The sequence below is a fragment of the Sturnira hondurensis genome, unplaced genomic scaffold (genome assembly GCF_014824575.4).
Source record: "Sturnira hondurensis isolate 20B ecotype Veracruz unplaced genomic scaffold, ASM1482457v3 Scaffold0020237, whole genome shotgun sequence".
In the NCBI taxonomy this organism is placed as follows: Eukaryota; Metazoa; Chordata; class Mammalia; order Chiroptera; family Phyllostomidae; genus Sturnira; species Sturnira hondurensis.
Window position 1 is genome coordinate 5,723,932 of NW_028092868.1, and position 61,559 is coordinate 5,785,490.

The 61,559-nt window shown below is 41.9% G+C and overlaps 1 protein-coding gene across 1 annotated transcript; it reads right to left on the reverse strand.

The window, feature by feature from the left end:
* Positions 1-1,146: 1,146 nt before the first annotated feature.
* On the reverse strand, positions 1,147-56,013 carry FARSB (phenylalanyl-tRNA synthetase subunit beta). The gene is made up of 17 exons (XM_037029191.1): positions 55,907-56,013; positions 52,202-52,257; positions 51,043-51,197; positions 50,548-50,617; positions 49,831-49,946; positions 46,242-46,392; positions 45,030-45,138; positions 44,012-44,082; positions 42,531-42,592; positions 41,569-41,620; positions 39,998-40,059; positions 39,524-39,731; positions 38,973-39,053; positions 35,574-35,666; positions 32,758-32,875; positions 20,527-20,682; positions 1,147-1,419 (listed from the first exon to the last, which is right to left on the reverse strand). Exons 1-17 carry the CDS (start codon positions 55,962-55,964, stop codon positions 1,268-1,270), a joined length of 1,770 nt encoding a protein of 589 aa, XP_036885086.1. The 5' UTR covers positions 55,965-56,013; the 3' UTR covers positions 1,147-1,267.
* Positions 56,014-61,559: the final 5,546 nt, after the last annotated feature.

The window sequence follows — 61,559 nt, forward strand, 5'->3', positions numbered from 1 at the left end:
AGTTATAAGAAGTCTTTATACGCTGGATATAAACCTTTGGACAAGCATTTTTTATGAGCACGTCTCATTCCATTTTTAAAATGTTGTAAGAATGTGCTTACAGCAGAAGGGGAAGGAGCAGATGCGAGTCCGTGGTCGCAAGGTTGCTAAGCGGGACGCTGCTGTCCCCCTTTGAGGTTGCAATACGCTTCTGTTTGCTCTGAAAAGTAGGCTCAGCAAAGTTGCAGAAGCGTAATTCTAGTCTATCTTTCTGGGCTATTTCTACCTCACTTAGAGTTTTACATTTTATTGCATTTCATCTCAAGAGTAGCTGAGCATTCTTCTCCAACATCAGTCCCCGCTTTTCTCAGCAGGTGGCGCCCCCTGGAGGGTTCCAGATCAGAGCGTGAAAGTAAACTAGGAGGTAAGCTGAGGAAGACTGGCAGGAGCCTACGTCAGAGATGAGCCAATGCCTTCCTATAAAAGAAGACAGAAACTAGGAGCTCAGTTAAGCATATAAAACAATGATTTTGATTTTAGAATAATGATTATAGTAAAATGTCTGGCCTAGGGCAGTAAGTTTTCACTGTTTCCTAATATTCAAACTACAGCAATACCAACATGGCTTTTTTTCTTCTGGCAGAACAGATTTAGCTTGTGTAAACTCTAGCTCTGCCTCAGAGTATCAGATGAGAGTAAAAAACACCTACATACTCTCAAATGTTTTGAATATTTGTGTTGTAGATTTTTGTTTCACTTTAAAACGACTTCAGAGGCTGTAACTAATAGACCATCACTGGTTCTTAAAGATTTTCTAAAAATGCTACGTCATCATCCCCCAAGAATGAACACAGGTCAAATATAGAAAATGAAAACTAAAAACTCTCCGTCATGTCGCGCTTGGTCAACATGCCCTCTAGTCAACCACCTCGAGTCATCACTGGGAAGAAGGGCCCGTCCTGCAGTGGTCCTCACGGCCCACGGTGTGATGCTCTGATGTCCCAGGAGCCTCTCTGATTTGTGGACGGCTCTGCCCTCCGCTAGTGCGTTTCTTGGCCAGCACTGAGCTTTTACCAAACCAAGAAGCATCACCCAGAGACCACATTCGCATTTGCACAAGCAAGCTGGCCTAATGTGGAGAATGGGCAGATCTACCCACGGAAGAGGCAGTGCTCTGCTTTATTCGACATTAAAGCACAATGGCTGTTCCTGTGCAGACAACTAAAGGACACCAGTGAAGGGGAAAGGGGCTTTCGGGGACAGAACCACACACAGCAGAGACCCATCTTCATAAAAAGGGCTCGATGTTGATTTCCAGCGAGGAGCAGGGCATGGTCAGCTCAAATCTGGTGATCACATCAGGGTGAAGGACCCCCAGCTTCCCAACGCTCTGACCCCTGACGAAGATCTCGGCACATCGCCCGGGGAAGAAAGCAGGACCTGCAAAACAGAATGGGAGAAAAATCAATGTTTCTCCTGGCTAAAATGCCAATGGACATTTCACAGTAAAAGCTCACTAGTCTACTCTAAAAAGAACGATCCTTCTCTAAACCACTGACTAGGAAATGAGAGTGCTTCCTCGCACTTTCTAGCCTCGAGAAGAGGTATCTGCTGCAAGGAGAGCTGAGGGCCGGCGAGGAGCCGGGGCCCTGTGTCGTTTGTCACGGGTCCCGGCAGAAGAAGGACGAAGAAGGGAAGCCGAAGGGCGCCGTTGGCAGAAGTCTTAGCGGAGCTGTGCCCAGGTGTCGAACAGGTCCGGAAAGGACAAAGGGAACGATGAAATGTAAAACCAACAACCTTGCATGGGAACAACCTGTTTCAAAACAGGTTTTTCCAAAGTGATACTTGCTTGACAAAAAAGTCTGCATTGAGGTTTTCTGCCTTATTACAGAGAAACACAGCCGCACGTCATCGGCAGACAAAGACCTTGTCACCTGGACGCTATCCATGTTTCTGCCGGGAAAGGTGCTCGCCAAGCAGTTCTGGAGCGCTGACCGTCACACCACAGCGAAGGCCAGCCCCAGGCAAGTCTGGGCCGACCCCTGATGTGTTTCAGGACAGGCAGGAAATTCTCTCTTCATTTGGCGCCAAGGCACAGCTAGGCCTTACCAAACCAGTAACAGTTCTTGAGGTTTGAAGAGGAAAAACAGAGCGGCCAGCCCCATGTGCACTAATGACTGGTGCCAGAGAGGTACATCAACACTCTGTACGCCGCTGACATTCAAAACAAAACAAAGAAAAAAACAAATGCTGACTCACTTCTCTCACCATCAACTTGAAAAAGGATCAGGCCCACAGCTCCTGATGGCTCCAACCGAAACGTTTACTGGCATGAACTATAAATACCCGCAGGGCTGGGCCACAGGCCTCCAGCCTGCCATTCCAGACAGAGTGCATTATTTATGAAGGGGTAAACTGCTGAGTCGCCACTAATGGCTCCAAGGTCAACATGATGAAGACATTCAGAAATGGGGGGTGGGGGTGGCCGTCAGGTCAGCACCAGCCACTCCACAGAAACACAAGGGATCACGCGTGTTTCCTGATCACACAGGACATTTGTTTATAGTCCTGAAAATCTTTCATTATCATTTTTTAAAACTCCCAAAGGAATATGGTTCAAATATAAGGTGATATGATTTTCGCACCCCCCAAAACTAAACAATTCTGTTTCCCTGTCTATTAAAGCAGGCATTTCAAAGGCCTGCGTCTGAAGGTCGTAATTATTTGGCCTCGTGTGCTAATCTGCCCTGGAAGTGGGGTGGGAAGAGGACTCAAACTAATAGAGAAACCGCACTGGACTGGTAAGACAGAGCCTCAGCAAGGCCCGAATAGCTAAACCTGGTCAAGACCGAACACTGTAATTCTCTCAAAATGAAAACCCGACTTAAAGGACAATACCATTCCCCTTTCCAAATAAAAGAAAACTTCAAATGGCACAAGTGAAGTTTGGAAAAGTTCCTGGTGGTACACAGTGTAATCAGCAGTCACAGGAAGGGTTGCTGGGGAGTCACTTACTCTGTCACCCACCATGTCACCCACCACCTGGCTGCTGTGCCTTGATCTGCACTACCTACAAGACATGCAAAAGACCCCAGTCGATCCGAAAGGCCATTCAGAAAGGAAAATTTCAGAACCTTCCCTGACTGTTTAAGAATCCTCACTGTACCAAAATCCTCCCTTTATCACCAAAATCCTCCCTTTCATCTATCTTCAAATTCCAGTTTGACTGGATTCATTTAAACTAAAGCGTAAAACTAGACTAATTCAGAATCCAAGCCAGACGTGCTAGTTCTGACAGTGTTATCAAAATAAAGCCTAAGAGAAAAGAATTTAGAATGTTTACTTCATAAGACAACTTTTAGAATCAACAATTTTTAGTTCAGTTAGTATTCATATTCTTTAGTTAGCAAGTATGATAATACCAGCTGCACCTCCCGCTAGGAATTTGGACCAAACTTTGCTTTGTTCATCAAACACTTAGGTCAAAAAATATATTCTTATCAATAAATATAATTTTCTCTTTCCAAAGAAAACTGAAATTCTTATCATGCATTATTTAAAACATATGCAAGTATGAGGATATTCAAAATGACATAAATATCAAACTCCCAGCCCAGCATGTGGACGACCCATGGGAGTCCCCCACACCAGGCCCTAGCATCCAGCAATGATCCCCTCCTGCCCCACCCACAGGTACAAATTCAGCCCAGTATCGGGATTTCGGCATAAACTCCACTTCACAGAAAACTAGACACTTTAACCTGTGATGACAATTTAACCTTTTCTTGCCATTTTTTTCATTTCTAACAAGGTCAGATTATGATAGAAACACATCTTATGGACTCCCCTGTTCAGTTAGAGCAAGGCGGAAGTTCGGTTCTCCAGACAGGAACTAAAAGACAGACAAAAGCACCTTCAGGTTTGAAAGGGGTACAGAGAAAACCCCAAAATATGCCATTTGGTGTTGTATGTGAAACTAGAAATACTGAAAGAAAATTTGAAATGATAAAAACACCAGCATTTCTTGGTGCTTTTTAAGAGTCTATGGTTCAAAGCAATCCCTGCAGGCAGAAACGAACTGGTTCAAAGGGCAGACAGGAGAGGACTGCCTCGCGAACAGCACAGGGGATGCGCCCCCGAGGCCGCATGAACCCCAGGCCGGCGGGCAAGTCGGGCAGCTCCCAACGCGGGCAGATCAGTGCGATCAAAATGCTCTCTCTGGAACTGATGCCGCTTCACTCAAAGCCTTTCCTGAAAGAAAAAAGTCACATCCGAACAGAACCCAGGGTCCAGGCTTATGAACAGTCAGAGCTGGATAATGGATAGGGGCTCCTCTTATCTTGCCGATAGACAGACGTGTTTCTGGAGGAAAAACGGCCCATTGTGTGTAGAAACATGAGGTTGCCGATTCAGGGAAGTCATGCCGCCCTATGAATGGGAATTCTAAAACTCGAATTCTACAAAGTACATTTGCTTTCTTTTTTTCATGTGTTTAAGCCCAGAGTCCCTGGTATACCGATGTACCAAAATGCATAAATACAATTTTCAGCCTGTGTCCAAAATGCTCCCCAGCAAAAAGCCTCTCAGCACGACACCCCCCGCCCAGTTCCTCACACTGATTAAACTCAGCTTTGCTAGTGTTCACCCCAGTGAAAGGGTTTCCAACGTGAAACAGATTTGGGGAAAGCAGTGTTCTCTGTTGAAGTACATGTGGAAGCCCAGACAAAAGAAACACAGGTTAAGCACAAACAAGAATTTCCAAAACTTACTGGGGTGTGAGTAAGTCCCGTAATTAAGGCTTTTGCAGCACCTCCTCGAGGTCTGTAATTGTCTCCGTGCAAGACAGCAGGACCCGGGGCCAATTCTGGGCGGGTAATCCAGGGCAGCGCCTGCCTGCTTGCCTTGAGCACATTTTCTGGCTAATTGACCTTCAAAGAGCTAGTGAGCCCCGCTCCTGCTCACTGCCAAACACCGTCCCCAATGTGGTCTTGCCCCTTTCTTTTAGGGTAATATTCCAGGACCCAAGTTTGGATGAACTTTCCACACAGACTCATTCCTATAACTTTATAGAGCAACGGGAGTAGGAGGTTAAGGTGGTAACTGAGCAGACCCCTAACTTGAAAGGTGGAGAGTGTTATCAAGCATGAGACTCTTAATTCCTTAATATTAACCCCCTGCTAGGAGGTTAATATTAAGGAATAACTCAACTAATTTACTTGGTATTTAGTATCGGTTCATCTCTAATTTACCTACTAGGAAACCTTCCTTTTCCCTTCCTGCACATCACTAACATGTGCTTTAGAGGTTCAAACCCACAGAGTGTAACTTCCTGGAATTTGGTACTTATCACCCAAATTTTCTACAATGAAAAATAAAAACAAAATAAAGAGGGCAGGGAACACTAAAAACGGAATGTCTGTCTGTCACATGTTTTAGCAAATAACAGAAACCACAATCATGAGCTTAATTTAATACCAATGATCATACAGGTCCCCAAATTCAGGAAGAAAACACAAAATGCAGAATTATATAGATTCAATAAAGCCATTGGGCAACTGAATGTATTTGGTATTTTACATCTGTTATAAGTGACTGTGTACGTACTGTTGGGAGAAAGTAAGGAATAACCATTTAACAGGCGTTTGGCACCTACCCAAACCCTGCCCCTCCCACCCCAACCCCAACTCCAATACAATCTCAGTCATAGAAAACACCACGTTCCACATTCCCACCACCATCCTCGCACTCACACGAAGGACATAAAAAAATCCTCGGCGTTCCTGCTGCCGACACGTGAACCTCACTTTGCTTTTCTATATAATGTTAATTTAAAGGAACAACAAAATATAAGGCTTTAAAAAAAAGTGAAGACGCACACCATTCATGTGAGCATGGTACCATTTTTTAAAGTAGTGGTTCCTACAGTGTTAGCACCAGAAGTTTCTTGGGTGGAATTATACACCGAGGGGGACCCAAGGAGGACAAGGCACAGCGTCGGCAAAACAGTAAAGAAAAGGGAGGGTTTAGGAGTAGGACGGAAAGAAAAACGGCCGAACTACCAAATATGAGCATACACATTTTTTCACATCTCGGTACACTTTAGGTTGGAAAAAATCTCTCAGCAAATAGCATTTAATTTGTAAGTGGAGACTGAATAATTTCTAACTGGTAATATAAAACACCATTTCCCCCAGACGCATAACAATTCTTCACCTTACATCTAAAGTGAAATATTTATGGTACCTAAGGTCTTTAAAGAAAGGGGACCTAATCCCTTGAGTTTAATGGCTATCTTTCATCCCCTTCTGAAGATCAAAAGAAAGAAACCCCCTTACACAACTCTACAGCGCTGATCCCAACGCACCTGCAGACATCATTACCTCTTACGCAGCGGAAACGGACAAGAGAGCGGGGGCACCCCCCGAGCCCCCACTGCACGGCCCACTGCACGGCCCTCGCAGGGCGACCTGTGCTCAGCCCGTGCAATCCAGGCAGCCTGGCAAGATCTGTGCATGTAACAGCTGCCTCCTGTAGAACTTTATTCTTTTTTTAAAAGATTTTATTTATTTATCTTTAGAGGGCAAGGGAAGGAGATAGGGAGAGAAATATCAATGTATGGTTGCCTCTCGTAGGTCCCCTGCTGGGAGCTGGCCTGCCACCCAGGTATGTGCCCTGACTGGGAATCGAACCGCAATCCTTTGGTTCGCAGGCCCGCGCTCAATCCACTAAGCTATGCCAGCCAGGGCAGAACTTTATTCTTAAAAAGTCACCAGCATAGCCTAGTCTTCTAACTAATGGAAAAGTGTCTTCGACAAAGAATTTTTTAAAAATAGATCACCACGATCACCTTATGACTAAATGTCTAAAATCATAACTTTAAACTCCCCAGTTTTATTCTGTCTAGAAAAATTGTAGCTTATTTCCATTCCTATCCCTTCTTAACACTTCTGAAGATCAATTTTAAAATCTAATTTTAGCTGCGTGTCTCTCATAAACACATACTCACACATACTCACAGTTCCAAATCTGAAGGAGGTCAGGAACGTCGGAATATAAATGTGATCCAACAGGGGCTGGTTGAGGAGACGACTGGGGCAACTCTGATGAGTGCTTGCAAATTTCTTGAAATGTTTCTCAAGAAAAAAGTTAAATGACAGAGGTCTTTTTTTTAAGTCCTCATCTGAGGATATGTTTACTGATTTTAGCGAGAAAGGGAGAGAAGCACTGATTGGTTGCCTCCCATACACGGGGACGAAACCTGTCAGCTAGGTATGTGCCCTGACCAGGGGTCAAACCCACAGCTTTCCCGGTGTGGGGGACATCACTGCAACCAACTGAGTCACCCAGCTACAGTTCAAGGTCCGTTCTGGAAACGGAGACTGCAGCAAGCTGTATATGTACCTACACATCTGTGAACTTCGCTCTGATGTGGACTGGATTTCTACTCTCACCCAGTTTCAAATATCTCCAAGTTTTCTCCCGAACGTGTTCAATCTGACTGAAGGGCTGTATAAATCATTTCATCCTTTAGAAATATCAAAGATTGTAAATATTTTAGTTCTCTTCTATTCCTTCGTGGATTCAAAAAGCACTTACCATAAAACAAAGTAAATTTAGAAAGTCAAACATTTATGCTATATAAAAAAGCCCCAGCAATGGCTGGAAAGCAACATACATCAAAACAATGTACAAAGCATAGAAGGGAAGATTAAACTGGACCTATTCCTCACATGTACTCAGGGTAAGTTACAAACAGGTAAGACACTGAAACGAAAGCACGAGTCGAGGCGTAGGAACTCCTCCCTCATCCCAGAGTGGGAGAAGCTTTCTTAACCGGGACACTCAAGTCCAGAGGCAATAAAGAAAAAAAGTATTAAGTTTTACCATATAAAAAATTTTAAAATCTACATGGCAAAAACATAACAAAAGAGATCATAAAAATAGTTGAATACATATCATAAAGTGTTAATATCCCAAACACATAAAAAGTTCCTAAAAACAGAGAAGAAAAAGACCAAGAAACTTAAAGAAAAAATAGCCCTGGCTGGTGTAGCTCAGTGGATTGAGCCTGGGCCTGCGAACCAAAGGATCGCGGTTCGACTCCCCGTCAGGGCACATGCCTGGGTTGCAGGCCAGGTCCCAGCAGGGGACACATGAGAGGCAACCATACATTGATATTTCTCTCCCTCTCCTCCTTCCCTTCCCATCTAAAAGATAAATAAAATCTCTCTAAAAAAAAAAGAAGAAAAAACAAGCACACATGTCACATGTGAACAGGCAGTTAGTTCACAGAAAAGGAAATAAAAATGTCCTGTGAAGGTGCAGATATGTTTACTTGCTCGTAATGAGGGAGACCCAGTTACCAGTGCAATGGATACCATTCCCACCTGAAAGACTGGCCCAAACCAGGGAACCTTGTGAACAGCGTTCTGCTCACACACTGCTGCTGAGTTTGTACAGTGTTGGAACCATGAGTCCCACGGAGGAGGTCTGGCAGTATCTAGCAAAAATATTAATTTACCATTTGTCCTACTAACCCCATACTTCGGGGCACCGGTCCTGAAACCCTAGCAAAAGTCCCTAACACGCACTAAGCCACTCATTGCGGCATCATCTGTAAGGGCAACAGACTGGCGGCAGCCCGCATGTCCACCGACAGAGGGCTGGTTGAACGAACCGCGGACTCTGCGGCACAGACCCACGGCAGGGTCAAAGGGCGGGGGTCTCCAGGCGATGCTGCAGAGGGACGGCCAGTGAAGGCCGTACAGACAGCTTGTCTGGTAGCAACTCTTCAGCTGAGAAAGTGGAGGAGAGGAGATCCACGCATGCGCATATTTTTAAAAAACTACAGAATAAACAAAAATACTTTTCATAAACTATAGAGGCAGGGAGGGAAGAGTGTGAAGGGAATGAAGATGCAATTCTCTAAACATGCTTTAGCTGATAGTACACGGGTGGGAAAAAGTGGGTTTGCAGTTGTTCACATGGAAAATAATACAATAAATAATAAGACAAGAATAAACTCTTAGTTCATGTATTCACAACTGTAAACTTATTTCTGCCCCACCGTGTATATCCTAAGTACAAAAAGACTTAAGATTCTGCTTAACAGACTATATTTGTACTCAGTTGTCAGCAATAATACTGATATTATTTTGAAACTAAACTAGCTGGACAGATGGTAGAAATAGGGTAAACAAATAAGTAGTAAGGTAAATTTTTAGAAAACAAGTTTCCAGTGTAAAGAGCTATAAATTATAAAGCCAAACCCAGTGAGTAAAAATTCTCTAATCCTCGGTATAAACTGGAAAGATTCACATGAATTCAATTTCTGTCCTTTAAAAAGTGGGTGGAGTTCCCCCGCTCTGCATACTAAAAACTCCTGGAAACAATGACTTGCTCAGTAGTGATGGGCAACCTTAGCACCCAGACTGTGATCGAAATTCGATTTCCCACTAAAAGGAACCGCAACTGCTTGGAGACACAGCCGGTTCCAGGTCTGAGACAGAAACTGTGTATGACGAGCCCAGAAATCTATTTCCTCCATCACCACCTGCCATCTACTGAACAAGTATCTCCCAGCTGACGGAGGTTCCTCCAGACTTTGAGAAGTCCTTCCCCTTTCTCTTCCAGAACAATGCAGCGGAACCCAGATCCGGGAGGGAAAGTCGCCACGTGGTTGCAAGCCAAAGGAGGGGAAGACTCCTCAGGTAAGCAGGGGACAGTCTGAGTCTGAGTGAGGAGCAGGGCCCATAGCAGGGGACAAAATGGAGTTTAGGTTACACACAGGGGCACTGGTCAGAAAAATAAAAAAGAAAGAAAGAAATGATAAGAAGCATTTTCCATCCTTATGTTTTTCCTTAAAATGAATTACTAAATAGTACCTTTACTAATAATTTTTGAATATTGGTTCTGTTCATGCAATAAACTCTAATGAAAAAGCAAATAAATAAATAAACAAACCGAAAGTATAGTTAAATAAATAAATAGATAGATAGATAGGTAAGAGATAATGGGAGTCAGGTTCCTCACTATTAAAGAAGAATGGAACAGGAGGAAACTGGAATGACCCTGAAGGGCCGTGCTGCAATGGAGGTATTGTTGTGGCCTTAGGATGGGAACAGTTCATATGCACATATGCATATACACATGCAAATAGCAACTCTCACCCCTAATAGCAATAAACACACCCACCCACCCCCTACCCAAGTAGAACCAGGATGGAAAAACAGAGCAAAGGAAAGTTCCAGATAAGCATGGTACATCTTCTTAGTTGAGACAGGAAGTCTTAAAAGTGCACAAAGACAGTCAGTACTAATAATAATACAAACTAATAGGAACATGTTAAAAGGTCAAAAAAGCCAGCATGAAGGGGCTACCTTTAGCCAAACTGGGGACAACGGGAGCATCAGAATAATGACTGCAGGGGATTAAAATACACTGAATAAAATAGGAAATACTGAGTCCATACTGATATAAATAAACAGGAAGCCAAATTAGGGACACAACATTCACGTTGTGATGGAGAAAGGAATAACTTTGTAGTAAAAGCCTTTGTAGTAAAAAAGCCTTTGAGGTAGTCCCCCTGCCAAGGGATTGGTGAACATTACCAGTTAAAAGGTAAATGGAACCTGCGTCTTGGTGGGACACTCTATGGGCTGCACTGGGAACACAACCTTAATTCTGCAGCTTTCTCCCAAAGATGCCACCCGGGGTCTAGTAGTAAGTAAAGATCAGGAGGCCCAAAACTGAGGGACACACTACAAAATAATTGGTTTGTAACCTTCAAAAGTGTCAAGGTCTTGAAGGTCAAGGAAAGGTGGTGCTAGAACGCCAGAACAAAATTAATGAGCCGTGGTAGCTGGGGGCAACGAGCAATTCTCTGATGTGAAGCACTGATGAAATCTGCGCAGGATGTGGGGAGTGGACGGTGGTTAACAGTAACACGAGCATTTTCCTGGTGTCGATGATTACACTGTGGTTCTGTAGGATGATGGCCTTGTTTGGAGTTAACACATACTAAAGTACTCAGGGGAAATGGGATATCAGGTTGGTGATTTACTCTCAAGTAGTTCAGGAAAAAGCTGTTTGTACTGTACTTGCATTTTTTCCTTTTTACTGAATTTACTGGGGTCACAACTAGTTGACAAAATTATACAGGTGTACTTGCATTTTTAAGAAGCATGTGACTTTCAAAAAATTAACAAAATGGGGTTTAAATTACTTAAAGGATGCTTCCACTCAATTCTTAAAAAAAAAAAAAAGTAAAGTACAGCACAGGAAGCACAGCCAACAACACTGCAATGACCATGCATGGTGTCCAATGGGCACTAGCCTTATCAGAGTGATCACTTCCTAAGTCTACACGAGGCTGTCCAGAAAGTATCCACCCAGGCACTATAAAAAAGAGAGACATTTATTGAAGAAGATACAAGATACAAGAAACACGGTACATAGGACAATGGCGCCTCAGTCCCCATCAAAGTCATGACTTTCTTGAGGAACTTTGGTTCATTGGTAGCAGTTTGAATCAAGTCATTAGCAACTGCAGCACGATGTTCCTTTTGCTCTGGTAGCCGAAGCCACAGAACAAATTTTGCCACACCTTTCACGCCAAGCCCTGCGTCTACATCTCAGACACAGTAGTTTCTGGATACCCCAGATCAGCTTCTGTCAGATGCCAATCTTTGCTGATTGCAGCCCCAACACATTCGACATTCTCAGGTGTTCTGCTTGTGGCAGGGTTTCCAGAATGTGGATCACTTTCAAAGACTCTCCGCCACCTACGAAGGGTTTGTGCCACACTTTTATTTGGTCTGCACTCATTGCACTGTCCCCCAAAGCCTTCTGAGTCATCCAAGTAGTTTCCGCAGAGGACTGTTCAAGCTTAATGCAAAATCTGATGCAGATTCATTGCTTTACTCACTCAGTCATTTTGAATGCAATGGCCACACAGTACACATGCTCACTCAACTGTGTCTACCACCCCCACTGACTAGTACAATGAAGTCGTCATTGTTCACACATGCGCATTCCAGTCCACTCTCCTTGGCTGGCTGGTTACATTGATGTTGCATAAACCATTCTTGTCATATTAACAATGGATGTATTTTTTCCAGACAGGTCTCATATAAATGTTTAATCACTGTGTTGTTCACCTAAAACTAACATGATATTCTATGTCAACTATAATAAAAATAATTTTTAAAAAAGATTAAAAATTATCGCCCTAGTTTTACACCTTTAAAGGAACTACTATGACTACACCACAGGGGAAAGACATTTTGCATACAGATAAATTTGACAAAGTTATTTGCTTGAACACATCCACTTCAAAAGAAATAAAAGCAGTTCCCTGTTTTAAATTACTCCTATTTATTCTCTTAGAACTTTTTTTTCCTGAACAATTTTTAAGGTCACTCAAATACATAAGTTATTTCTGTCCTTAATATCCATCCATCCATCCATCCATCCATCTAGATACATACATGCTTTTTCCTCTATCACATTATTTCCTACTATTTTTGGAAATGCAACATCCTCTCATTTTATTGTTACCTTACCCTGACAAAGTATTAGATATCATACATTATTTTAAGTGACTAACTTAATTTTATTGGGAAATTTTAGGAACTTAAGACCAAAAAAAAAAGGCAAAAAACCAGAAAAATCTTCTGCCGTATCACATTAACACATATCACTAAATTTTCTTCAAATTACCGAAGAGAACTTGAGAAATTTGAGTTGAATCATCAATGTTTTGGCAGATTTCCCCTTTTAAGTCAAGGTAATGAAACATAATTACTATTCACTGTCCAGCACCCAGAAGTGCAGGACACCTTGAAGGGCCTGGTGTCCTAGGCAACGAGAACACCCAGACCCCGAAATCCGTGTGCTGCTTCACGAACAGCCACACTGACACCAATCAGGTTTCCCACTCGCCATGTACCATGGCACGTGGTGCAATGACTCAGTGGTATTAAAACCTCAGACACCCTTGGCCATGGCACCTAAAGGAAAAGCAAGTTAAGTAAGGTGTAAAGAGGGAGGCCCCCAATCACCTTCCCAGCGGCACCCATGGACTTTCAGATTCTCCACCAGGTGGGTTTCAAAATTTGTTGAACACAGTCCTTGGGAAGGGCCAAAGTCCTCACTAGCTGTAAAAATGCCAACGGGAAATAAATGCCAGTGGTTAGCAATAAGAGCCTTAAGGGCGATGAGACACAAGCATGTCCTTGAAGCTAATACACATGAAGGTGTTTGGAATAAAACCACTGCAGATACAGATAGAAGAGTGAGCCATCAAGAGCATTTAAAAGTGAAGAGTAAAGGAACTGAGAGAGAGATGAATGATTTAACTAATAATGTTAAAATAACTCCCAAGTTGGCTTAAAATTTGATTCAGTATTCTTAGAACTGAGTAGCATTTTAATACTGCAAAGGAGTTCAGGCAGGTAGAAATTAAAATATGACTTCTAAGTTAGGATTAGTTTAATCTTCAAGGAAGAAAGCCCCAAATGTCAATGGCTGGAAAAGACAGAGCCACATCAAAGCCGGAGCAGCGGCTCCAGGAGACAAGGCCTGTGCTCTGGGAGCCCACGTGCACAGGAGAGCACTCCGCTCTCCTCAGCCCCGCCCAGGGCTGTACTCACGCTCACCGACTGTTCTACCCACCCCGCATCCTCGAATCCTTCTGGACCCAAGCTGGATCGGCCACTTAGAGAACCGACATTGGCTCACCAGAGCGCGTCCTGGTGTAGGAACTCACAGGACCGTGATAACCAGTACGCTCCAGCACACCACGTCCGACACCAGGGGCTGCCCAAGTGTGGCCCCCACGTACACCGGACAGTACGTGAGCAAGCACACCTGTCTTCCACGTGCGAGATAAAAGCTGAGGAGTAAAAGTCACCCTCAAATCCTTTAAGTTTCAGAACCTGGGCCCCTGATGAGCTGACAATGAACCCTTGCATCTCTCTGTAGTGGGGCCTTTTCTATGGAACAGTGGAAGTCAGCGTGCAGTCTGGGAACAGGAAAGGAGTGCAAAGTGGCAAATAAAAATATCTTTAGTTCTCTCTTTTTTCCCCCCAGTACATGTAGTTAAATTTAAATAACCCCCAAAATGCATTCAGCTACAGTTTTAAGAGGAGTGACAACCGGTTCTTGGGGACAGAGCAGAAGTATGAAAAAATCTTACATGTCACCATGGTTTGTGGCCCTCCGCAGCTGAAGCTGACAAAACCCTCACTCCTTGGTGTTCAGTCCCTCTCAGTGGGTTGCCCCGAGCCCCACAAGAGCGACACGGACATGGGAGACGGTCAGTCCACGTGCGATCGGGCCTGTGGAGGTGGATGGCGGTGACTGCGAACGGAAGGCTGCCGCTGACGGCGAAGTCCCGTGGGGAGCTGCCTGGGGGCTGCCGCTGGCTGCCTCGTGGTTACTGTTTGTGTCTGGTCCCGAGAGCGTCTGTGTGTAGCTCAGGCTCTGAGTTTCTAATTCAAAAAGCTAGTCAATGCATCACTGATTACAGCAAGTGCTGAACAGAGACACTGACCGTATTTAACTACCAGGCGGTTATTTGCTGTCATTGAGGAAAAGTCACATTCACTAAAAATGATTTCTAAGAAATGACTTTTTCAATTATTTTACTTTTGCTAAAAATTTTTTTGAATAACTTTTTTAAATGTTTGGTATGGACATTAAGCATTTAAATTGCTAATTGGCAAATATATAATTTGATACACTATAACAAAGTAAATAAATAATATTAAAAGTTATTCAGCAGATATAGTTAAATGTTAGTTTTTTAATTTAAGGTTGAACTTAAAATTTAAAGGTTCCTCAGGGGAGAGAGGATTTAAGGGTAAAAAGGCTGAGAAGCGCCAGGTCATGACAGTGTCGGTGGGACACGGAGCGGACCACGCCACCCCAGTGAGACCGGGAACACACCACTCGATCTTGCTGGGCGCTAAAACGTCAACCAAACAAGCACCAAACCCCGCCACGCCACCCCCAGAAAAGACTGACCATGAGTCATGAGAAATCTGCCTTGCACAAGTAAGAAAAAGTGGGCAAGGACGATGAACGTGCACAGAAACGACACTGAGCGTGATGACTCCCGTGGTGACTGCGGAAGCTGCGGAAACATGGAAGCCCCGTGTTACCCGCTGTGTCGACTGCGTAGTGATGCTGAACTGCTGACAAGTTTAGTATTGCTGAGTCTTTTAATCCCGTCTCCGAATTGTATCTGAAAGCTTGCCCCAAACACAACAAACAGGGAACCAAAAGAATAAGGAGTGTTTTTAGAGTAATAAGGTCAGGAAGCTTGAAAAACTCCCAAACTGTTTTTCTTTTAAACCCGATGCCTTAACAGAATAATGTCTTTGTTGATGGTAAATGTGGACATGCCATGCAGGACATTTTATGTAAATCAAACCATAAGTGGAACAACTTGACTCCAACAGGTTGTTCCACACATATATTCCCAAGCTCATATTACACTGAAAACCAGTGTGAAGACCAGGGAAACATCACAATTTCACCCAGCTGTCAACATCTGAAACCTTTCTCAGGTGTCCTGAAAGAGGAAAGAGGTCCTGACCTATAGGTCACGTCAATAATCATTAGGTGTTACTGTAACAGAAGGCACCTAACAGCCGCTGCGGGTACGTTTGGTGCAGGATTATGTGTGCTTTACTTGCAAGGTTACTTCTCATTTCACAAAATGAATCCTGAGCAGCATGAAAACTAGCACCGTCAAAACTAAAAGTTCTAAAACTTCTGTCCATCAGAGATCTTGTCTCAAGTTAAATTGAAGTTTTCTGTAGAACCTACTGAAATAGGTAACAAATTAAAGGGGGGAAATACACCCTTAAGCCGCTGCAGTCAACCCCACACAAAGCCCTCTGCCTTCTAAAAAAATTGGCTTTTGCCACTGATTTGCCCGGAACCACATAACTGCTCTAAACACAAAAATGTGGAAAATTTTCCCCACCCGAAAGTGGTTTCTGAAAAGGAGAAATGCATTTTAACATACATAATTTAGTTTGCAAAAAAACCACAAAAACAAAGGGGAAGAAGCATGGAAAAGGGCATATCCATGCATTGTAATGAGCTGATTGAGTGCCACCGAAACATCTGAGTGGACACTTTGGAGACCCTCTAAGTGCACTGCAGTCTGATAAAAAGTTAAAGCTGCTCCTCTCTTTGTTTCCCTCAACAACTGACTTTACTCTATCGGCAACTCCACAGTCTACCTCACTTTATATTCTTAATTGCAAGGGTGCTCAGCAAATGCAAACTACGTAAGGCTAAGTGACCTCAGCAGAGGCCCCACGTGCTGCCGAGGGTTGCCGCCTGCACAATAAGCAAGCTTACAGGCCAGCGTCAACAAAACTCTTTGGGATCGGTGTGCCGATCGGGTTTCTGTTACATGAACAGGGCCAAGTTCCTGAAAGGGAATCACATTCTCTCCCACTCCCCCGACCCCCAAAAGCCACTCCGGAGGAAACGGGCAGTTCATTAGAAAGGGCAGCGAGATGAGGCAGAGCTGCCGGCGGACTGACATTAGCAGGGATTTCTGGTGAACAGACTTAGCTCAGAAGTAACTGCAAAGCCACCGGGGATTTTAATTATTAAAGGGAAGCCATATGCCAGAGTGACAGAAGACAGCCCAGCGATCAAGAATGGTGGGAAACAGTAGTTCTTAATCTCTTTCTACTTTACTTTTTGATAATCAGAAGACCTATACTTAACATACAAATTATACATTTGAAAAAAATGATGTCAGTAAACATACCCCAGCAACCAAATTGTGTTTACAGGTTTACTCACGAGATAAAGCTGTATGAAGTTCACAGGTTTATGAAATTTCAGATGAAGAACTAATGCTGATTTATTTTGACAAGCCACATCTTTAGGTCTTAATTTCTTTAACCATAAAAAAAGATAATTGTATTTGCCATTAGACAATCCAAATAGACTTAGAAATCCCTATGAGAAATGAGGAGCTATTATTTCCAGTGACACTAATTCCCTTTGGCTCGATGGCTCTTAGAGAGAGTGACGTGGCCTGTGCTGCTGACGGGGACATCCAAAGTAAATACTTGTCTTTTTTCAAAGAAAGCTGGTTAGATACACTGAAATATGTACTGATCGAGGCCGCACATATGTATAAAGAAGTTGTACCAAACCTTCTCAAATTCATAAATCTAGGGCTTCTCACACATGTAAAAACTTTAAAATGTTGCAATATTTTATTATGAGAACCAAAGTGAATTCAAAAGAAAACACAAGCTTACATATGGGGACAGAATGGGGACTCTGTCCGCATATGTAACCAAAAACCGTATTAACAATTTGGCCTAAAAAATGGAACATACAGATCTACAAACACATCATAAGTGGTTACAGTTTATGAATGTATCTTCTAATAAAAATAATATACTCCAAACCAAAACATCAGACATCTACATATTAGAGAAATTACGTGTTAAGTACTATATTGTTTTGGTGCTAAAATAAATATATAAGATTCAGATTACAGTGTCACAGGTTTGGAATAATTAAAATCTAACTTTACAAAAGAAGAGCAATATATATTAGCTGTATCACAAAAGGTTCCAAGCAGCACATATCGCGAACTTTTCCAAAGGCTGAATACTGTGGCTTCTACCTTCCTGAAGTTCCTTAGATCAGTCCTTAGTATAACTACGGCCAGCATTCAAGTCCAAGTCCTCACTCCGACTGCTCTAGAATCCACCATAACACCTTCAGCCATCTCTTCACGCAACCCAACCTACACACTGCTGACAGATTAATCCCTCTGAAGTACAGATATAATCATATCACTCACTTAAAAAAATAAAGGAAGAAGCAGCTTCAATATTTCCCCCTAATTAGCTAAGATTCCTGATTCCAGCATTCAAAGCTCTCAGTATCGTCCTAAACCCTCCCTCACCCTACAGTCGAACCAAACTGCACTCGGCCACGTTTCCCAGCCTTTTTGGCTTTCTCCTGTGCTTTGCCCTGTTTCCTCCGTCTCCAACTATCCTTCTTTCAAAGGCCCATCGAACGGCCCAGAAACTCATGAATGCTTTCCCAGGTGCCCTCAAGAAGCTGCACTATCTCCCTCGTCGGAGACTCGAGGCACTCTCGTCTTGGCTGCCTGGTATGGCAGCGGGTCTGCAGGGGTCTCTCCCGCTGCAGGCACTTGAGGGTAGGGACCGTGTCCTACTTGTCCCTGCCTCCTGGCTGGGAACGCAGGTGCTTGTGGGAAACAGTGTCTCAGGAGCTTGCTGGGGAAGGACAGTCATAACACTAAGACGCTGGTTTATGGTTTACAGAAACACCATTAATATAAAAGTTACATATTCAAGTATCAACCCACAATAAATTATGCTCCAAATTACCATTCAGCTCTTTGCAACCTTTCAAGTAAGAAAAAAAAATTAGACCTCAAATGCATGGCATAATCTGTTTCAGGGAACCGATTTTTATCCAGTTAACCCGTTTCTGAAGTAAGACTTCAGTGGAGACTTCGGAAGGCGAGGACGCGGTGTCACACCAGCTTTCAGGATGCTAGTAACAAGGATAACCTTAAAGCAGGTCTCAAAGCAGAATTCTCGAAAAGTACACTGGCAAACAAGTAATGATGAGAGAACCCAATTCTGAGCTGCCCGAAGTCAAATTACAGGAGACTGGAGGGTGGGAAGAAGACAAGCCCTTGGCAGAAATTTCAGCTCTTATGGAAAAGAACAGCTCTCCAACAAAGGCCACCATGTGATGCTTTCGCATAAACTCCCCAACTGTTGCCTGTGACCAGTGCACAGGCATCAGGCACCTGTCCCCTCCAAACTCTGCATCTCTCGCAGAACTTGCCCTCCTTCACCTTCTCCCACCCCCTACCTATCATCCAAGAACATTCTTTCTGAATGACTTAGAGCTTTCTTCCCTATAGAAAGTTTCTTCCCTTTCTATAGGGAACTCACTATATAAAAGAGCCTGTCAACCTCAGGACCAAGGATGTGTTCGTCATCTCCATCTCGCCCTGCTGCTGGAGGTTCATACTGCATGCCCCGAGGGCCTCCTCCTCTTTCTGGCTACGAGGGTCGGGCCCAGAAAAAAAACGGAATTATCTTCAGGAGGTAAGGCCCCTTGAAGTACAGGTTTCCCTAGCTAGGTGAGTGTTCTCGAACCCATGTGTATCAGTGTACCAACTGACATTATTGTGAGAGGCTGCGTTTGGCTTAAGTGATTTTGTTTTGAAGACTCTTTCAATGTGTCTGCCCATTTCACGATGGGTGATTTATGAGTGCACCTGCTACACCGCACTGAGTGTTCTGCAGTTTCTGACCAAAAATAGCATGATCCCCTAGCCCTAACTCCCTCCCTATTCACCCAATCTCACCCCAAGAGACTCTTTGTTTATCCAGATGAAAAAAGTCCTTAAAGGAAAATGTGTTGCCAATGTGGAAGAGATGAAACAAAAAATGGCAGAAACACTGAAAAAGCATCAAAATCACCAAGTTCAAAATCTGTTTTGAGCAGAGGAAAAAAAGTCTCAATTGGTGTGTTGCATCAAATGGAGAATACTCTGAAGGTGACTGACATTAAACACATAAGAATAAATACACAATTTTTATAAATAAATTCCTGTTTTGGGGGATCCTCCTGGCTCGTGTGACTCAAAAAACCCTCTGTTTCAGAAAAACTTTCAGTATCAAAGATTTTTGTTTAACAGTAAAAGGAATGTGAATGCAAGCAGCTCAGCCTTGTGGAAAGAACACTGGAAAGCAGGGACCTCGGCTTCTACACGTGTGACCAGCCCGACCCACTGAACCCGCTGCACCTCCATGCTTCACCTGTCAGACCAGGAAACTGAACTTGATAAACCCCAAGACTCAGGTCTAATACTCTAGAACTATAAGCATAATATCTTTTTTTATTATAAACAGACGATCCCATCCATCTTCAACCTAAAAGGGCCCATCGAGTTCTGGGTTATTGCATTTTCAAAGAAGTCTCCAAATTAAAACAAAACAACAACAAACCTCCAAGGAGGAAGGAAAGTCTATGGGGAAAAAACAAAACCAGGTCCTCCCCACCCCATTCCACAGAGTAACTGCTAAGTGACACTTGTAAAAAATGAATGTTCTGTTAAAAATTTAAGAAGCCAAATACAGTTATAAAAAAGTATAAAGTAAACAGTAGGAACAAGTTGTAAGGTAATTTTTCAAGTTGTTTCTGGATCTGTTGCCTAACAAAATGAACACAGGTTCAAGCTGTAGGGATGAGAAGCAGAAATTTCAAAATTCCTCAGGTGGTGGGAAACCAGCGCATTTGGCGTATAATGAAAGTACACTGGGCAGCACAAGAGCTCTGAAAAGCGTTTTCTCTAAATGTAGGAAGGAAAGGGATGTTCCTAACAAGTAATTGAAATGAGGCCCTATCTCCTTCCTCCCCACCCCCCCAGAAAAACTTCATCAAAACCAGGGTCAGACCTCTTCACCACCGTCACGGACTCCAGACTCCGCTGAGCTGTCTTACCTTCAGAGGCTCTGATCACATATCCACCCTTCTTCTCGCCGGGGGGCACGCCCAGCAGCTGCATAATTCTATCCAGTAGCCCATGGATGATCTCAAACCCAGGATTCTTGTTGTAATAAACAGCACAAAGATGCCTGTAGTTTCTGGCACCTACATCTGAAAAAATCAAAGAATAAGTTACAAGGCCACACTGACAATTACTCAAGAATCTGATTTACTCCAACATAAAGTTGGACAAGATCAACAAAAAAGAAAACCTCTTAGTAAACACAGAGAGAACCATTCAACTTCAAATGCAAAATAAGATGGTTTTTGAACCGCTGAATTTCCTTAAGTTTTTATCTGAGGTGGGTAAGGAAAACCCTCGATGCTGGATGCTGGCCCAGGAACGATAAGGCGTCCTAGTGGTATGAGGTGGTAAAACTCTGTATTCAGTTTAGGAACCCTGAAACTCCACAATGTTATACAAAGGGAATAACCCTAAATACAAAAAAAGGCTTCATCTGAAAGGATACTATTTCTGCACAAAGCATTATTTCCAATTGTGAAATTAGAAACCACATGAATAGGGTAAAGAATGGCTAGATAAGACAGTACAATCGCTCATCAGAATACAATGTGGTTAAGCAGCATCTTTATAAAGATTTATAATAGAGCTAGAGCAAACACTTGGAATAGTAAATGAAAGAAAAAGGAAGAACATACAATAGGTTGAAAAACTAGAAAGCGAAGAAGGGAATGACTATCGCAAAGGTAGGCAGTGTCACTCCAGGTGAAGAGAAGGCGGCATGACGCGGAGGGTCTTTAAAAAGCTTAAGGTGCTGGCAATAGTCCATTTCCTAAGCTGGATGGCTGCACTAGTGTTTGCTTTACAGTACTCTTTTTTTTGTTAAGTTAATGTTTATTGAACCCTATCCAAGTGTCAGATTCTGCTCCTGTTTTACAGGGATACTCACATTAAGTCCTCAGAATAACGCTAAATGGCACACACTGTTCTTATCTCCATTTTATTTTTTTAATTTTATTTATTTGTCTTTAGAGGGGAAGGGAAGGAGAGAGGGAGAGAAATATCAATGTATGGTTGCCTTTCGTGTGTCCCCTGCTGGGAACTGGCCTGCAACCCAGACATGTACTCTGACTGGGAATCGAACCACGATTGTCTGCTTCGCAGGCCTGCGCTCAATCCACTGAGCTACACCAGCCAGGGGTTATAGTATTCTTTTAAAACCATATGTTATATACACTCTTCACAATTAAAGCAGAAAAAAGCAATATATGAAGACAAGAATTACAACTGTGTGAATAAAACCATAAGCCAAAAAAAAACCAAAACCTCCATGCAAGGGAAAAAAACCAAACAAATGCACTTACGTGTTAACAGAGGTTATGTTTCGGCAGAGATAATTTTGGTCCAAGTTTTATCTATTTTCTCTCTTTTCCTTGATTAGTTATGTATTATCCTACCTTGAAATTTAGAGTGCAGAAATGACAGTATTTTTTAAAAAGGTATTGTTCATTTTCAACAGTGCAAATAAGCCCTGATGGGTGTACAGATGAACAAGCTGTGGTCTATCCATACAACGTGCTCAGCAATAAGAAGAATCAAACCTACTGACACTTGTGACAGTTCTGATCAATGTCAAGGGTGCTATGCTGAATGAATAGGGCCGTTCTCAAAAGGCTACATACAGCATGAGTCCATTTGTATGACTTTCTGGAAAAGGCCGACAGCCGGCAGTGTTTGTCTGAGGTTAGATGTAGAGGAAAAATTTTAACTACAATGGAAACCATGAAGGGTTTTCAGGGTGATAGGACAGTTTTGTATCTTATAGTGATGGTTACAAAAATTTAAACCCATATTAAAAGGTGTTTTTTTAAAAAAAGAAGGACACTGCATATAAAGGTAGACTCAAATTCAATCTGATCCTTTACTTTATAATGGGTATATACATTGTGGCTGCTGAACAAATTCTGGAGGAGACCACAACTCTAATACAAATACTGAATGAGTGTTGATTTCATATCACTTTTCAAATTAGGACCAAAGAAAGAACTAATGTCTATTAGGGAACAAACTACAAATAAAAAGCTGCTTTATATCAGCACGTATTGAGCCAAAGTTTTTCCAGAAATTTATTTTGAGAAGGAAAAATTCTGAGACGTCCTGAACTAAATCACAGCAGGCTACACAGTGTAAGGAAGAGACAAGAAGGGTTTATCACTCAACAGCAAAAGGGCCAAAACCAACTAATGCCTCCCTATGTTCCTGAGTGCACACTGAAACTGCGTCAACTTTCAGGGGGCCATTTCCTCAACGACCTAGAGCAAATGGCCAACCACCAGAAGGCACTGCATACTGGTTACACATGAACTTTCCAAACCAGTGCCCACAACCAATCCAAAAGCATCATGTACTTCCTTGTGGACTATGCATCTATCCCAGAACTGCCTCCATTCTCCTTTTCCAGCGCCCTCTAACCTATAGCCCACATAAATTCATCCAAAACAACTTGCATCTCTCTTCTCCAAACTCACTGTGCAGAGGAGCTCCAAGCCCTGGCTGGTGTGGCTCAGTGGATTGAGCGCCGGTCTTGGAACCAAAGGGTCGCTGGTTCAGTAGCCAGTCAGGGCACATGCTGGGTTGTGGGCCGGGCCAGGTCCCCAGTAGGAGGCGTGCAAGAGGCAACCACACACTAATGTTTCTCTCCCTCTCCTTTCTCTCCCTCCCTTCCCCTCTGTCTAATATAAATAAATAAAATCTTTTAAAAAAAGAGCCCCATCAACCCTAGGAAGGCAGACACGTATGTCTTCTCCATGTTGCCCTGCCGGGGGTGGCTCAGACCATATGCTCCGGGACCTGGTCCTTTTTCTGTCTAACATATGGCTCAATAAACCCTTTCTTTCAGAAAAATTTTCAGTCTCCAAGGTTTTTGATGAACTATTCCCAGTGCATAATTGACACAAAATATTGAATGCGTTTTACCTTCCAGATAATGAGAAAAAAACATTATTTTAAGACACTGTACTCAACTCTAAAGTTATATAAAAGTGAGCACATAAGTGGGATAAAAGAAAAAGGGAAATTAATGTTAACTATTTACCATGTGCCAGGTACTTGGTACCTATCTATCAATGTATCTATAATCTTATTGAATTCTCAAGAAAATCATGCAAGCTAGGTTTTAGTATCCCTATAAAATAGAATGGGGAAAATAAAATGGAGAAAGAAAAGGTCAGAAACATTTTGCACAACGTCAAGCCAACGGGCTGGAGCTAACTGTAATTAATTACACAGCCGGTAAGTTATAAAACCAGGACTTGACCAGAATCATCTGACTCTAAAATCCACGCTCCTTCCACCATCCAGTGGAAATCTCTAAATCTCTCAAGAATGTAGATGACAACACATAATTTAAGGGTAAACTTATATGTGGATCTATAACTACCTAATATAGTCAAAGAATCCATTCTTGAAGTGGTTTTCATATGATAAGCTGATGTTTCAGTGTTCTAAGAATTCTAGTTACTGGAGTAAATTCTTTTTAGAAGTCAGTTAACTGAAGTTTCTAGCCACCAACTGTATTTTCACTCATGGGAAGTGTCTTCTAAGTCAAACGCTGACAGGCCATTCTTGGAGAAATCACTGTTCTTGCCACATGACACTTCTCGGGAGCTGCTATATTCGGGCACTCCTCTCTAGGAATCCCCAGAGGGTCACGGTCAGAGCCGGCACGGGGCCTGTCCAAACTAACGCTTCAACAATCATTTTCCAGGTAATGAGTAAGGCCTGAAAAGGAAGGTAAGCACACACAAATAACCATTTAACAAGGCCAAGGCCAGATCACAGGCCACAATCCAAGTCGGCACAAGAGTCAGCTGATGTAGGAAAGTGAGCACTGCATCACTGTCACTCTCCATTGTTTCCATTTGCAAGGATGAAGAATTCTGGCATCTAAAAGCTTTAATGGAAGGTGTAAGAATAAGGATTGATATTAAAATCAGAGAAGCATAAAGCCTCAATAAGCCAACCACATGCATAAACTAAAATGAGGGGCCTAATTCCTCTGTAGGAACAATCTCTCCCCTTCTCCCTCTTGCCCTCTCCTCCCCTCTCCCTCCCTGAAGGAAAAAAAAAGGAAATGAAACAGAACTAAACTGCCCCTTTCATAATGCGGAGTGCTCCTGGGCATCTCCGCCATGTGGTACCCATTTGTGGGTGTCACATGCTTCCACTTTAACGCGCAGACACGCACTGAGACCACTTTGTTGTTCCACTTCTGCCGTGAGAGCACAGCCCGACAGTTGGGCCCCCACTCGGGGAGCCTTGCAACATAAACTGGAAGTTCTGTTTTGGTAACCTTTGCCTTGGGACACTTCTTTGCTGATTTCCAAATTACGCAAAACTTACCTTTCTGATGAGAGGAACAAATCTGGTTTAAAAACTCGGAATTTAAAAAAATTAAGTGATTCTGATGAGCAGAATAAAATTACAATAAAAATACAGGACTTTCAAAAAACTATACTCCAAGAAAGGTTTCAGGATGTTTACTGCATACATTTCACACACACAATAATGAGCTATAAATTTTTAATTTTTAGATTCAATTTTGCAATATTTTTAAAAAAGGTCACTGACTTTTAGGGCTTTATACTCAACCCACCATAAGAATTAGATTAAACTCATTACTTAGGTGCCCCACCCCCCCACTGACTGGCTAGTTTTCCACACTGCCCGAGAGCTACCATTCCCTCTAGACTTGCTCCTCACATCTTGCTGAGATAGTCCCTCTACTGAGACTGCATTGAAAAAGAGAAAAATAACCACATACTCAGTTCCTCCCATTCTTCCCTGGAGAAACGGCTAGGCACAGTAAAATTCCCATTTCCTAGTGTTTTGCACTAAAGAACCGTGTTGTATCACAAAGTTCACTGGCTGCACTCCACACAATGAGAACTACTTACATTTCATGCTAAAATGAGGGTGTGTTGCCATGACTCAGTCTGTACAACTCGGTGACAGACCGCTCGTGTCCTGCCGTCACATAGTCCACTCTATAAGCGGGCCTGCCGAGTGTGTCGGCCTGAATTACCAATGAGCTGCACAGACTTCAAAGCGCTGCCTGGGGAGGCGGGCCTAAGCCCCCAGAAGAGGGGCAGCCCTGCTCCTGGACGCTGAAAGAACCTGCCAAATGACGATTTTTTACAAGAGAGAAAGGAAACAAGAGTGGTAGATGGTATCCCTTACTAGATGACTACTGCATACAACTCAAATTTTTAGAATAGGGTCTTCCCTGGTGTAAATCCTCTTTCACTAAGTACCAATGATTACGAGCAAACTGGGGGTATTAGATTATACTATCATCCATATATGGCACAGACTGGAAAAGAACTCTTCAACCTTTCCACCTCTATTCTCACGTCCACCCAGGAGCCCAAATATAGATGCCTGAAGGCAGCTACTAGAAAACCCAACAGGCTTCCAGGATAACCAGTGGCTGGTGTTGGGCTTGAGATGAGCAGCCTGGCTGTACTCGGAAAATAAAGCATCTTGACTTCTAGTCTATCCCATCCAATAGATTTCCTTATACTGGTCCTCAAGAGACTGAAGCTTAAACATTAGCTCCTGAAAACTTCCAGAGGAGTATTAAATGATTCACAAAAGCCACAAGAATTCCCTGAAGACATACACCTTAAAAAATGGTATCTAATGATCTTATTATCCAATGTGATTCCAATAAACTTAATGAAAAAATTACATCTAATATGGGAACACAGGAACCTTTATACATTCCTGGTAGGACTGTAAATTTGTAAAAAATCCTTCCTGGAAGAGAATTTGACAGATAGCAAACATTTAATGTGTAGATCTACTGACCAAACAATTCTATTTCTAAAAATACATATTTGTATAAGAGTATATAAGGATATTCATTGTTAACAGACACATTTTAACAAAACCTTGGTAGCAATCTAAATATTCAACAATAGTCTGAGTAAGTAAATTATAGTACATCCATACAATGTAATATTACGCGGTCATTAAAAATAACAGGGTGGGCCCTGGCTGGTGTAGCTCAGTGGATTGAGCGCAGGCCTGCGAACCACACGATCGCGGTTCGATTCCCAGTCAGGGAAGATGCCTGGGTTGCAGGCCAGTTCCCAGCAGGGGACACATGAGAGGCAACCATACATTGATATTTCTCTCCTTCCCTTCCCCTCTAAAGATAAATAAATAAAATATTTTTAAAAAATAGCAGGGTGAACAGAATGTGTTCATAGAAAAAAGCCGGACAGGTACAGCCTAATTTCACGGGTGTCAACTCAAACAAGTATATATCCATACAGATGGCTACAGACAGAAATGGTTGCAGGTGGGTGGAAAATAGCGACTGATTCTTAGAGTAGGATTATGGAGAAGTTCAATATGTATATCTTTCCAAAATATCAGGAGAATAGAATTATTTACAAGTTAGAAATAAATATTCATGAAAGTTTTTAAGGATACTACATGTATTTAAAAACATACATAATAAAAAGAGTGTTTTTCCTTAAAATGGATCTATATTATAGCACCAAAATACGGACTTTTTTTCCTTTTTGATATAATGCCAAAAGCCAAAAAACAAATGTGAGGAAAAACCTACGACCTTGCGTGAAGGACACAGTTGTATTCTTGTGGGTTGGCTTTTATTTAGTTACCATAAACCTGGAATGGATTTTTATCTATTAAAAAAACATAATACGCAACGCATGACAGATCACATTATGCTCACGTTAGCAGATCTAACTGTGTGGAACCAAACACACTGAAATAACTTTCTGTATTAAAGATGATGTTATCGACACAGTTACGATGCCATATATGCGAATGATGCCACTTCACATATTGTTAATGTCAATGTGCCTTACACCCATATTTTTTGAATTATTAATTGGAAATCCTACATGCCAAAAATATGAAGTAAAATTAAATTACTCCACACTGATGACATAAGCTCTCTTCAAAAAACCATACGCCACACGCGGATGCTAGATAATCTTCCACCATCTGAGGGCTGCAGAATTACTGGACGATGTCTCAGTATTTCACGAGGTCACAATGAACACAGTTTTACTGAGTTCTTTATCCAACAAAGAGTTATAAGAAAAACTATAAGGATCTGAACTCTGTATTTCAGTAGGTTACAATATAAGACAGACACATGAATGGTACAAACCAAGAGCAAATTGAAAGAACAAACCGAATCATAAAAGAACAGTGAATCAGTTGTGTTCCCAGCAGCTACAGTGGCCCAGAGAGGAGGAAGGAACAAGAATCTTGAATATAGTCCTCCTAAACTTAGAAACATAAATTCTGGAGCTCCACAGCCAAATTAGCCAAGGTAAGAAGTAGATCATTCCTGATTAGAAAATCAGCTCCAGTGAGAATGAGAAATTTTAGAAAAGACTGAAACAGGGACTTGGGAAGCAGAGGAAGTAAGACGTGCTCCAGGACTACAGCAACGCTTTGGAGAAGGGAACAATCTGAGCAAGAAGCGAAAGGTAGGAGTGCGTGAGCTTACTAAGGCGAGGGAGGGAGCCGGAGCCCTCTGCGTGATCAAAGGTCTTTAACCTCTTCCATCTACTAGAATAATTACTAAGCCCCCAAATTCTCTGAATGCAGTCGTTGAAACTAACGTGCATGGCAATTTGATCCCCAGGGTCCCCCGCAGCTACGTGCCAGCGGACGACGGAACGGCTGCTCTGCGCCACATCTACGTCACGCTCTGCACTCTACGAAGCCAACTAAGGCATCTTTCTTAGGCTGTGGCTCCCTCTAAACCTAAACTCAACCCTGAGATGCATTATCTCCTGCCTTTTCAGTGAGCTTCTCGGCACACTGGCGGCGCAGGAACCACAGTGAAATAGGCTGTGATGGCAGAGCTCAGTATGCATTTAATGAAAGGCCAGAATGTTGGACTTCTCAAAATATGGCTGCATAAAGATTAGCAACTCACAACTAGGTCCTCTGCTCCCTTAAAGCCACTTTTTACTATTTTGTTTACAGTTCAGTTATCCCTGATATCGAAAAGAAAAAACAAAGGTATTAACAACAGGAACCAATCAGTAACTCACACAGCAGCCTAATTCGTTAGCATCAGTGTTGCCTCTACTGACTTCCCCGCTATAAAGCCGAAAATTTACCCCACAACCCAAGACTCATGCCACTCCGCCCAACAAAAGGGATAAATCAGCTCAGTCCCGAGTCATGACTCATTTTTTTTTAATCGCTGCAGCAACTTTGGATCTTAAAACTGTAAATGCAGGGGCTGGCTCAGTCTCAAAGAACTACAACATGTCTGAGCCACAGTGGAAGTCTTGATGCTTGAGCAGTGCTCCAGACTCGGTCACTAACTGGGTGGCCAGGCTAAAAGCACCCTGACACAGACCGTCAGTGAAAAAAGTCCACTCCGGCACAGGACACTGTCCGATGAGGCCAAGCATGACAGTCGGAGCTGGCAGTCTCTCGGTCACTCTTACAGAAACGCAGCCAGGCGTACTGGTGGGAGGCGCATGGAAACCCAGCACAGCCCTTCTTCATCTCCATGTTGGAAGACGTGCTCGCCTGCACAGCACTGGTGGGAGGCCGCTGGTGCTGGGTGTTCCCCGGATCTCACAAAGCAAGTTAGTGGCACCGGTCACTGCCGTGCCTGTGCAGTCAGGGCACCTTGCACACTATCCATTTACCCAGGAAGTCTGTTCCCTGTCTCTGTTCCTCAAGACCGACAACTCTGCCTCCTATATGCTAAGCAGCCCCTAGCAGAAACAAACACACACACAAAAACAAAAAAACAGGAGCTCAAAAGTACTTTGGGCCATGAATGAGACTGCCTTGCTCACTCTTACCACACATTTCTCCCTCCTCTTTTAAAAAAATGTTTTAAAAGACTTTATTTACTTTTATAGACAAAGGGAAGTGAGGGAGAAAGAGAGGGAGTGAAATATCAATGTGTGGTTGCCTCTTGTGCACACCCTACTGGGGACCTGGCCTGCAACCTGGCCATGTGCCCTGACTGAGAATTGAACCAGCAACCTTTTGGTTTGCAGGCCCGTGCTCAATCCACTGAGCTACACTAGCCAGGGCAATTTCTTCCCCTTTTGAATCAGTAGTTAGGGGTTTGCCCCAAGTAAGGAAAATTTTGGATACGTTGATACTAACTGCAAACCCCCTTTATCATTTCACTTTTCTTGGATTAGATTTTTCCTTCAAAAATATTAATTTGGAGGAAATGGCTAATGTAAATCCAATAGAGAAATGCCTACTGCTTTGAAAGGCAGTAGAAATGTATGTACTCATTTCATTAAAAAGAAGTGGGTGATGAATTACTGAAAAAAAAATCCTGTTTTTCTTAAGTAAATTCCCATTATTAGTACATTTTGGTTTTCTTATCCTTAAAAAAAAATTAGTACACAATAGAAGAACAACCAATTAAGCGATGGCTAGGATAAAAATGAGTCCACGTGTCTCAGCAAGAGGGGATTAGTCCTTGAAGAGCCAGCAAAGGTTTTCAAGTTACTCTCACAGAACACTGCCAAACCAGGACCCTCAGGACCTGACGTGTGGGGTTGCTGCTACCCTAAAAGTCAAAGCAGACACCAAATAGCAACTGTGATGTGCCTGGCACTTTTTATTTAATCTTTATAATAATCTATGAAAGGAAGTGCTGTTATTATCCCCATGGTACAGATGAGGCCAAATAAACCGCCCGAAGTTAAGCGGCTGGTGAGCGGCAGAACCGTGACTGAAACCCGGCACGCTGGCCACAGTCTCCTTTTGGGACCCCTGGGCTGCCTTGCCTGGCGCTCTCTGTGCACGCCAGATGACAAGTAGGGAGTCCACATGCATGTATTTAAATAACCCCTCAGAAAAGCTACTTTTGTTATGAAATAAAATCCAGGGCTAGCTAAAGAGGAAACATACTCCAAATAAATTAAAGTGAACCTATGACTTCAAGACAGTAAACTTACAGAGCAGAGGTACCTCCTCCCATCCCTCAAATCCCAGTGACAGAAACTTTTATAGAAAGAGAATATAAATGAAAATGGTGCAAGACAACAGGAGAAAGTAATTATCGGATGCCAATGCCGGACAGGAAAGGCAGAGCAGAGCAATCACAACGGAAACCGGGGACAGAGAGGTCTGCTGCAGGATGGAGGCCTGCTCTTCCCGGTGGAATCAAGTGGCCCAGAAGGCGCACCTCTGAGTTAGTGTTTGCACTGGTTCATCCCCAGCAATGCCTGTGGCACCAGCACTGCAGACCGGCTCTCTCTCCGGCGGTCACCTCCGAGCCTGGGCCTTGGGGCGGGGTGGAGGCTGTGTCTGGGCCCTGCCCGAGGAACACAGGGGAACAAACAGTAACGGTGGCTCTGCCCGGGACCGCGGCACTGTCAGGGCTCTAAGTGCTCCAAGCCAGCAGCGGTACGTTCCCTGTGTCGGTTCTAGGGACCACAGTCCACTCCTCACCCTCACCCCCAGACCCTCAGCGGCCTGCGTGTGACACCCACGCAGTCCTGCAGGGAGCCCCTGCAGTTAGGGACGACACCTACTGCTAAATCAGTATTGCAAGACTTTGGAGGAAACCTAGTGTAATTAACCTAACTCTCTATTTACACATGTTTGCATCACCAGGGATCAAAACAACATAAAACTCAGAGAAGTAGAGGAAAGAAACAAGTCAAAGGTAAGAGAAAAACTTGACATCAGAATTAGATCAAATTTGTAGTCAGCTGAACCAATGGAGGATGAGGCACAAGAGCCCTGTGTATGGCTGGCCCTGAAGATTTTCAGACCTCTGTTACAGCAGATTCACCGCCCAGAGGAAGTTCTCTCTAGACCGGCATGAAATGAACCTTTAACGTGCAGAGATCAAAATTCTAACCCTAGTTTCAAGGGCAAGAGTCAGGAAGGCTTAGGAAAATAGCCATTTTTCTGTCGTCATTTTTCTATATATTCAAAGCGGCCAGTGTCTTTGTACCATCTACCTCAAAGAGATGGCTTAACAATCAAAAGTGAAGAAGTATGTTTGAACAACTCTTCCTGTAAAGTAAAAGGCAGCAGGTAAAGGCAAGGTGATGTTCAGGAAAGCAGGCTGCACACTGGGGAGCAGGTGGAACCCGGCGCTGGCTGAACAGTTTGCTGCGGACAGTCCACGGACAGAGGTCGGGAAACGGGCCTCTGCCTTCGTTCACTGACTCATCAGACCACACTCAGAACTCTGTAGTCTGGTGCAAGGCTCGCTGAATAAACACTGCTGGGACTTGAACTGTTAATTCCTGGGAACCAAGCAGATACTGCCAGCAATTCGGTCATTTGAGAGGACTGCTCACCAAGAGAGGACCCCGTATGCAGCTCGAAACAGGCAGACTCAGGTGTGTTTGCAGACACAAAGGAGTCTGAATGGGACATGGGAAGCTGACTAAGACAGACCTCCTCGGCAATGAGGCATAAGCACCCACTAAAGACCCGTTTGTTAAATGACCATCTCCCAAGGCTGAGCCAAACAACGTGCTCTACTAACAAGTCCAGACCATACTCAAAAGAGACAAAAACTGGTAAAACACATTCACAGTCACCAACTGGCAAAACACAGTCCTCAGGACACCAGTGGTGGTGACAGTCACTGCTAAACCAGAAAGGCGGAAATCCAGGGCCTTAACATGATACACACATAAACTGTATCGTACGAGGAAAAAGGAAACACCCCAGTGCCTTTCAGGTTGATGTTTCAACAGGGCTCTTCCAAAATGTTACTAAATTCTTTGCTAAAATTTGCTTTCTAGTAAAAGAAGTAAGAGATGGAGTAACCGCAATTGATTCAAATTGGTTGTGAAAATTAAATTTATGAAACAATTGTGAAAACTGAAATGCTAGTTAAATGTCTAATGACAGTGAGGTCTGATATTGGTATTTGGGTTACTTAGAAAAGACAAAAATGACAGGCCTTATTGTTGAGAAAGCGACACTACAGTATTTACTGGTGCACTGTTATATCTAGGAATGACATTAAAATAATATGGGGAAGTGGGCTGGAGTGTAAATGGAAGAAGCTTAGCCAGGTTGTGATAACTGTTGAGGCTGGGTATTGGATTCATGAGGGTAATTATACTATTTTCTCTACTTTTATATACAGTTGAAATTTTCATAATAAAAAAATGCTTTAGGTATATAAACCAAAGGTGGCTCATTCTTACCTCTGCTAGAATCTTTTACTACAATGTCAGAGATTTCAAACAGTTTCAGAGGAAGGGGCATCTTCCGATTCGCTGCTATGGTCTTGAGGAGGCCAGGAAGAAGGGTAGTGCGTGCCACCTACAGGAAAAGACAGGAAATTGCACTGACCAAACAGGAACCAAACACACACTACTCCCCCTTCTCATCCGGGGATAGTCCAAGAGCCTCAGTGGGTGTCTGAAACCACAGGCAGTACTAAACCCTGTATTCGTGTGCACGTGTATATCCTATGATTTCCCCTGTCCATACATACCTATGATAAAGTTCATGGCTTCACCTAGGATAGCTGAACTGCCAGCATCACCGCTCTTGCCCTTTGAGGCCATCATTGAGTATAAGGGTCACTTGGATACTAGCACTGCCACACCGCGGCAGCCAATTTGGTAACCAAGCCAGCTGCCAAGTGGCAGACAGTGCACCAGTACGGAGGTGCTGGGCGGAAAGATCATTCACGTCCCAGATACGACGGAGGGGGACGGGAGGGGGGGAGCAAGGTTTCACCACTCTACTCAGGACAGCTGCAATTTACAATTATTGCACTGTTTATTTCTGGAATTGTACATTCAGTATTTCCAGACTGGGTTGACTGCAAGTTACCAAAACAAGGAAAGCAAACCCGCAGATATGAAAGGGGAATAGTGTACTTTCCCCTGGGGAACCACTGTCCGTGGTTGAAGACACATCCAAAAGACCCGTGGCTTCGGAGGAAAACCCTTCTGGAAAATGCAATGCTTAAATATCTGTCATTTTTCACAATTAATTACACACTTATTTTATTAAAAGTAAAAACAAGTAATTGGTTAAACACATAGCTATAACAACAGCCAAGTCATTTTTATTTTTCAATTTAAGATCATTCAAAAAGCTAAAAATGTTCTGACTTTCGAACTCACAAAATAAAAAATCATGAACTTGATTTAAAAATAAGTGATAAACAAATATTATAACAAATATAATTGCTTCTATCTAGCATTGTTATTTTATCATTTTTAAAATTAAAGTTAGCTTTCAAGATTTCAAGTATGTAAATTTTCATATCCTGCCTTATATTACAAATTGAGGTAGATTATAAGAAATATAAATACAGCCCTGGCTGGTATAGCTCTGTGGATTGAGCACAGGCCTGCAAACCAAAGGATCACGGTTCGATTCCCAGTCAGGGCACATGCCTGGGTTGTAGGCCAGTTCCCAGCATGGGACACACGAGAGGCAACCATACATTGATATTTCTCTCCTTCTCTACTTTCTTCCCCTCTAAAGATAAATAAATAAAATATTTTTAAAAAAAGAAATATAAATACAGAGTGGGACAAATATAGGTTTACAGTTGTTCATATGGAAAATAATACAATTAATAAATAATGTAAGAATTAACTCTGTTTCGCATACTCACAACTGTAAACCTACTTTTACCCAAACTGGTATTTAAATAGATTAAATATGAATTAATCAAGAATTTAGAAACCAGGACCAGGGAAAACATAAATGAAACGAAAACACCAGGACAATAAGGAAAACACATCGTAAACGTGCAGGTGCTGGGAAACTATGCAGCTGCTCTGGGCAGGCGGTAACTGGGCTTCCCGCTGAGTAGCCAAAAAGTACAAATACACATCTCAGTTCTTACAAACAAATAAACAAACGAACGTAGAAAGCAAACATAGAAGCAAAACTTCTCTGCTTTTGTCTGTGAAATAAATTACTCATTCTCAGCAGATGAGACATGTCAGCGGCAGAGACATCGTGTCCCCAGCAGGGTTTCGGAGCGATGGTGTGACAGCATCACCGACAGCCTGGGGTCCGCAGACTCCAAGGCCATTATCTTTTCCCCAGTCTCTCGAATGAGCTTCTGAAGCTGGTTTCCCTGCTGCCACCTTATGCTCTGCTCTCCACAGAGGGATCCTTTAAGGCCTAAACAGATCACGAAACTACCCTGCTCAAAAATCTCTAATAGGTCCATCCAATTTTGAATAAAATCCATGCCCGACATAGGACCCTATATGAACCTGGCCCTGGCCCCTCTCCAACCTCAACCCTTGCCATTCCCCTTGGCTTCCTGCAATCCAGCCACACACCCACACACTGAAAGCAGCTTTCCATCTCAGACCTCCACCCTTGCTCTTCCCTCTAGACTGTGGGTATACAAGAAAAACAGAATGAGAGCTTATTGGTACCAAAGAGATGTGAAGTCACTAATAAGCAAAGATATAAAGTTACTAATAAGCAAAGATATATTATAACCTTGAAATGCTCTTTATAGGTAATGTCCTAATCTATAACATAAATCATTTAACATTTACACTAATATAATATCATTCTCATGAAACTGTTCCTAAACTCCTTATGAAATTGCCAATAAACTAGACAATTCCAGTGGAAGACACAGGCAGCAGAGTCAAGAACTGATGTAACAACTGATTTTAAAGTGAACAACTTAAGAGAAATACTGGGAACAGATGTTGATTCATCTGTTATAAATAGGTGAAAAAGAAGAAATCTGAAAAGAGTATTAACAAATCAATTGTAAAATGGAAAGTTCAGACGAGTGGGCTGGACAACATACATAGCAAGTAAGAACTAGCTATAAAGTTAATTGAGAAAAGATTTTAAGCTTTTAAGAACTTTTGTCAATAAAGTAAGAAATTACAAACTTATCCAAGAGATTTTTAAAAAGCTGATATTGTGCCACATGAGGTATAACAGTGTGAGACTGTTCACAACTCATGTACTGCCTCATCTACACTTCCAGAAATACTTATCTACTGAAAATTCTTACCTGAAATTCAGCTGTTTTAGGGTTACTTATATGGACTGCCTGTGTTGCAGAGATATCCAAACCAAGTTTATCAGCAATATCTTCCTTGGAGCACTAAGAAATACAATACATACAAAATAGTTCGATGTGGAAAAATGATGACCAAATTTAATAAAGTATTCAATGCTATAAAAGTCAACTTCACAGTCTATAGCAATGTTGATTCTCGATTCCAATCAGTGAGTTCAGAGTAAGCTAAGAATAAACATCCATCAAATAACTCAGTCCCACAGCAGGTGCGATTTAACACTACCCATTCCCCTGACAGAGAGCCACCGCGAGCGTGCACACAGAGATGTGTGCAATACGTACTCGGGCTCTTCCTGAGCTGGCCGTCCAGCTGCCCTACCTGTCTAACCTCCCACAACACCCTCACCTTTCCCGGAACCCTACACTTCCCACCTGCCTGTACCTGAAACACCCTCCTGACAACTTGCTACCGCCCCCAAGGGCTACACCGAAACGACCCGCTTCCTCCTCTTCCATAAAAATGTCCCTCGGGACTCCAATCAGGGCTCCCTCCCTCCCTGAAGTCCCCGTGGCTTTCTGTTTTGACTACGACGGTGCAACGGTGCTCTGCTAAATCCGTACTGACTTATGGCAGAACTGTAGGACTGAGAGTCGAATTCAAGTGGCCAATTAACTTCCCTGCATATGCACTTGATAATGCTCCAGGTAATAAGCACTCATTCATCAAAAACAAAGATGCTCACCCTTTAAAACCAGGAGGGTAGGCAGAAGTTATAAAAATAAAACTATTAGATATAGCAAAGCTAGTAATAATTGAGAAGAGATGATGCAAATAAAATGCTTGGCACAAATCTGGTGATCAAAAACTATTAAAATGATAATAAATCATTACTAAAAATAATTAATTATCATGTACATTAATGCTGTTAAAACTTAACATAAAACCAGCACACCATCAGATCACTGCATTATTTCCCGGTGCTCCGTGATACAGCCCACTGCGCAGTTCTACAGCATGGTCTTCGGGGGCTAGCGGGCCTGTACTTCACTTAGAAAACCAGCACGGGGTCGAGTCCTTTTATGCCAATGGCAGTTCTCACTGCCGCGCTCTCTCGGGCAGCATCCTGAGGCCACACCCAGGCACAGCAGAAATGTGCCCTGATCTGCCAGGGGCAGGGGTGGAAAATGGGGGCCAGCATGCTAAGAACAAGCATTTTCCCAATGAGGAAGTTTTTACAAGATTTAGATATAATGTACTCAATTAATTAGGAAACGCAATTTACATGATGCTATCTACTCTCCAAAAGAACTCGTACTGTCTGAATAAAAGAGAAAGGCTCCACAGACACGTGTTGCTGCAGCTAGGTGGTATCTGAGTGACCTGTGCTTGACCATGACAATGGACGATTAGGGACATAAATAATAAGCAGTGTAAATCAAGGTTTCCTGAACTGACAGTAGCTAGTATACAGGAAGGAATATTTTTAAAATGTTAGTATTTATGTGTTTACTTTAAAGTGTTACAAAAATACATCAAGTAAATGAAGCCCACAATTTTTACAAATATTATTCTTACAGTAAGGCTAGAGCAGATATTTAGTTTTAAAAGATAATTTAAAAGAAAATATTATAACAAGTACACAAACAGCAAAACTCCTAAGGATGAGATGTGACTTGCTTAGCCCTGGGAAGTCAATGGCTGGGTTTTAGGAAAAGGGCTGACACTCTTGTGCAAAGGAGATAACAAACTCAGAGAAGATGAGTTTTGCTCTGAAAGTATGTAACTTCATCAATACCTTTAATGATGAAAACCCTACAGGAAAACTGTAGTCCCAAATCTAAAGCTCTGTAGCACCCCCCCCCCTTCCCCTGGTGGTAGGATGTGGCGAAGAGACTGGACAGCTGAACAGAGCGGCACTCCCAGTGGGACAGTTGAGTCACAGGCCCTGGGTACGGATAGACCTGGGCCAAGTCCCTGGCCCACAGCTGACTGGCTGTGTGGAGTGGGCCAAGTTACCTACGTTACCTGCTGTGCGAGCCAGGAAGGCCTCCGAACAGGGCCTGCTGACTGATGGGATCGTGGACAGAGGCAGTCAGCACAGAACCAACTCTGCGGGGCAGCTACACGCCAGGAGGCAGAGACCATGGGCTGCCCTAGATGCCTGGGGCTAGTTACAAAGTCAAAGTCTGTACCACTTGATAACATTAAAAAAAAATAACATGTTTCCCAAAGTATCTTTTTGTATTTCATTTCACACCAAGTCACCAGTGCTCACAAGTCCTATGTACATTTGTGCACACATATGAACCATGTGGCATTCTGACAAGCCTAGCGTACACAGTATGCCGTCACAGGGAAGGTGGGGTATCTGGCCTTGGTCTTCCCGCTGTCCAGGAGGACTGTCAGGTGCTCATCGTCCTCTCTCGGCACCTTGGCATCACTGATACTGTGCCTGATGTACAACACATGCATCAGAAATGCTGTCGAACAGACAATCATTGAGTCTGAAAAATCAAGGTGCCGGACTAGATCTGTAAGGTCCTTTCTGATGTTAACATCCTGTGAACCACGAATGCTTGCTAACGTGACTGTGGGAGAGGCTGCATCTCCTGACCCTCCCTCCGTACAATGGTAGGAGTTGCCACTACTGCCTTCTGTAAGTACTCTCAAACTTCAAGAATTATACGGCAGGAACTGAGCTGAGGGGAGAAAAAGAAATAGCTTGTTTTGGACATCTTCGTGCATTTTGGTTTTTGCCCTACATCAGTAAGTGAAACTTACTTGAATACTCAAAACTACACTAAGCTCCCCAGAAATGCTCAGCAAGAGAAAAGGAAACTACAAATTACAGGCACATTTTCTTCTTTTCCAATGGTCAATATGGAGGGGGAGGGGGATTTCCTTCTGATTTTGAAATAAAATTCATTTCCTGATTTAGGCCTTTTATGTCAGCTTTGCAACACAAAACAAATGCTGGTGAACATGTTCAAAGGCAAAGAAAGGAGTCTGACATGGAGCTGTCCCCAAACCCCATCCTCAGCAGGGTGGCATCCAGTGGACACAGGTCCAACCAAGTGAAGACTGAAAGTTCTAACCTGCGAAATGTGGTTATGAAATTCATTGTGAGCTATCAATACTTATATGCAACTATAAAATGTTATCATCTGTTATTTAAGACATTTTTTTTAGTACTTCGTGTTTTTCTGCGACTAGAAAACTCTTTCAACATCTCTTTAGAAATGTGTACCATCTCCAACAACAGTTACTCTTTCAAAACCTGAGAATTCTGGCAGTCTAGACTTTGTAAATCCATATAAGGAATCACAGAAGAGACAGGACAGAGTTTCGAAGGAAACAGTCCGTTGAACAAAAAGCACCTGGAAACATACCAGAGCAAAGGTAAGCGCCTCAGTGAAGCCGGCGGCTGCCATGTCCTGCCTTAGAAGTTCTGTGAGCTTATTAAGGGGAAACTGGAAAAAAAGAAAGTTTACTTTAATTCACCTTGGTAAAATTTTGTATTTTTTTAAAAAGCAGTCTATACAGAACATGTCACTAAAACGAAGTCACCCTTCCATCCTTACTGATACATTGCTAGTACCACTCCTTCCCCACCCTCACCACCCGATTTGCCTACACTTGACCTCCCCACACACAGCTTCTGCCTCTAGGTCCAGCTGAGAAAAGAAATCTCCCAGTTCGAGTCACCAAGGGCTCCACACTTGAAACCTGTCTTTCTTCGAAGAACCAGTCATCACAAGTTTCCAACGTTCTCTCCTCGGTTGGGCATCTGGTTTGTATCCGCTCCACCGCAAACCGCCTCTCACAGCCCAGCACACCCAGACCCTGCTGACCTCCCACGTCCTATTTCTCTGGAAGCTGGCCCGGCACTCGACAGCCCCTCTCTAACGAGGAGGAGCGTTTATTTAAGGTGCAGTCTCACCTGACTGGCTATGGTGTACGTTTTCGGGAGACTCATCTGAATGTTGTTATAGCCGTAGGCGATGGCTGCGTCTTCTACAATGTCACACGCGTGGATGATGTCAGCTCTGGTCGGAGGGACTTCGATCTCGATCTGATTCCCGTCACCAATGACTTCCGACTTTAAGTACATCCTGGTCAGAAGTTTAGCAAGATTTTCTGGAGTTTCTCTGAAATAGGAATGTACAGATGTCACTGGACTATTTAAAACAGGTTTCTGTTTTGTTTTAAAACATGCTGGTCCTAACTGAAATAGTAACCTTTCTTTCTCAATTCCACTGGAGAGCAGACATCCTAATAGGTGTCTTCCTAACATTTCTCTTACTCTGAATGGGTATCTCCCAGCATTCTTTCAGGAAAAATTAAATAACCTGTGTGTGCTTCATTCTTGCATTCTCTCCAACCGTAAACAAATAAATGAAGTTCCAGAGCATACCTGATTCCAACTTTTTTGTTGATTAGGTCAGCTCTCATCACCTCCTTTCGGTACGCCAGTTCCTTCAGAGAAAAAGAGTTTGAGAAGCTTAAGTCATCCCTGTTGGATGCAGTGTTAGTTCCTTTCTATTTCAACTCGTTGTTACAGTTTCATCTCCCCCCAAGAAACTGTCCGATATTAAAATTACCTGGTTTGGTGTTTCAAGACATTATTATGGAAGAATAAATCTGCTACATATTTCACTTTTATTAACACTTGGCAATTCTTCATATTAAAAAGAAAAACTTTTCAAATCAGACATTAAAACAGACTAAAAAGCCATCTCTGGCTAATCCCAACCACTACTGTGGATGAACTGTGTAAACGTCCACAAAGTCCTCCAGTCTACGTGGCCTTGGAGTCTATTTCCTCCCACTTCCAATCTAGCAAAATTACTGGTCTGGCCAACATGACAGCTTGCTTAAAAGCGCCTGGACGTGCTCTCCTGCTGCTGGGAAGCCTGCGACCACCATCACGCAACGAAGACCAGGCTATCCTGCTGGGACACTTGACCTGCTGACCCCACTGCCAAAGGGGACATGCCACTGAGGCCATCGAGGTCATCCAGCTGTTGGCCTACAAAGCAGCTGACTACACAGGGGTGAGCCCAGCGGAGTCTAGCCAGGCTGGGCCAGGCCAAAAGAACTACCAAGGGAATCCAGAGATAAAAGAATCATTCTTATTTTAAGTCATCGACTCTTTGGATAGTTTGTCACGTAACACAAGCTAACTTGGTCACAGCTACAAAAATAAGTTTCTAAAAAAGACACTGCCCACAATCACAGTCACGCTTTCTACAGTTATCCATTTGTTTTGAATTACGGCTAACACTCTGGAATAAAAGATGATGCGACATGCCAATGTTATCAGGAAGGATAAGGTTTTGACGTTGAAAGATTTTATCTACTCTAAAAGCTATTTAAATATTAATAGTAGAAACACTTCTAGGCTGACTTACTTCGAAAATGACAGAGAAATAGTGAAAAACCCCACCCCCCAACCAAAAACCTCCAGCTCACCAAAGGGTGGCACCTCACTGAATCAGAGCCTTAACTAAGTGACTGAGATGCTATCATGCGATCAGTGGCCATCTTTATATTTATTTATAAAGCCCTCTTGGGGGGGGAAGCAGCCCAAAATTAAGAATAATGCTGGTTTACATTATTTTTTTCTACTTACAGTGATCTAGTACAGCAAGTAACAGGAATTACAGCCATATAACGCTGTGGTATAATGTGTGTTGGGAGCTAAAGTCAGACTGGCTGGGCTTAAATCTTAGCCCCACCTCTCATAGTAACAGGCCAGTTATTTAACACTCAAGGTCTCTGTGAATCCCTCTGAAAAGGGCACAATAATAGCATCCACTCTCATAGGCTTAATGTGAGGATTAAATCCCGGGGATGCACATAGTACAGTTCTTGGCCTGTGGGTGGATGGATGGACAGACTAACAGACAGCCTACAAGCACACTACAGGCATCCTTCTCATTATCAGCAGCATCAGCATCTTCAAGTCACTTCTTACGTACTTACTGGAAAGGTATACGATTTTCCATTAGGAAAAACTACCTCTGCTGCTTCAACCCTGGGGAAAAAATAAATAAAATACTTTTAAAAAAGAGTCCATAAATTTTGGAAATGTGTATGGTTAACAAATCTTTCACTTGGTCTGCAGCTGGAGCCTCCAGGTGTTCAAACAATTCATGTTCCACACCGCTGTTTGGACTAACTAACCCCCCTAAGCACAACCTCACTATCCTATTCTCCCTCCTCGCCTCTCCTATCTCTCCAGGCGGCGCCCACTCCACACATGTATTTCTCAGCACCACAGGCACGCACCCTCTCAGGACTCTTGTCAATGCTGACGGGGGCGCTGGGGCTGTCCCAGGGCACTGTCACACCACGAGGGCTGACTTACACAGCCACTAAAATGGAAACCAGTTAAAAAAGAACTGATACTACTCATTCAGTTTCAGTCCTGATTTCTACAGTTACGCATTTTGAATTATAATTAACATTCTAGAATAAACTATGATGCTGGTACACAGTAAGGGCCATTTAAGTTTGTTAAATAAAATTTTAAATGAAACACTGGCTTTGAAAAATTAGTTATCTTACTGATATGTAAAGCATGTAGGATTTGCTTATATGCCTCTCGACCTTTGTTCAGCTCCTCCATCATGTTTCCATTCTCAAAGTCAACGATCCCTCAACACAGCTTAGATTCCACTGCCCCCATGAGGCCTGCCCAGATTGCCTCAGCTGGGAGTAACCTGCCCTTACAAACTGCCAGAACATCACTGAAACTTGCTGAAGTTTTATTCACTCTTTTATTCACTCTTTATTTTATGTATTATTTATGCCTATGCCTTAGCTCCCAAAGAGATTCTATGTTCTAGTTACAGGAGCATTTTTCTTCTTTATATTGAGCACAAGGCCTCTGTGCTTTGCCTTCAGAACAACAGGCCGCAGATAAAGGTGCCAAATGAACTTACGTAAATTGATTCTCACAATATTCGCTGAACATGGTGACAAGAATATCAAGAACTATTTTTGCCTGCAAAGAAAAAGGCAAATATGGTAATCTATAAATATATGTATTCTCTCTTCACTTAGATGGAAATGAATTAAATTTTAATATAATCTAGTTCCCAAATATCTAAAAATGGATCCCTACATACACATTATAACAAGGGGAGTGGCATGAACACTTAGGAGCTAAATTAGGCCTGTCCTTATCTTCAAGTGTTCAGCATTATGTGGCTTTCTGAGAGCCACAATCTGCCACAGAGACAAATCATTTACTTCCGCACCCCTCCCTCGGATTCACCATGTTTCGAGAAAGACAAACGGCTAACCAAGGGGTGGCCCTTACCAATACCTACGTCTCTGCAGCAGATGCTTCAAATGCTTACTCACTACCAGTCTCGCTCGGGGAAAGTTACTTATGGTCTTTGTACCTTGGTTTCTTCAACTGTGAAGTGGAGATAATAAAATTCCCTACCTGTTTTGGTTATTATAAGGATGAAAGAATATGTATCTCTCAATCACAAAGAATAATGCCTGATATATTGAAGGCCATAGAGATTTGTTAAATATATTTAATTGAAAAAACATGAAAAAATACAGTAACCTTATTAGAATATATGCTTTTATATATCCCTCACTCTTATACGAAAGCTTCAAGAAAGATATCCAATGTCTAATATATGAATTTAAACATGGTTTCGTATGAATATTACTGGCAATATTTCTCAAGGCAAATATGGTACAAAAATGTTATAAATAGCTTACAACTGTCTGATTCTGTTCATGTATATGAATACCATTTATCTGCCTTCCACACTCCAGCCTCTTCCTGCGATTCAAGTTTACCTTAAGGTGCTTAGCTGCCACCTCACTCTGCACCTTGCTTAACAGGAGTGAAGAAATCACATGCCGTAGAAAAAGCGTTCATCGCAATCCAACCCAACTGACGCTGGCAGCCGACAGTGAGTGCACGACTGGTATTCTACGTGTTCTCAGTATCACATACGCCCTTATCAATCCGCAAACTGAAATTACTTTCTAGCCACTTCATTTTTAAAGACTTTTGGCCAACTATACAAAGGTACCAGATTACTCAGCATTTCAATTAAGCCATCTAAGATAAACAATTTACAGATTACATTACACACGTATCTCATTCTGTTTCACAGTTAGGTATGTGGCTAATTCTCCCAAAACTACCAGCTCCTGGAAGCCAAGAAACTTGCAACTCATTATTAAATTCTTGGCACTGAAGAGACAGTAGGTGTTCACTGAACATTTGTCAACTGAATGAAAGTACCATAACCAAACTGTTACATTTTTCTAATTTTCTCCAACATGTTCCCACCTTCAAAATAAACATTTTCAAATTCAGTCATAGAGTCTTGGCCCACAAGCAAAATCTATCACGTCTAACAGTACAAAAATAGAAAAAAGTTTTATTTACCTTAGTAAAGTCAGTTCCCGTGCATTCGATAAATACATTTCTAGTATTTACTGTTATTTTGGAATGATTTCCTATAAGAGCACAAACAATAATGACAAAACAATCAGTTTTAGAAATACAAGTGCACTAAAAAGCTCTACAAAACAGAACCTACATTTATTTACTTTACAACACAACATAAACTAAGACCTCCAAGTAAGGAGAATAGGATATTAAGCCCCGCTGCAGAAGTGAGGACCAAACTAGTAACAGGCCTTACCGAACGCACGCAGTGCATCAGGAGCTGTACCAAGCACTTGACAGAGGCTGTGTCACCTCGTCTCCGCCACAACCCCATGACAGAGTTGCAGAGACCACTAAGATTCAGAGACAAAGCTCATTCACCATGATGACCGAGTACTAAGCAGCAAGGCTAAGATTTGAGGTTGGATCTGGCTAACCTCCAGCCTCAGATTCTTAACCCCGTATGGTCCAAAATCCCAGAAGGCAAAGACTCTCCTGTCTATGGGGAATCAACTAGATCCCAGTCGTATCTCCAGAAAAGCAAACATCTATGGCTTCCACATCATTAAATTCTGTAATATCGTTCAAGCTGCCTCATCAAAACAGCCTTCAGAAAAGAGATAAGAGGGTAAAATTCAGTTTAAACGTTTTCATTTTTAACTGTAAAACACATGAAGCAGAATCTGACTTTGAGTTTAACCGAGAGAATTGCCTCCTAGAACCAAAACATCAATACCCTTTGGAGGAACGTAACAGAATCCAGAGACTGGCAGCAGAAAGTATTTATGCACTTAAAAATAGTGACAGATCTATAAATTGTCTAGAAATCGCAAATAAAATGTCATTGAATAAATGAATGGAAAGAACTATTACCAAAAAAAATCTACAAAAGACCCGAGATTCTCCGATCAAGGGTTAATTTGACTGACGCAGCCACTCGTATTGAGGATGCCACGGAGATGCTGAAGGATACGGAGAGACAGCAGAACTCTGTGCTGCTTAGGGAATCGCTCACCGTTGACGATCGGAGGCATCGAAAGGACGACGCCGTTGCTGTCGTGGATAACCGGGTACAGGGGCTTATTTTCAACGATGTGTAAGTAATGCTTAAGGTGGCTGTCAGTCTGAAAAAAATGAAATCGGACAAAATTAGGTTTTTATTTCTATCGATGTAATTCATTGACATACCTACCTAATCTAAGAAGAAGGTTCAAAGTCATAAAACAAACTTGTACCAAATTACAGGGTTCGAAGTTTCTACAATTTTCCAATAAAAACTAGTACCTCAGCATCCTTACACAGCCTCCCCGCCCACTGGGAAGACATGAGAACACAACTGAGTCACTTTCAACAGTGAAAACAGATTTGCGCTGTTTCGTCCGAGTCATCTCAATGAAAACAAACAGGGTCACAAAACTGTTTTTGATAAGTCAAAAGAAATCACTGGCAAATCAGGCCAAGAATAACAGCTGCTCTTTTTTGGAATGATACCCACTACTTCTCTGTTACATGCAACTTAACAGTGACTGCTGAATTCATTGTCACTGCCAGACAATAAGATCAAATTCATGAGGCAGGCACTTTGTAATGCTGCCCCCCCAACACACACGAAGCCTAGCTCATTCTCATTGCTCCTTATGATGAGAGTTCTCATCATACCCACATATGAATAGTACAGTGTGGTAGGTACGGTCTACTTCAGCAGTTCTTAGTCCTGGCTGTACATTAAAGTCATCCAAGATGATAAAAATGTAATAAGGAAACAAAATTATACCCAGCACCCGGCTCCAGATCAAATAGTCAGATCCCTGAGTTGGAGCCCAGAGACCGCTCTTTTTTAAAGCACTCATTGCCTTTCTATAATTCTCAGACTTGCCCTGGCTGGCATAGCTCAGTGGATTGAGCACAGGCCTGCGAACCAGAGGATCGCAGTTCGATTCCCAGTCAGGGCACATGCCTGGGTTGCAGGCAGGTTCCTTGCAGGCTAACTACCAGCATGGGATGCACAAAAGGCAACCATACATTGATGTTTCTCTCCCTCTCTCCTTCCCCTCTAAAGATAAATAAATACATAAAATTTAAAAAAAGTATACTAATAAAATACCACTTCTATCTGTTCTGTGTATTGAGAATCTCATACAAAAAAAACCTTATAATTCTCAGACTTGACTTTGAAGGAATTTCAAGATGTATTCAGAGCTATTGCGTAATGTAAAGGAGCACATACCTTGTACATGTTCATCAGTTCACAGGCTGTGTACTCCTTTGTCTTACTCAGAGGCCTGAACTTGATATCCGAAGGTCGCTTTGCAGTGTAAGTAAACGGGCCGGACAGAGTGTCCAAATCATGGGTACCAATAGCAACCAACACTCTTTTCCTAAAGGGTGAAAGAAAGGGAGACAGGAAGAGAGAAGGGAAGAGACAGGAAGAGGTTTGAATATTCCAAAGCAGAAATTCTAAAGACAATAGACTGTATGTTTTTAAAAATTGTTTTTGGACATTTCCCTAAAATTGCCTGTTGCTGGATGGCAACTTCAGAGGAGAATAGGGAACAAATTCTCACAACTACGAAAAGTGAGGAGAAATTATAAAGCTACTAACAACACATGATTTCAGGAGCTGAAGTAAATTCCTCACCAGTACGCCTTCCCAAGACCTGTGTTATAGGACATTTTCCAAGTCAACACTCCCCCCGGCTTTTTTAACCTTATTTCCAATCAGTGTCCTTAAGTAAACATCAATTTTTTTATTAAGTTAGAATAAACCACCAAACTGCTGTATTTTTTGACTTATCTATATTTTCCTAAATTTTGTCACATGTTACATTAATAATGGAGAAAGTTTAATGTTAAGAACTGTTAGTTTACATTTAAAGTTCAATGTGTAAGGGAAGTGCATGAGCTATTTGTTCTACTGCAAAGGATTTATCCGCACAGGATTTAAGGCAATTTTAGGAACTTACAATAAGTTACAAATTAGTAGAGAAAGAAACAAAAGTAGGGATATCAAACAGTGCCAGGAAGGCTGTTCATACACTAAATTAGAATCTAACGACCCAGTTTTACCAACAAGCGGGGGCCACAGATTTGGCTCTGAGTTTTCCAACAGACAAATCAAAGCAAAAGTAGGTCAGAATTTACAGCATTCCCAACCTTTCTTAAAATTGGCTTTAGAAGTATGTGCAAATATTTGCATATTTTGGCATAACTACACATAGACAGCAAAGAGACAACATGCGTTAGTAATCGAGAATTTTATTAAAGTCTGTATTACAATAACTATAAAACAGTTTTTAAAATTTGTAAGAAACCTATTTTGGTCAACCGCTAAGACTGGTCATTAAAATTTTAATAAATATGGTCGAATTGAACAGAACTGTTGATAAGCAAAAAGGAAGTGCTTCTTTACTCAATGAGTTATACACACTTATACAAGATAACTCTAAAATGATCATAAGTTGAAATACATATGGTTCAATAAGTTCATATAAAGATTGACCAAACCCAATGCTAAGATGACCCAGATTTTCAAGACACCACACAGATTTTAAAGCTCCTAGTACAAAAAGTATTCAAGAATTATGGGGAAAATACACACATAATGGACGGGTGAGGAAATATCAGCAGAAAAAGAAAAACTTTTAAAAAGAAACCAAATGCAGATGAAAAGTACAATAACTGAAGTAAAAAATTCACTGAACCCCTCCAATCAAGATGGAGTAACAGCGACTCGTTTGCTCTCTTGATGGAAACAACCATAAAAAGGGCAAAACACATGAAAGGACAGTTTTCATGGCTGGCACTGGACATCAGGCAACGAAGGGCGGCAATTCCTGAGAGACAGGAAACAAGAAAGCTGAGCCCCACAACTGCCCCAGCTTGCTGCTGCAGGGGTGTCCAAGATGTAGGGCAGGAAAGGGGGACCCAGGTGGAGCCCAGTGGGCTCTCCGACTTGAAGAGACAGAGCTGAGAGTCTACGAAGACCAAGACGGCCGGAATTCAATGGACAGAGCCCTGGAGAAGAGATGGCTTACAAAGAAAGAGGGGTCTGGCGATCCACAGAGGGTCCCCCTCAAGGACTCACCCCAGTCTGATCAGCCTGGGTATGTGAGGACGCTCCCCGACACTGCGGGAAGAACCAACCAGGGGAACTAGAGGGGACAGTGCTCACACAAACTGAGAACCTCACTGTGTGTGCGGCAGTGGGTAAAGTAGGCGCACAGGTCTTGCCTCAGCAGTGCAACTAATTAGCTCTACACCTACCAATGAAAACCAGAAAACCAGAGGGGAGAAGCAGAGAAGTCAATGAAACCAAGCCTCAGCCACACCGATCAGGGGAAAAAATACACAGGATGAGAAAGGTGGTATCACTACATGGACCACAGATATTGAAAGGATAAGGGTACGTTATGAACAGCTTTAAGCCAATGAATTTGGTAACTTAAACTAAATGAATCTATTCCCTAAAAAAGGCAAATTTCCAAAGTTCACTTTAACGTTAATTAGGATTTACTGACAGATAAGGACTCTGGCACACAAGAGTATTAGGATGCGATTTATTCCTCTCCTTCAAAAAAACTCAGGACTTCCAAATATACCCAATAAAAGTTCAGAGTTGAACTGAGGAAATGCCTTCTGATTTAGATAAAAATGGAGTCTTCAAATAAAGTAAAGCCAGAACAGGTCATCTGGCTGAAACATCATTCACTACCCACACATGTACTTGCCAGGAATCTTATCCCTTGCTCTTTATTCTGAAATCATATTTAAAATCTTATTGTTTTGCTTAATAACAACACTTCAGCAAGCTAACAAATAGACTCTTTTTATAAAAGAACTGGGAATAAACGTTATTTGGAATATGAAAACAAAAAGTTTCTCATATCACATGAGCAATGATGTTTCAGGAAAGAGACCCCATGAGCTTAACACAGGCGTTATTTTTACTCGTGAGCACTGTTTGCCCCAGAAGAAAACATCCAGGGCCCTCTCAGCCCTCTTCCCAGCCCATCACTTACACACATGGCTCTTCTCGTCTCCATGGTTTACTAAACTGCACTTTTTAGAAAAAAAATTCTATTATTTCTATTCAAGATCTATATAACTATTAATCATACCTTTTGATCAGAATGAGATAACTTACATTGATATACTCCAGAACCAACACAAAAAAATTGATGTTACCTAAAGCCTGGTGTTTGATTTTGAAATACTGAATTATTTCCGGGACTCTCACGGTTATGCTTCTTGACCTTCAGGAGTTCAGGAATTATTTATGTTTGGAGATCACTATACAGAGTTGTGTGGAAAATGATGTATAGTGATGTCAAACACACAGTAAGAAAACTTGGTCAATTAAAAGCCTCAAGTTTTAGCTGTCAATTTATAATTATACTTACTCAGAAACTGAATACAAGCCAAAACTTTTCTATTTTTAAAATAATAGATCATACTTCACATTACCATAGTGTAATATTTAGTAGTATAATCCATTACTAACAATTTGAACCAAAACCAAAAACACAAAAATCATGGAAACCTCTAGAACTAGGTATTTCTTCTCTCTACAGAGTCACCAAAATGTCTCTTATTTCTCCATGAATACACTATTTATAAGCAGTATTTATAATTAGCTGTCCGGCAAAGCAAACTTAAGCTCTTCTTACTCTCACATTTTATTACTTTAGAAATGCCTTGGAAAATTCTGCACACAAGGAAGGAGGGAAACTGGAAAGGGAAGAGGGGAGAGAGGAAGAGTAGGGAGAGAAAGGGGCAGGAGAAAGGCAGGAAGGAGAAAGGAAGGGACAACCACACACCTGCAGATGTTCTGATGTAACTTCTCCTGCAGCTCAATGAAGCTGTCAAGGCGATCTTTGGTAAACTTTATACTTCGGAGAACTGCTGCTACAGCGTAAGGGCGCACTTTGGCCGTCTGAAATTCACCAGAGCGTTAGAGACGGTAAGTGTTAAGGCTTTTCTGTGCTACATCTTATAACAGAAGGACATTGTCACAAACTTTCATTCAAACAAGTGTATATTCATTCAACCAACAAGTAGCAAAACATAATGTGACAAAAGACAAAGTCACTGTCCTCATGGAATTTCCAGTCGGTAAGAATTCTGAAAATTTACTAAATAATTAAGGAAAAATGAACCTTTAGGTAAGTAGTTCGCTCATAGCTAGTATTTTTTTATCAAAAAATAACATCGAAATAATGCCCCCTCAAAGTGTCTTTTTAATTTTATTACTATGCCACAATTTAAATAATACACCTCAAATGTAATTTAAATAAACATTGGGATGTTATTTTCCAAAGCTATTCATAGAAAACAGATGCTTTTGTTCCCTTTCATTCTTGATACAAACAAATTGACAATATTTAAAAGCTAGAGGTTAAATATACATCCATTTTTGCAAATCATCAAAGAAATCATATTTGGCAGAAGAATTCAGCTCTGTTCTTTCTTCCTCCCCACTTCGTGTATACACAAAAGAGACTTTGCAACGGAAAATAAGATTTCATCCTTATTACCTCTTCTGTGATGATCAGTTTCTGGATTTCTCCACTAGGCATTACCCGTTTATACACTGGAGCCTTTATCCTAAAATAATATTAAAACAAGCTTGCTCATTATTAACCCAAACATTTGAAAAGTTAATTACATTCTCTGTGTAAACAAAAGGAACAGAACTAAGACAATAGGCTGAAGTTAGAGCAAATCAAATTTGAACTGAATATTTAAAAAAAAGCTAACAAACTTCCTAAGATTTAAAGTTTTCCATAAAACTATTAACCACTTCAGTGTTAAAATACTCTCCTAAAATGAAAGGTTGTTTTCTCAATACCCTAAGTCTGAAACGGCTACAACCATGTGAACCTCACCCGCCACTCACCCCTCTACACAAAACCAGACCCGTGTACCTGTTCAACAAGGTTTTTTTCTAGAAGCTTAAAGAGCTGCTAATAAGGACAGGTGAAGAAAAAACATTCACTCTGGCAAAGTATTTAGTGAATATATTCCCTTACCTTTCTTTAAAGACTTTAAGCCCTCGAACCAATCCCTCCAGACAAAGGAGATCGTATCTATTGGCAGGGACGTCAATTTTGTAAAGAACGACATCAGACGCCCCCTCTGCCTTTTCATTACCTTGTTCCTTACTTATAATTTCCTTCTCTGAAGTCTAGAAGGAGCAAAAAATAAATTAAATTAATCTAAATTATTTTGAAAGAGTACTTGTCGGAACTATAAAGCAGTAACTCCCTTACACAGATTTTTTTCCGCAACAAACATTAAAAAAAAATGACTTTTACTGAGTTTGCACATGTAGCATCCTCATTCATTCGAGAATACCACAAATGAGCCGGTAGCTCAGTTGGTGGCAGCACTGTCCAGATACACCAAGGCTGCAGGTTCAATTCCCAGTCAGGGCACATACAAGAATCAAACACTGAATGCTTCAACAAGTAGAACAACAAACTGATGTTCCTCTTTCTCCTTTCCCCAGTCTCTCTAAAATCTATAAATAAAAATTGTTTTTAATAAGAACATTAAAGTACCTTTTTAGTATAAGTTCATCTTTAATACACCAATAATATTAGTATAGTTTGTAAATAAAGCTATTTTTAAATATTTTAATTAAACAATCAAAAAATTAGGAAAACGCTTCATAATCATTTCTATAAGCCATTCTTCAAAAACAGATCACTTTACAAGATCAGTGTATACAGTAACAAATTAGGAATGAATTAACAGTGGTTAAATATGCATACAGGAAGGTGGGGTGGGGGTCAGAGAAGTGAAGGAAGGGGGAGCCGGAGGCCAAGGAGACAGCAACTGTGGCTGAAGCAACATTTCCACTGCTTCCCAGGGCCCCTTCCATATGATGTACCTGCAGTAATAAGGCACCTCACTGCCAAGGAGCTCACTCTGATTCTACAATTGCTTGAGACGGTCTACCCGGCTCCTAGGCAGTAGCCAGGTGCTACACACGGAATAAGGCGTGGACCCCTTTTGAGATTTCAAGCAAAGCAATAGACGGTCTCAGAACCAGAACTCAGCCCCTTAACACAGAGGAACACAGGGTCACCATGGCCCACAAGTGTTCTCACCATAAGGTAACAAAGATAAACAATAGCAAAATGGGCTTAAACACAGAATATATATATTTAAAAAATCAATACATACGATTTCATCAAGTTCCAGACCAAATTCAAAACATAGTTCATCAAATTCTTCGTCAGCTAAGGGGAAAAAAAACATTGTTTTAATCTGATCAGCATAAATGAAGAGCATATAAACTCCATTTTCTTATTAATTGCCTTATGCCAAGCATACTAAGTATCAGTCATCAAATATCATCACTTAAAAACAAAGCTTAAAAATTTTTAATAAGAAAAAACACACACAACTATTAAAACTGATTCATCAAACATCAACACAGACTTACGCTACCTGAACCAGGGAGTCTACATCTACTTAGAAGGAAAGTAACCTATTAAATAAGGACCAAATGCGAAGGCTCCAAATCACAGATCCAACACAATGGAATAATATCATTTAATTTTATCATTCAAAATTCTCTTAGGCAGCCTGACAGTTGGCTTTGGAGCCAGGTCAATCAAGAGTTTGAAATTCTGACTATCCCACTTACCAGTTCTGAGAGCTTGGCACCTTATATAAACATTCTCATTCTTATGCCTCACCCATAAAGTAGATCAAAATGCCTCATCTATAAGGTAGCACTTTACATCCATTTATTCATAGCATACAACAATTGGAAAACGTGAAGTGAGTTCATGCAGATAATGGGCTCATCACAGTGCCCTGAAATGTGGGAGGTCTGCAATAATTAATAGTTCTCTTCGTTAGTTTCAAGTTATATTCTAGTTTACTACCCGAAACAGTATTTCGAGGGTTTCCTCATTCCCAAAAAATCTAACACAAAGCACCATTATCTGTATATGAGGGGGCACCCCAAAATACTGAATAATCTTCTGGAGGACGCGCTCCTTGTAAACAGGCTTCCCCTGACAGGTGAGTGTTCTAGGAACCCTGTTGTAGCAGTGGACCAGCTGGTGCTGTGAAAGGCTGCATCTGGCTTCAGCCAATTTTTTTTGAAGACTCTTTCACTGTGTTTGCCCATGTTCATGATGGTGCCCACAGCCATGCGCTGAATGTTCTGCACTTATTGACTAAAAACAGCAAGATCCCCACCAATGCCCCACCCTCTCTAGTCATCAGATCTTGCCTGGGGCAGCTTGTTTTTTTGTTTCCCTGGATGAAAAAAGTCCTCAAAGGGGATGTGGAAGAATGTGGAAGAGGCAAAACAAAGACAGCAGTAGCAGTAAAAGGTGTCAAAATCGATGAGTTCAAAACTTTTGAGCAGAGAAAAAAACATCTCCCTAAATGCACTGCATCAAATGGATAGGAACTGACATTGACTGAAGTGTAAACATGTAAGAACAAATACACAATTTTTTTACAAATAAAGTCCATTTGGGGGGGGGGTCCTTCCCTCATATTCTAGTGAAAAGCTAATCTTAAAATTCCAGATCCCTTCCCTGGCCCGTGTGGTTCAGTGGGTTGAGCACTGGCTGGCCTGTGAACCAAAAGGTTGCCAGTTTGATTCCCAGTCAGGGCACGTGCCTGGGTTGTGGGCCAGGTTCCCAGTAGGGGGCACATGAGAGGCAACCACACACTGATGTTTCTCTCCCTCCCTTTCTCCCTTCCTACCCCTCTCTAAAAATATATATAAATTTAAAAATCTTTAAAAAAATTCCAGATCCCCCTGGCTGGTGTAGCTCAATGGATTGAGTGCGGGCCCGCAAACCAGTGTATCTCGGTTCAATTCCCAGTCAGGGCACATGCCTGGGTTGCAGGCCAGTTCCCAGCAGGGGACGCATGAGAGACAACCATACATTGATATTTCTCTTCCTCTCTCCTTCCCTTCCCCTCTAAAAATAAATAAATAAAGTTAAAAAAACATTCCAGATCCCAATATTAAATCAATTTAACAAACATTTATTGAGTACCTACTACATACCACCCACTGTACTAAGTGCTGGGGTTACAAAGATAAATAAAACACAATTCCAACATTAACTATTTTCTACCCTAGTAAATAAACCACATGTGTAAATATAATTAAGTGCAAGGTACAGTGGTGGTAACAGAGGACATAATCAGCTCCACTTAGGGTCAGCTAAGCCTTCAGAAAAAGGATGAGTTCATTAAGCAGAGATAGTAGGGAGACAACAGCAGAGCAAGTTCATAAAGTTCAATATGGATGGAGCATAAATTCATGTCAGGAAGAGAGAGAGTAGAACAAGTACAAAGAAGCCATGTCATAACAAGCCCAGGGATTTGTCCTCCGTCCTGCTGGCCAGTAATGGGGAGTTCCAGTGAAGGATTTTTAGCTGAGCAAAGGTATCCTTACATCTGCATTTTAAAGAACAGTGGCGGGGTGGCAGATGGACGGGGGCAGGGATTTTACCACAACAGTACAGGTGACACTGTGAGGTCTTGATTAAAGAGGCAGTGGGCACCAGGAAGAAGGAAGAGTGAGAAATGTTAGAGGCAAAACCTGTAAGGCTGGAGGACTGAATGGAAGGTGGGGGTCAGTGAGTGAACAAGAATCTAGAAGACTCCCACGTCTCTGGTGGGGTATCATTAACTAGGGCTGGGAATAACACAGGTTCCCAGTGAATGGCATTCATACCCTTGGTGTAAAACCTGGATTTTATCTTTCTTTCCCAGAGGTGGATGCCTGGTGGGAACTGATCAATGTCTTGAACAAATATTTGCCACATACCACCTTATGCAACTCAGATATGCTGTATACTTTTAGAGTGAATATGATTTAGAAGGATGGGTAAAAAATATAAATATCATGAAATAAAAAGTGTAGGGAATTAGAGGCAAGTTCAGAGGGCAGAAGTAATACCTACACAGAACTCTAGGGAAAATAATACTTCAAGAATACATAGTACCCAAAAGTGCACCTTTTGAACTGTTTTTAAAAGCTAGCTTTATTTTCACTTTAACATCTTATTCTAGGAAGCAGTACCTGTTCTACCACCTAGGGCTATCTTACTATATTGAGCCCTAAAACTAAAAATAACTCACAAATCAAGTGCCGCATTCAACCTTTATACCAACTGATAATTATGGGACAGACAGATGGACCTTCAACTGCTACATCTACAGGGTAACTGAGTCCGCCAAGTAGACTCCTAGTCATTTAGGTCTCAGGCTCAAACTTTACTGCCCTATCTAATATTGTTCTTAGCACAGTATCCTTTTTGTTCCCTTAATCGCATTTAACATGCGCAATCACTTTATGTTCTAGTTAGTTACTGTTTGCATCCCTCATCACAACGTACGAGTAAACCTTCTGTGTCATGTGCACTGCTGTGTCCCCAAAGCGCTTAGAAGAGTGCCTAGCACACAACCTGGTGTTCACAATTATTAATAATAAAAACAAAATGCCGCCATCCCTCCCGCCCAACCTTTTCCCATCCCTCATGAACGGAGCTGCTCTTCTTATTGCCCTCAGCGAGCTACACGCGGTAGGCAAGCTGGGGCTTCATCCCCATCGACTCCTAACACTGGGCATGCAGTAGGCGATCCACGCGAGAACGCTGAATGAATGACAGAGCGAGCCAGACACGTGCGGGTGACGGCAACTGCAGCCGCGGCAAGACGGCTTCCGAGAGGCCACATCCTGGCCACTTTGCCATCCGCTGCCTCTCCCCCGCGACTACCCGGTGCCAAAACAGATCAAGCTGCATGAACAATGCCACGATGCCCTTTTGGATGGGGTGGGGGTGGGGGGGACCTCCCAGCCTCCGAGAAAAGGCACAGAGCCCAAGCCACGGGGCGGGCACTCACTGTAGGTCCGGCCCAGTGCTTTGAAAAGCAGATGCCGCTTCACGCTGACAGTCGGCATGGCGAGAGAGTGAGTCCACTGCGCCTGTGCAGCGGCCGGTCAGGTTTCCAAGACCAAAGTATGTAGGACCTGGTCCTCCTCCTGAGGCTGTCTTGAATATTGCCAGTCTTCTTTCAACAGCTTTTACTTTTCTTTTCTATATGAAGGCAAGTAAATTACCACTATTATGCTCGGTAAATCTATGTAAATTGTATGAATAAACTAAAAGCTGGTATAGGAGACAGAATTGGGTAAACTAGGCTACGATTTTCTGGGCAGTACACTAGACAGACAGCAAAGGCTCTCAAACGCACTGCGGAGAGAGTACTTCAAACTAGGTGGGCGGAGCGAGAGGGGGCGTAAATGGGGCGTGGCCTCAAGGTGGAGAATCCTCCCGGGGAAGTGGGGAGACTGTGAGTGGGCGGGGTTTGAGGTATCCAGGGAAAAGGATGTGCCAATTGGAGTAAAGAGAGCGGGAGAATATGTAACAGTCCTCAGCTTTTACTTAATTCGTATTTAGTCTCCGCTCTACACTTCTAAGCATTATACCTGTGTTTTGTTTCAATTTACAGCAGCCCTACAAGGGAGGCCTCATAAGAGACCCTTTTTAGAAGAGGAAACAGACTGACATTTACTCAGTGTGTCTGCCAGCCAATGTTATGCTCAATCCTCTGCCAGTATTAGCATATTTCTTCCTAACAACCCTGAATGTATTGGGCTGAATAAACTCTAACATCCCCCCACCCCCACCCCAGAGATGTTAGATCCCGATTCCCAGAACTTGTAAATGTTGCCTCAAGTTGAGTCTTTGCAGGTTATGAATTTCAAAATGATGGGAGTGTCCTGGAATTATTAGAAAGGGCCCTAAATGCAATCACGTGAGTTCTCATAAGAAGGGGGCAGAGGGAGATTTGACAGAGAAACAGAAAGCAGAGCTTGGGTCATGCAGCCACAAGCCAAGGAATGGCAGCAGCCGCCAGAAACTGAACAGGCAAGGAAGGTTCTCCCTTAAGCCTCTGGAACATCCCTATACTGAACTTCTGATCTCCAAAACAACGTAAATAAATTTCTTTGTTTTAAGCCGCTAGGTGTGTAATAATTGGTCGCAGCAGCCATGGGGAAATTATACACTAGTGTAGGTATTACCATTATCCCCATTTCACAGATAATAAACCCTTGCTGTCTGAATCACCCAACTCTCAAGGCAGAGCTGAGGCAGTTCCACAGGGGGGCCTTGCCCTTATTTTTTCTACTGTCCAGTGAATTAGGGCTGTGAAGGCCATTCAGGTGAGGGGGCAGTAGCTGGGCTGGATTTCGGCCTCCTAGATTGCCAATCAAACAGTTTTTCACTATATTAGTAGCTTCCCTCCATGGCTGCAGGCAGTCTCTTCTCAGTGCCCAACATACCAGATTGGCAGAGTCCCCACTAACGGCAAGCATCTCTCTCCAATGCCAAATAAAACTCTCTGCTCCCAAATTGGTGCTCAGTGCTCAATTCATGAATAAAGGACTTTCGGAATTATTGTATGCTGACTTGCTCCCTTCTGGGCACTCCAAAGTGTCCCGTGGCCTCTGAAACTTGGTTTCCTTATCTACAGTGTAGAGATAATAATACACACCTTAGAGAATTACTGTAAAGATCAGAAATAATACTCATAAATGACATACAGTTCTTACATCACAGCTCCCAGAAATTGAGCAACTGTCATTATCATTATTTATTTTCTTAGATAAAAAAGTAAACCACAGCCCTGACTGGTGTAGCTCAGTGGATTGAATGCAGGCCTATGAACCAAAAAGTAAATCACAGAAACATATATACAGCATGGTGGCATATATATATAAATGAAAATGAAGCTAACTTAAAGAGGATATTGTTTAGGGATACATAAATAAACATCACAACTAAAAGGAAAAGGAATGAAAAACACAAAATCTGAGACTCGTTTGTTCTGGTGGAAAGGATGCTGTCTGGGCAGCTGGGATACCAAAAGGATTCAAAAGTATCACTAATGTTCTGTTTACCCTGGTACACCTCCGTGGATGTATTGTTAGGGGGGTAAAGATGAAGGTGGGAAAACAGCTGAATGAAGAACTTCTTGTGGGGTGGGGGAGGCAAATGCTTGACGGCTTATAGATGAGTAGAAACACAATAGAAATACTTACTATTTTATTTTTTAAAGATATTTTTTCATAGAGGTTTCCTTCCAAAGTTTTAGTCTAATTTATAATTCATTTCCTTTATAAATTCTGGCTTTTAGGTTATGTTTTATTTTTTTAAGTTTCAAAATGGTTTTATGTCATTATTATTCAAGTAAAGGTTACATTTTAAAAGCTCCTTCATTACCCAATATTTTTTTAAATCATATATACTGCTTAAAGATCTTGAATGTGTTCTTTTTTTCCATTTAACTCTCAGATCTTTCTGAAATTTGTTTTAGTTTTTGATCAAGTGAATGAATCAGCTTTATTTTGTTTTCAAACAGTGATCTAGTTAGCCCAATACAATTTATTAAACAAGTTTCTTTTTCCTCACAGATTTTGAATTCGTCCTTTAGGATATATTAAATCTGCATACATATTTGGATCTATTGCTAAACTATTCCATTGTTAATACCAAACTACATTTAATTACTATAGCTATCTCATACATTTTAATATTTGGAAGAGTTACTGTACCTCCAATGACTTCTTTTTCAAAAATACCCTGACTATTTTCTCCAGTTAATTTTTCTAGATGAACAATACAATTTTTGAAGTTTTAAAAAACATTTAAAATATTTTATTAGGAATCAAATGTAATTAGTGGATTTAGGGATTGTCCTAACCAAGAACTACAACCTCCACACAAGTTTTCTGTTTCAGTTTTTGTTGTTGTTGTTGTTTATTGGCTCTACAGAGAGGGGAAAGAAAGAGATAGATCAATTTGTTGTTCCACTTACTGATGCTTTCAGTGGTCCTTCCTTCCTTCCTTCCTTCCTTCCTTCCTTCCTTCCTTCCGAGACCAGAAGGGAGGAAAAAAGAGAAGGAGAGAAACATCAATGCATGAGAAATGCATTGATAGGTTGCCTCTCACTCACCCCCAACCAGAGACCTGGCCCTGCAACCCAGGCATGAACTGGCAACCTTTCCGTTCACAGCCAGTGTGAACTGAACTGGCAACCTTTCCGTTCACAGCCAGTGTTCAATCCATTGAGTCACAACAGCCAGGGTTATTGGTTGATTCTTGAATATGCCCTGACCTGAGATCGAACCTGTAACCTTAGTGTACCAGGAGGACTCTCTAACCAACTGAGCTACCTGGCCAACGCTCCACACAAGGTTTTGAACATGCCAGGCAGGGGCCCACCTTAGAGCCTTTGAACCAACAGTTTCCTCTGCTACCGTGTTCTTGCCCCTAGACTCCCACAGGGCGAGCTCACTCAGCTCCTGCAAGTCTTCTCAGAATGGCCTACCCCTGACTGTTCTATTTATTATGGTTATAGACATAAATGTTTCTCCGTGCTAAAACCTAAGATCCATAGGGCAGAAATTTTTGTGTTTTGTTCACTCATATATGCCAAGAGCCTCAAATAGTGGCTGGCATAGGCAGACTCTCAGTAAATATTTGAAGTTTTTTTTAAATGCTAGGAATATTTGGTATATTTTTTAAAGTAGATACTTCAAAAGAAAAAGTGGGAAAAGAAAATAAACAACCAATTCATGAAATAATGTGTTGGCCAAAAACCTTTGTTTCATTTTTTTTTAGAATAGGATTTATTTTATTTGATTTCATTTTTTTTTCTATACACGGCTCTGGTAGTGCTTAGTTGTCTTTAACTTCAGTTGAAACAATTTTGTTAAATTGTATTGTGACAGCTGTCATATCAGCGTGCGTTTTTAAAAAACCAAATTGGTGAATTTTTGTGCAGCCATTTTAATACAATAAATTTAATACGAAAGATGGAAGAAGATATGCAACATTTTGGCATATTATGCTTTATTACTTCAAAAAAGGTAAAAACACAATTGAAATTTTTTAAAAAAAGATTTGCGTAGTGAATGGAGAAGGTGCTGTGACTGATCAAATGTGTCAAAAGTGGTTTCCAAAGTTTCTTGGCATTTTTAACGTGTTGGCCAAATCTTTGCTGTGGGGCTGTCTTATTCATTGGAAGGTGTTTAGCAGCACCCCTGGCCTCTACCCACTAGAAGCTGATAGGAGGAGATAGCCAACATGCTCAAAATATCCAAATCAATAAAGTTATTGGTGAAAATGAAAAACATGTCTTTTATATTACAGAAAAAACACCCAAAACTTTGGGGGCTACCCAATACAATCAGAAAACAAAAAGTGAGGAAGGGAGGGGAAATGCAAATTAAAACAATAATGAAAGCAGGGCACTTTTCTCCCAGAAGACTGGCAGAAGTGAAATAAATAAGTGATACTACTGTGTGTTGGCAGAAGTTTAGGAAGCCGACATAAATAGGCACGCCTTTCATGAATATAAATAGCACTTTGGCAATATGAATCAAATTTTTAAGTATGTATTTCCTTTGAAGAAACTGATGGTCACCAGATGGGAAGGGGGTTGAGGGGCTGTGTGAAAAATGTGAAAGGGATTAAGAAGTACAAATTGGTAGCTACAGAATAGTCTTGGGCATGTAAAGTACAGCACAGGGAATAGAGTCAATAACACTGTAATCACCATATTTGGTGACAGGTGACTTATCGGGGGATCACTTCATAAATTATTTAAATGTCTAATTACTGTGCTGTACACCTGAAACTAAAATAATATTGAATGTCAACTGTAATTGAAAAACTTTTTAAAGTTTTAAAATATGTATTCTCTTTGATCCTGAAATCCCAATGTTGGATTTATTCTAAGGAAATAAGCAAGTATTTTCCTGTTCATAATCTAAGAAATTTGGAAACAACCTAAATGTGCAACAACACGGAACCTGAGTAAACCAAGTCCGATAACTCCATGTAATAGAATATTATGCAGATATCAAAAGTGATACTTGAGAACTACATTTTCTAACATGGAAAAAAAAAGGCTGCAATGTATCATGCGAAAACCAGTTACTGGGCAATAGGCTTAAAACAATTGTATGTATGTGTGTGAGTGTGAGGAAAAATGAAGCAGCAGCTACATGATACAGTGAAGCATTAATAGTGGCCACGAGAAGAAAACCCAGCCAAGTTCAGTTCTCCTTGACTAATCAGACCTTGGTGGGCAATCCAATGCTCTCATCCACAGGCAGGCAGAGCTCACGTAGATTTGCGCAACGATCATCAATTTTCCCGTAATAAACATATACCATGGAGAAAGTTGCTGAAAAGATCGTCATCATTTCCTGTAGGGCTCACGGGTTGGGCAGTAATTGGGAAAGAGATGTTGTCAGGTTTGAAATCCTTCCTATACACTTCAGTTCCCAAAACTGTAGTCCCGTGTCTGGTGACATTTCACCCTGCAGCAGGAGAGGGTTTAAAATGGCACACAGGTGGGACACACAGGGGTTTCCTCTCCAAAAACACCGTCCAGTTCCAGCCTTCGTTTCCTCATTTGTAAAATGGAGTAGGAACTGATCGGATGGCTAAGAAGGTAAAAGTAGGTGGAAACAACTTGAAAC

What these genes read in the sequence shown, in the direction of transcription:
- FARSB (XM_037029191.1), bottom strand. Translation starts at nt 55,964, where the DNA reads ATGCCGACTGTCAGCGTGAAGCGGCATCTGCTTTTCAAAGCACTGGGC. An exon ending in GTCTGGAACTTGATGAAATC is followed by an intron (nt 51,198 to 52,201) that starts GTATGTATTGAT and finishes TGCTCCTTCTAG; the next exon opens with ACTTCAGAGAAGGAAATTAT. An exon ending in GATGCCTCCGATCGTCAACG is followed by an intron (nt 44,083 to 45,029) that starts GTGAGCGATTCC and finishes GTGCTCTTATAG; the next exon opens with GAAATCATTCCAAAATAACA.